The sequence below is a fragment of the Quercus robur genome, chromosome 2 (assembly GCF_932294415.1).
Source record: "Quercus robur chromosome 2, dhQueRobu3.1, whole genome shotgun sequence".
In the NCBI taxonomy this organism is placed as follows: domain Eukaryota; kingdom Viridiplantae; phylum Streptophyta; class Magnoliopsida; order Fagales; family Fagaceae; genus Quercus; species Quercus robur.
This window is the reverse complement of record NC_065535.1, coordinates 50,020,115-50,092,203: the sequence shown is the minus strand read 5'-3', so window position 1 is coordinate 50,092,203 and position 72,089 is coordinate 50,020,115. Positions and strand designations below refer to the sequence as shown.

Below are 72,089 nucleotides of genomic sequence, written 5' to 3'. Positions count from 1 at the left end.
GGGGGGTTAAGAGAGTTTCACTTCTTGAGTCCAATGAAAGTGAAACAGAAAACGCTACTATCTTCGTCGCAATGTTTGAAAGAGGATGAGTGTGTATCTAAGATTTGCCCAAAAAGAAAGAGCTGCAGAAAGTGAAAATTCATAACATACTTCAGCTATAGTTGGAGACTGAAATTGCGATTTACAATACAAGAAACTGCTAGTGGAGATAGAAATATAGAAAGAAAGAAAGTGGTTCACAAAGGAGAAACGCAAAATCTCAAATAGCAATTAACAAATTGACAACATCAATGCAAGCAAAAGCACCCTATACTGTGAGCAAAGCATTCACTCGAAACCACTAGATTAAGCACTTGGGGGCCAACTTTGCTTAATAAAGTCCAAGCCGTACATCATCAGTTGACACTTGATAGTTCAAACTTCAAGATGATGTACCGCACTGGTAAGACAGTCCCAAAATTTGTAGCCAGGGAGTATCCTTTCTTTTTTATAATCTAGGTACGGCCCGGACATGGTCACAACACGTTGGTACGTCCTAGACACATATTTCGGCCGGAAAAATCATACTGACCGAAGCAAAAAAAAAAAAAAAAAAAACCCTCAACTTTCAAATCTAAAAATTTGAGGTGCCTCTTCTCTCAGGAACTTACTAGCTTAAGGTCATTAATGTTGTTGTTGTCAGCATCTTGCCGCTGTCTCCACCATGGCGGTGCCACGTTGTTGTTGACTCGCTGTAATGTTTACTACCCCGATCTCCTCCCCTGTTCTTCTTCTTGCTTCACCCAGCGTTGTTTGAATTTTTTTGCATTTAACATTATTTTTGAAATATTTTAATTATTTGTCATGTTTGCAAAACTATATAGCAAACTAGTTTCCCGAGACTCTAAAACTCGAGTTTAGAGGATGAACTCGAGTCTCTAAGACTCAAATTGCATGTGATGGCAGTCTGATGTGGAAAAAAATCCACATGAAAATCAGGTATTTAAAACTCGAGTTCCCATTCTCCACATTCCATGAACAAGTCTATTTCTTCTTCTTCCTCAGTTCTCTTCTTCTTCTTTCCAAATCTGATTCTTCTTCTTTTGGCCCAATCTGGTCTTCTGTTCTTCTTCTTCTCCTCCTCCTCTTCTTCTTCTTCGTCCTTCCTGATGTGCTCCTTTGTTCTCTATTCTCTGTTCTCTGTTGCTCTGTTCTAGATCTGATTTGATTTGTTTCACTATAGAAATCAAGTCCTATGGACTCGGATTTACTTTTTACAAACTCGAGTCTATAAAACTCGAGATCTATGTGGCAAAAAAACCCCAGATCAGCAAGTAGAACTCAAGTTTTTGAGACTCGATATTTAGATGGAAACCGAGCCTTTAAAACTCAAGATGTTAGTTTGCAGTATTGTTTCTAACGTATGTATACTTATCATATTCTTTCCATCACTAATGCTATCCTGAAATTACCACAGCGTTGTTTCCTCCTTTTTGGTTTCTTTCGTTGCTTTTTCATTTTGGTCTTAGTCTTTTGTTTGTTTCTTTTTAATTTTCACGTGACTCACGTGTTTTCTACTCAGTTCAAATTCTTTTTTTCTTTTTCTTGTTTACGTAGTAGAGGTGGGTAGAGGAAAAATGGGGGTTAGCTAAGCTACACCTGTTCCCGTATAGGGCACTCAAGTTAAGACCCTTGAGCCAACCTTTATGGAAGCCCACCAACGAAGGACTGCTAGTAGTGGGACTCGACCCTAGGTAGATTAGACGAAATGCCCGAACCTTACCAACTAAACCATCCCCCGTTGGCATTCAATTTCAACTTTTATGCTCTGAAGGATGTCACGTGAATAGCTATGAGTCTATGACTCTTTAATAAAACCATTTTGTATATTATTATTATGTTTAAAACTTTAAACTAAAAATATGTCTATTGTGTATTATATTACTTTTAATGCCTATGACTCTTCTTTGATTTTATTGTTCTTCTCTGCTGTTCTTATTTAATTTAAATTCTAAAATGAATATAAATTTTCAAAAATATATAAAATTAATCAATTAATTATTAGCCATATTCCAGACATGTCGTACTCTTTTTTTTTTTAAATTGTCGTACTCCCATACCTGTGTCAGTATTTGTGCAACTTAGATCAATTCATAATCACACAAAACCAATCTATTCTCTTATCTTCCATTGTTGCTTTAAGTATTTGTTTGTGGTAGTATTTCTAGGGAAAAAAAAGAAAAAAAACCATTTGAATAAAGAGAGAGATTATACCAAAATCAGCGTCACCAATAGATCAATTGTCATTGGTCTTCACCATTGGGCACTATGCTTGAACGTCTGGCGTCACCATCATGAAATCGAAATTACCAATCTCTTCTGTTAGGGATTTATTTTTATTATTTTTTACTTAAGAAATCACGGGCTAGAGTTTTTTTTTTTTTTTTTTTACCAAACACGTGAGCTTACTCATTAAGTAGGTTTTTATTTTGGTAATGCTGACATGGCAGTGTGGTAGTCTTACGTGACATTAAACCAATAGTTTATTTTGATGGTTAGCCAACATTTTTTATCAATTATTTATCTGTAGGGACCATTTTGATATAGTACCAAAAGGTTAGATACCAAATTAACACATTTGAAATGTTAGAAACCAAATTGATATACAGCGTAAAAATTAGAGACTAAATATATAATTTACATTTTTATTTTTCATAAAAAGATAATACTAAGACAGATCTTGTGGTTGTGAGTTCTAATTAGCGGTGCTTGTAACTTTTCAGTTGCAAAAAGTATCATCGGTTTCTCTCTCTTTCTCAATTTTTCTCTTTTCTATTATTATTTCAAACTTTCTCTTATTTTATTACTTTAATATTAGCAATCCCAGCTTTCACTTTTATCTCTCATCAGTTCCTTTTTGCTTTTTCATTTTGTTTGTAGAATGAAATTGTAAAATTTCATATACTTGCGTATTTTTTTTTTAATCTTCTTTTTGTAACTTCGATATATTGAAATTATCTTTTTATTAGATTTTGTATAATTTAAGTTCCCTAATGGCTAACCTAAAAGGGAAAAGAAAAATTCTTACTGACCTGTTTGGATTGAGTCGTACTGCTTCTTCAAGAAATGGGCCGCTTGGCCTATGAACGAAAGAATTCTTTTTGCTTTAGTTTAATTTAGGACAAGTGATAACGCATATATATAGGCAAAACTGAGAGAAAATTTAATTAAATTCTAAATTGAAGTCTAATTTTTCACCACGTGTCTCATCTTATTTTTAAATTTGTGTGTCAAGTGAATTATTAGGTGCAAAAATCAAAGTGTCTAAATTCAATTAGATTTTTTATTGAATTTTAATTGGAGTTCAAATTTGTGTCATGTGTCTCATCTAATTTTTTTTTTTTTTTAATTTTTGTGGCAAAATTTGTGTGTTAAGTGAATTATTAGATGCAAAAATCAAATAGTTTAAATTCAATTAGATTCTAAATTGAATTTTAATTGGAGTTTAATTTTGCGCATCTAAATTTTTAATTTTTGTGGCAAGTGAATTATTGAGTGCGAAACCCGAAGAGACTAGATCCAATTAGATTCTAAATTATAAATATATTTTTAAATGTACTCGTGTATATGCACGGGGTTATATACTGGGACAATAATAAATAAAAGGGTAAAACTTAGATACAGTACCTTATATATAGTTCCTTAGATACCCCTTCTAAATTACTGCCACCTGTCTAGTTTAATAACTTAGCTAACGTCTGTTAACACTGTCTCATTCTTTTTCTTTCTTTCTTTCTTTTTTCTTTTCTTTTCTTGGCCCGCTAGCAAACTATGGGAGGGAGGGATCTAAACACAATGTAAAGCCCAAAGGCCCAATCCAAGGATGGGAAAAGGCCCATCCATACACCAATCCAGACCTGACACGTGGACTAAGCCCGAGGAGGGAAGGCATGAAGACCACGCTGATTTAGACTTAACATGTGAACAGAAGTCTAAGGATGAGAAACAGATGGACCCATCATCCGAGGAGTCTGAGGAACGAATGCACCTCAGAAATGCCTTAGTTGGCCACCAACACCAAAAAGTAAGGCACTTTAAAAGGCTTCAGAGATGTGCATGTGAAGAAGAGAGGAAATATTTGGGGAAAATTGCCATCGCCTTTGCATTCAATACACTACACCAACTGAGCTAGCCGCATTTATGAAGAAAAGAGACCTGAACAATAGTTTCACAGCTCACAACACTCTGTACCACCTCTAGAAGGGTTATGATGGGATAAGCATCCCAACTACAACCCTGAGGCATATAGGTGGAGGGCTCAGATGTATTAGGGGAGACTATATAAAGGAAAGGAACCCCTCTAGGAAAGGGGTGGAGAAATAGAAGTAAAACTAGAGATAAGAGTGTATCAACTTGTGTGAAAAAGATAGCAAACAATATATGAACAATCCTTCCTCGGACAAGCCCGAGGAAGAGTATACTTAACTTGTGCTTCATTTCATCATATTATGAGTTATTACTTTGCTTATTTCACGCTTGGATCTTACATAGCATTATAGTTGACTTAGAAAGCCTGCTCTCTTACAAATTAATTGTGTTGGGCCAAAAATACTGAGTTACACTATTCTAAGTGGGCTTGGACCATTTTTTGAGCTCTTACACAAACCTATTTAGAATCTTAGATCTCTTACCCTCCTCACACCAGATGGCTATTATTGTGAGATTTTATAATCTAAAATAGCAAAGAAGAACCCAATGCGTATAAAAATCAAATTTTCCCTCTCAATAATGCTACGTTCCAAATGACGGCAAAGCAAAAGATGGTCAATCTATGGAAATTTCTGACAAGACGATGACTAGGAGCACATGCACTCAAAAGATGCACCACCTAATTTCATTTTTCTAGATGGAGTAAGTGAGTCCATAGATTGATTGGTAGGGAAAAAAAAGTTGATTTTTGCCTTTGAATTTCTTTCAAAGCCAAATCTTGACATCAATACTCCAAATTGGGCTTTTGGCGTGGAGTTTGGCAACGAAGTGGTCGTTGGGTTTGGGTAGGAGTATGGGTATGCGGTGGTTTTGTTTAGGTATGTATGGATCGGCTTTTGGCGTTAACTCAACTTCAAACCCAATATTTTTTTACGTTTAATTTTGCAATTTAAAATTTTCTGTATGGCTACTGATAAATATTCAAGCATCAAACAAAATGGAGGAATGAAGAAATTTGGTTACTGTTGATTGTGTGAGAAATTTGAAGCTCTTAGATTTTCTCTCATGCTAGGGAAAAATAGAAGAAGAAAGAAACAAAGGAGAGGCAGTGTTAACGGTGGTTAGTGGAGTTATTAAAAACTAGACAGGTGACAATAATTTAGAAGGGATACTTAAGAAACTGAATATAAGATATTCTACTTAAGTTTTTCCCTAAATGAAAACATCCGCAAAGACTTTGGTCAAATTCCAAACCTAAATCCACAGTCAATCAAAATCCAATATAAAGCATGTAGATTAAAATTACTCTAAATTAAACCTTACAAACCAAATTCGTATACTGTCATTTACACCTATAAATACTCATAAACATCACACACACACACAAAGTTTTAGTATCCAAAAACTCCAACACACCTGATAATTATTTCACACCAACACAATAAAGAAACAAGTACCTGGCTCTCTCATAGTCTTTTCCAAGCAATGCTTACCACTGTTTATCAAATCATTTGTATCCATTCGTTTTGCAATGAACGTTAACGCAATTTTTAGTCATACAAGGACGGGAGTGCTTGATTTGATCATCACCTAACAATACACGTGGCGCAATAAAAATATCAACTGGTCAACTCTATATATATATATATATTCTTTTTTAAAGTAAGCGATAGACAGCTAGCTTGCAGGTACATTGTTATTCTTGTTGTTAGGGTATTAGCAGGGCGGACTCAGAAATTTTTGTTTGGAGTGATCAAGTTGTGATACTAATATATATCAAGACAACTCACACACACACACACACATATATATATATATATACACATGCTTTTTTATTACATATACACATATATATACACACACTTTTTTATTTGATAAGTTATATATATGCACACACCCAACCAAAAAAAAAAAACTTAATATTTTCAATCAAAATTTTGTTTGATGGTGATCTTTCATAAAATAAAATTCATATTTAACATTTTCAAGGTGAAATTTTTAAAGAGTTTCATTTTCAATACAAATCATCAACTTGTAAAAAAAATCTTTCAACTAAACTAATGAAATTTTCAAAAATATGAATGATCCAAAACTTGGAGGATAAGTTAAGCAACAAACAAATTTGAAGTTATCTTGCTCTAACCCATTATTTGGCAACTAAAGAGAAATTTCATGTGTAGTTTTAGTGATAAGATTTTTTTTAATGAGTCAATAACTTGTTAATCGCCACATAATAGGTTGAAAAAGATAGATTCAAACATGTTTGGTGTCAAACTTTTTCAAATATTTAACAAATATAAGAACATATTTTATAATAAAAAACTAGAATTGTGAAAAACAAAGTTATATCTCTATAACTATAAGACCAATTATTTTTTTAAGAGCATCATTGAATTAATTCAAATATTTGGAGGGGCCAACTTTAATTTTTGTATACCAAATTTTGAAAACATTAAAATAATTATATACATTAACAAAAATCAAAATTTGGGGGGGGGGGGGGGGGGTGGGCCCCCCTACCTTATAATAGTGCTTCGCTCCTGGGTTTTAGGCCCTAATTGTCATAAAATTAATTAGCTTTTGACCAATTAATTAATTACTTATGCTCTTGATTAAATTTATTAACATATCAAACAAGCACAAATCGTATAAACACCAGAAATGATGACCCAGGAAAACCAATGAAATTGTTTTTTACACTAAAAACCCTAGAGGGGATTTCACCTAAACAATACTCAAGGCAACATATCCATTAATAGAGTTGAAGTTTGTACAATAGACTTAGCTTCAAATCTACTGCTAATAAACGTGACCGCACGTAGCTCTGAATCCACAAGCTCTTCTATTATGGGCAGTTACACACGAATTCTCCTATTCATGACTCCGAGAACTCTGTTCAAAAATTTGATCAACAACTGTGGTTAACTAATTGCAGCAGCTTTGCTTTATAACTGGATTTGATGTTTGCATCTAGTCTCTAGTTATAACTTCAAAAGGGTTTGGAAAAACTCTAGATCTATGTACAAAACACCAACCTATTATGTATTCAAAAATGTGCTTGGGGTTGTATTTATATGTAATTGGGATCCATCAAAACCCTAGACCAAATGGTTGAGATTCAATTTTGTCTGAGTCTTGATCTGTCGAGACTTGTAGTTCGACTAGTTGAAGTAAGTGGATTTTGACCTGTCGAGCTTATTGTGATAATGTAGTCTTCTAGCTTTATCTTTTTTGCAATATTGAGTCTTCACCTAATCTAAACTTGATTTTCTTGTTCCAATTGTATGGGTCATATATGTAAATTGGCATATCCCGAAACAAAACACATTTTTCATGTATTTGAGTCTTAGTTTCTAGTGTGTTGAAGAAGATCTTAAAACAAGTGGTAATATTAAAGATTCAAGAACACTCAAGGAACTACAGATACCGATACATGTCGATTTATCGACATTTAATGAACCTCGATACTTGCTCAACAACTCTCAATCTATCGAGCCTTAAGTAAATTTAATTCCAAGTTCTGTTTTCGGTCCATGATGACAAGACTTCCTAAGGATTTGTGTATTAGGGTTCCAGAGCATATAAAAGGCATATTAATAGCTGTCATTAGAGGTACAGAGAAACACAAAGAGAAACATGCTTGATAGGAGTTGCTGCAACATTTTGTTTGATGACTTAGGCTGTGTTTGGTTGGGGTGATTTTAGGAGGGATGGAAAACATAGAGCGGAAAATTGAGTGGAAAACAGAGTTTTCCACTGTTTGGGAAAGAGAGGAAAATAGGGAGAGTGGAAAACCCGAGAGAAAATTTTCTCTCCCGGGCCCACAAATTTCGTCTCCCCAAATCGGGAGGAAAAGCTTGAGTGGAAAACTGATGAAGAAGACTTTGTCCATAATGCCCTCTGGAATCAAGCTTTAAAAAAAAAAAAAAAAAAAAAAAAAAAAAAGTAAAGAAAGGAAAGAAACAGAGAGAGAGTGCTGGAGAATGTGAGCTGCACCTGTGGAAGCCTGGAACGTTCTTGAATGAGGAAGACAAAGCAAATAAAAGAAAGGGGATAGAGATATAAGGACAACGTGTGGAGAAAAAAAAAAAAAAAACCAACCAGAGAGAGCAAACTGGAGAAAAAAAGAGAGAGTGCTGGAGACTTTTTTATTGAAGAAAGTAGGAGTGCTGGAGACTTGAATGAGGGAGAAAAAGAAAAAGATGGGGTGGGATAGAGATACAACGTGTGTGGAGGAGATAGCATAGAAAAAAAAAAGAAAAAAAAGAAAAGAAAAGAAAAACGTAGGGATGAAATGAAAAGAGAGAAAAGAGAAATAATATAAAGAATAAAAATCCTATTTGAGAAATGTTACTACAATATTTTCACAATAAATTTTAAGTAATAGATTGTTATTAGTTAATGTTGGTGAGTAAAAAAATAATTTTAATAGTGGGTTCAAATTAAAACTAGTAACAACTTTCCACATAAATTTTGTTGTGAAAATATTGCGAAAAATGTTGTGGACGTAACACTTCCCATTGAAAAATATAATTATTGGTAAATTTTATATTATTTAATAAGTACAAATAAATCTATTTCTTACCTATTATGTAACAAGGGTATAATAGTCAATTTATATAAACTGCATTTTCTATCCTCTCATTTTTCTTTTCAACCAAACAAAAGAGTTTTCCACCCTCCTACTTTTCCATCCTTCCAACCAAACACACATGAGAGAAAACTAAATATTTTCTATCCTCCCACTTTTCCATCCTCCTACTAATTTTCCATCCTCCCAATTTTCCACTCCTCCATCCAAACGGACCCTTAAAGTCAAGCCTAAAGAAAAGGTAAAACAAAACTCTTGAAAATATAATAATTAATATTTGAAATTACACAAACTTTTTGTTTATTATGTCCTGTTGTTAATGTATCTATTAACACCACAAAATATCTTAATGGCCCACAAGGTTAGTGTATTGGTCCACAAATATTACCTTGAATTATTTCTAAGAAAGATGAAGATTCGGCAACTATCTTTTATTGTGATGGTTTGATAATTAGTTTACCTTGAGAACATGCACTACACAAATAATCACTTATTAAAAGAATCTTTTGGTTCTTTATGGGGTGTCCATAAGAGTTCTCAATGATTCTGTGCATCCTTATTAACTTGGACGTCCAAGAAAATCATGCCAAAGCATAAAAATCTTTGGGTCAAGCACTTACAGTGCACTACAACATTTACTTCGATTGTTCTTAATGTGGTATAATTTAACCCATAAAAGAAAATAGACAGTTTTTATAGTACAAGCTTTTGACTCAAAACCATTGAAGTAATATAAAGATCTTTATTTTTTATTGCCTACATTATTTATTTATTTATTTATTTAAAGGTAAAGTAATCATGTATTCAATAATATAGATTTAGAGATATGGAAACATAGTGGCTTATCTTTGTATGATTTGTAGCTCCAGCTATATAGCATCAATCAGTTGATAGTATTCCAACAGAATGACTCCAACAGTGGAGAGGCAATTTGCCATAATAATTTCAAGATTGAAGGGGAAAAATTGGTGCAATTAGAGGGAGAGAGAGTATGTCCAGCTGTGTGTAGAGACTAGTTAAGTTTGTCCCCTTTATCATGCACTTAAATGAATTTTCCATTAATAATGCACTTTTAGTTATTGTGAAGCTGTGAATAGCCTTCCATGGGAAGGGCTTTTGTAAGATAGATTTATGCCTTCCATGAGAAGGGATTTTGTAAGAAGTATTTATGCCTTTTAGGAGAAGGGCTTTAGTATTAGAAGTTTATGCCTTCCTTGAGAAGGGCTTTTAGTATGAGTGTTTGATATCTCTTGAGAAGTATAGAGATGGTAAAATATATAGATGTTTTGTGGGATGTATTATTTGTAATTTGAAGATACATGAAAGTATGAGAGATATGGACGTTAAAGATAGTAAAGATATGAGATTATAGCAACTAGAGAAGTTATAGTGATGACTTGTGTTGCTTTCCAAGGGGAAAGATTTTGTAAGGGAAGTGAAGAAGGAGATGTAATTAGAGGATATGGGCAGCAAGATAGATGTATCTGAATATGAAGAGTGGGAGAATGAGCATAAGAAAAGTAATGGGGCTGTAGTTTGACTAGCAATATTGCTGAGATTTTTTGCTAGAGGGTGATAAAGGCTTATGAGTAGTGATATAAGGGGCAGTTGCGAGCTAAGGGCTAAAGAGTTTAGTTTCTAATTTGGAAGCTAAGAACTCATAAGCTCAAAACTTCATTAAGAGCTTAAGAAGATAATTAGAGGGAGAGGGAAAATAGAGAAGTTCATGAGAGAGTTGTTCTTCTCTATTGGTGTGTTGATGAGGGATTCTATTTATAACTGAGTTTAAGGGGGTACTTAGCAAAGAATCTCAGCCAAAATCTGTCCCAATCAGGAATAAATCTTCAGAAAATTGATCTTGGATTTGGTCGAAAATGTTATTTTAGCTTTAAGGGGTTTTTGCAATTTTGGTAATATCAGCTGGAGGAAAGACCAACAAAAAAGGAAAGGATTTTAGCTATAAAAAAAATAGTTTCTTTGGTTGGTTTTGGTTTTTAGTCGAATAAAGAAATTCTGTAATGTTATGGATGTTGGGTCAACTATCATAGTTGTTCTGAAAAAGCTATCATAGCTGTCATCAGACAACTGTTGTTTGGGGCTGAAGTTGATGAAATCACCTGAATGATGTTAAGTTGCTAAAGAGAATATTCAGCATTTATTTCATGAATTTGGCTGAAAATGGTAAGATTTCTTTTAAGGATTTCTTGCAATTTTGGGTATAGCAGTTGTACGTGCAAGTTAGAATTAAGCTTATTTATGTGAGTGAAATAAGATATCTAACAGTACATTTACATGAGAAAGCTTAAGAAGATGCAAGCTTTTACATGACACTCAAACAAGAAATAAAGAAATTCATGGTAGGACATGAAAAATATGCACTTTTAAACAAGAAGAAGAAACTAATTAAGAAAACAACACAAGATGTACATGGAAACCCCTAGAGAAGGGATAAAAACCCACGATTTGAGCAAGAAAAAAACATAACCCACGATTTAAGCAAGAACAAAACATTCTTGCTCGGCTTAGCTTGTATTATGTATGGGAAAAGAGATTAGTTTACAATGAAGTTGCCTTTCTCTCCGACCAACTCTCTACTTTCATCTCAAAATATTTGGTTGGGTTCTTGGCTTCTTGCCCTAATAGCACAACTACATGTTCCTTTTATACTCTAAGGAACATGGCTGGATACAAGGACAAGTGTTAAGTCATCATATTTTCTCTTTTGGATCTTTTCACACCTGTGATATTATTTGCTAACTAAGGGATAAGAACTACGCCAACGTGGCACTGGGACCCGTGGGTAGGTAGCTTTGCCACTACTTGAGAGACAAGTCTCATACATTGAGAGGGACATCAGAAGTATTGTGATTGGTACATGTGTTTCCAAGGTGACTCATGGTGCACTCAGCCAATAAGGGGTGTCCTCATAGCCTCTAACCTTAGAAGGTCACTATCTCTCCTTTTGTGAGTGCTTGAGTACCATGTCAAGTGTAAATCGTGTAAATCTTACTTCCTTCCCAAGGCAGTCACGCTTTCAGCATTGACCAAGACAAAAATCTCTTAGCCATCACCTACTTTCCGTTGCCTTATAACTGCTCCATGTGTAGAGTCCAGATTCAACCACGTACACATTCTCTTATGCCTTAGTGGTGTTATGTACAGTAGCTGGCTGCTAGTATTGAGCATTAAATGCCTGGTAATGTCACTTTCAGCCGGGTGTCAAATGCTGAACACACTGCTGGTGTTCTGCTGAAAATGTTTCATCTTTTGGGTATTTATATTTTTGATCCAAGATTCTATTACAATACATTTTTATTAAGTAATAGAATGATTGATTGATAGTTAATGAAACTTTAGAGATCTAGTCAAGGTCTCATTGTGTTGTGACTTAATCTTGATGAGCAAGAAGAGCATTTAATGTTCTACTCTGGCAGCTAGCAGGGGAATATTTCGTCTGATTATGGCAGATGGTAGCTGGGTATTAAAGATATTATGAATATTTTGTATTTGAAGATTAAAGATAGCTAATCAGATTTAGTCATGTGTTTTTTGAGTTGGATTCTACTTGAAAAAAGTATTATAATTTATGTAGAATAATCTGATTAGGTTTTCTAATTTGTATAGTAATAGTTGGAGATTGAATGAATAGTTATTTGAATAGCATTTAGATGGCTAGAGTTTTTGAATAGTTGTTATATGATGAATATTAAGTTTTAGGAAAAGAGTAATAAGGAGTTTTATCATTTTAAGTGTTATGTGATAAGAGAGGTTTACCACATGTTACCATTACATACTGACTCGTCAGAGTTTAAGGAGTTGGAGAAAACACACCAGACAACATGTTTCTTTTATCAACTTTAAACAATGGGAGCTTTACTGAGCATGCCTCTTGGCCCTTCAAACCACGACTCCCAAAGTTTCCCTAAAGAAACTCATGAGTTTGGATCATAAGCCGAAGATGAGATTACGTACCTTAGACTTTGTCGTCATTTTGTGTAAATATGGGCTTTTATTGGAGAAGCAGCTTTTCTTGAATATGAGAAAGATAATATGGGCTGTGAGTTTTGATTCATCGCTTGAGCCCAATCCGTGTATTGATGTTGATGATGTCGTGGGTTATGAGCCCAATTGATAAAGAGGAAATGTGGACTATGAATCCCTCTCTTGAAATGAAGATGGTGTGGGTCATGTGAGCCCAATTCATGAAGATGGCATGTATAGTGGATTTCAAAATTTAGGTTTTTAATTTTTTTTTTAATTAAAAGGGTAAATTCCACAAACCTATCCTGAGGTTTGTGATAATGCCCCATTAGGTCCAAAGCATTCTAAAATCTACCAATTTAATCCTCAAAAGACAATTTTGTCCCTAACCTTCTTTCTCTTTCTCTTTCTCTAATCTGTCTTCGTTCCTCTCCCCTTCTCTCTTCTCTTTCTCTCTCTCTCAGATTTCTCTCTCAAAACCCATCGCCAAACAGCCACTGACCACCACACTCATATCATCCACACCCACTCTGTCTCTGTTAATCTCCTATCTCTCTTCTCTGAGTTCTCTCTCTAAACCCAATCAAAAAAAATACCCATTTCAAAAACCCATCTTCTTGAGAATCCACCTCCTCTTTGGGAGCTAGACCGACGCCGGAGTCTCGGCCTGAGCCTCAAGCAGCTCCTTTGGCAAGAAAACCTTCTCTCTGCTTTCTCTCAGCTTTCTCCCTCTCACGCCCTAACGCTTCAACTCTCTTTGTCTCGTGATTTTGGGTGAAGGAGGAGCAGCAATTGAGGAGTAGATCGGTGAGTTGTGTTTTGGGTGGAAGTGGATTATGATTTTGGGTAGGTAAGTGGATTAAAATAAACTTTGTTGGTTTTTGGGTAGCACTGTGGCAGTGGCAGTGGCAGTGGTTCCATTATGATGGTTGTGGGTGGTATGGTTTTGCTGGGAGGTGGTTTTCCTAGCCAACTATGGTGTGGGTGATATGGGTTTTGCTAGGCAATGGGTGTGGGTGATATGAGGGTGGTGGTTAGTGGCTTTTCTAGTGGTTGTTGGGCGGTGGGTTTTGAGAGAGAGAGAAAGAGGAGAGAAGGGGAAAGGATCAGAGACAGATTAGAGAAAGAGAAAGAAAGTTAGGGACAAAATTGTCTTTTTGGACTAAATTGGTAGGTTTTAGAATGTTATGGACCTAATTGGTATTATCACAAACCTCAGGGTAGGTTTGTGGAATTTACCCTAATTAAAAAAATGCTCCCATAAATAAATTAATGGCATAAAGAGAATATTAATAAATTAATGGTATTTGACTTTTCAAACAGGACATAATTTTGGGACATCCTAAAATAGAATACAAACCAAACAATTTGGGACGGAGGGAGTATTTTCTACTTATCATTATTTTTTTGGGATTGACTTTGTAGGGATGATGGTTTTTTTGTACATGATGACTTGGAGTTGGAGAAGCCAACTGTAGAGAATTTTTTGTAGATATGTTGCTGACTTAATCATGGAGAGGACCAGATTGGGAATGGTTAGGTACCTGGGCTTATGCTATCTGTTGACCTGTTGGTTACTAGCTGCTAGCCTGATGCTTCTATTTCTATTTAGTTCTCTCTCAGCCTTTTTTTTTTTTTTTTTTTTGGTTTACTAGTGCACCCAAGTGACAACACAATCACACAAGCACTGAACACACTTGCAAATTATTAGACTATTAGTCTTAGAAGACTAGACTGCCTCCTATTTTCTTGGTGAAAATTTTGTAATGTGTAGTGTACCAATTGTATATTCTGGTCCTACATCCATTTTGTATACTGTGTAATGCTTCTTAAGCACTACTTGACTCCTTTGTAGTGCTACTCTACTACTCCCCCCTATGATTGTGCTACTGTTTATATATGATATTACTAGTAGACTGCTAGAAATACTAATGTTAGTGTTGCTACCTTGCTGGAATTCACTCATTTGATAGAATGACTAATACTTCTATATTCGATATATCAATCTTATTATGATTGAAACTATAAAGTATCGAGTTTTATTAATGCGTGTTAGTGTATTTAATTTAATAGGTTAAGATTAGTCTTATTATGGTTGAAACTTAATACCTTGTCATTGTGTATTTGATTTGGAATGTTGTGATAGGTTGAGATTTTATTTTATTTTATTTTTTTTTTCAGGTAAAAGATCGAAGTATATTGATAAACAAAATAACTTATTACAAGGTAAAGCTTGTGGCAAGAAAGGTGATAATGGAAACTTCCAAACAATAGCAGGTCCAATCACAATACAAGGAAAAAAAAAAGAAAAAGAAATGAGTAATATGTTTAGTGTGTTTAATTTGGGAGAAAATGGGCTTTTGCCCTTACTTTTTAAAATATTTAACACAATGTCTCTATTTTGAAACTATTATGCACTGTGTCTTTGTCTTCATTTTTTAAAAATCGAGTTCTAAGTAAGTTTCAATCATCTGACGGGTGCTCCTCTAGCATGGCAAAAACTTGCCTAGGAAACTCGATTTTTAGAAAATCAAGTTCTAAGTAAGTTTCAATCATCTGATGGGTGCTCCTCTGGCATGGCAAAAACTTATCTAGAACTCGATAATCATAAAATTGAGTTCTATGGGAAACTCGAAATCAAGTTTCAAAATAAAGAGACGATGCTTAATAGTTTCAAAACAAAGACAATTTACAGAATATTTTTAAAAATAAGAGCAAAAGCCCATTTTCCCTATTTAATTTGACAGGTTGGCATTATAGTGTTGAATGTGACATTTATAGTGTTTAATGTGACAAGTTAAGATTTTATTTTCATGTTTGACATGTTGAGATTTTGAGATTCTATGATTCATATATTTTACTGTGTTTCAGATTTTATAATTATTATGATTTATAAATCATATTTTTATAAGGATTTAATGTTAAGCCCAACATGCATAAAGAATAACCCAACTATTAAGGAAAAAAAGCCCAAATGGCTTTAAAAAATAAGCCCTTTGTAAAGAAAGATACAGTAAAAAGAAAAAAGAGTCAAAATGGGCTCAAAATGCCTTTCCTAGAGGCCCAGTAGCCCAAAATTTAGAATTTTTTTTAAAGAACCCAACCCATATATCCAAACTAACAGTAACAAGCCGCTAAGATTAACCGTGCCTTTAGTTAACTAATTCTTACCCTCTAGAAGTGAGGTGTAGTCAAGCAGAGGTGAAACTGCATACTATAGGTGGTGCAAAAAACCTCCTCAAAACCGACCACATTGCACTGCGTACAAGCCTAACTATATCATAGTAGTTTGAATTTTTATTTTTGCGAAGATAGAAGTTTGAATTTTAGATCAGTTGAACCATATGTCATTTGGTTCTATAACTTTTCCGCCTATGTAAAACACCTGTATATTTCCTCCTTTAAAGAACTATCATATACATAAATATGACCCTCACGAAAATAAGGGTTAAAAGAATAAAGCCATGGAAGCAGGAGTGGCAAGGCCACGCTCTCAGAGTATCAAATGAATCAAGAAGTGATGGTTTACAAATAGTATACACAACCATCAAAGAATTGAAAAAATTTTCGAAATTGCTGGTGTTCTTTTCAATATCAAGAAGAATTTCAACCGGAGTCTCTGAACCTGGAAAAAGTAGATGATAAGCAAATAAAACATGTCAATTTCCCAAATCAACTTTTCAATAAGAATAAGCATCAAATTCAACATGATTTTAAATCAGCTATAGTCTGTCACTGTATAACTTAAACACATCCCATTTATTGCACAAAGAAGGGTTAGTAGGGTCTGCACAACTTATGTTTTCCACCAGCTTTAAGTTGCTTTGCATAAGGGTGATAGTGTTTGATATGAATCGTGTATGCAACACAAACACCACATACTTTTTTGTAAGTTTTTATTCAGTGTAAATAGGGTTCGTGTTAAAGCAGATCAACCCACTTCAACATGATTAATAAGTGAGTCAAATGTGTCAATTTCATGTTAGGGTTGAGGGGTTTTAACAAGATCATTAAATTAATTGTGTTTGAGTTGACCCATTTAGTCAATCACTCTTACATATAGGTTGTCTTTGTTACAATATTTCAAATATAGATAGGAATCAGAAAGTAGAAACAAAAAGAAAAAAAGCAGATTACCATTGCTCTATCACATGTGAAGGGACATCCAATATCATCCTGTAAACCAAAAATCTAAGAAAGGAAATGGCGAAATGCCTAAAGCCAAGCTAGACATAAAATCATGTGCAGTATCATAATTAAAATACTTATACTTTTACTCTAGTACTAACAGAATATTAATTTTTGCATATGACAGTTAGTTAACAAAACATGACTGTTTCAAAATCAGATAAGCTAAATCAAATTAGTTTAGAGAAAATTTTTATCCAGGATAATAATTGCACTGTTGAAATCAATGCTATAGATATATCGATAATAAGGGAGGTGCCATGCATCACCTGTGATATATATTAAGAAGATATATAATTAGTACTCCCTCCATATCGAAATAGATGAGAGTTTATCGATACCACAAATTTAACGAAATAATAACAATCTTCCTAAACTACTCTTAAATGGCCAAGAAAAGTGGATTCAATTTTGAAAAAAGATGCAAGCATTTTTACTTCTTTTTCCTTCAACTATCAAAAGAAATGAACATTAGAAGTTAAATGGCTAAATGTTTTTCATTTTTGGTAAAACTCAGATATTTTGGAACAATCCAAAAAGTAAAGCACCTCATCTCTCTCAGGACCACGAGTGTAGCTTTAAGGCAATCCTTGAGAACTCATCAATAATCATGTTTCTATATAGCATTGAAATTTTGCCCACTTAATTTTCATAGCATTTTAAATTTCTCTTTTTTATAATTTTTCAACAGACGAAAAATTGCTTGCAACTTTTTAGCATGGGCTTAGTCTGCAGTATTTCTGATCATCTTATTTTATTTCCATTGACTGCATTTTAAATTATGGATTTGTGCCTTCAAATGCAATGCAAGTACATTTAATTTATTTCCATGAGAGTCTGCAGTCTGTGCCTAATTATACATGTACATATTTAAAAATCAGATAGCATCAGAAGCAGGTTGTACCTCATGATAAGATGACAAGTCCAAGATACATGGATAAACAAAGAAATATAAATGATATCATTCCCCTGCAAATAGAACTCATAAAAATAAGAAACTGAGAATAAAATATTAACATTTAATCAAGATTACTTGTACATCCCAGACAATGATCCCTGAGAGATAATTATCCATGCTCTTTCCCTTTTATGCTAAAAAAATTACCAAATTACTCCCCATGCAACCCCATTACAAGGGCACGGGCAAACTTCTGCAAACTTCTCAGCATCACTGGAGTTGACTCTTCGAGATATTAGATCATCATAAATATCTGAGCCAACAAGATTCATATTATATGACATTTGAAATTCAAATAACAGCATATGATTTACTAAAGAAGAGTTAATGAATATACCATAAACAGAAAACAAACTGTTCATGACACCTGCAATTTGCCAAATTAGAAGTAAGCCACTCTTGTCCATCCACCCAAAAAAAATAGATATTAATTAGGGACAATTTCATTTTTAGAAAGTAAACATATGAGAGGATAAGAGTATACCAATGAAGAGAATTGCATAGCGAAGAATATGGACTGTTGTTTTTTCTTGCAGAAGCCATATTATAGCAAGGAAAATAATGAATCCTGGGATATTCAGTTAATAAATGTAAAAATGAGAGCATAGAAGCCTGCAGATATCATTAAATTAAACCCTCCTAGAAAGATCACGAAGGTACTCACCAATACAAAGCCCTCGAAGTGTCCACTGTTGAACAACAGCAACAGCAAGTAAGAGTACAGAAATTAAAATCTTTTAGAGGTCTATTTAAGGAAAATGAAAAGAACGGGAAAAAAAATTAACAAACAAACAGTAGAATACAATTATCCAGGAGTTATATAGTGTATGGTTGCATGGAACCCTAGATATATCCAGGAGTTACATCTGCATTTATAACTGTCTTACATTTTTAGCAATAAAGAGCACAACCAGCAGAGCCAATATAAGACAACCAGCAGCAATTCTAGCAGTCAAGATATTTGTAGATGCGAGTATCAAGGCCATTCCCCAGAATGATGACCCAAGATCTGGAAGACAAAAAAGAAAAAAAAGAAAAAACAGATAAAAGCAATTATACAGACTATGGTTGTCACTAAGAGTTCATATGAGTCATATCAAATTGAAGACCACAAAATCAAAAGAGGATATAAAAAAGGCAGCACAGGCCCATCATGTTAATAATAAAATCTAATGTTTGAGTCTTCATGGTGTCTCTTTGACAGCTATGAATGCATGAAAACTTATCACTACAAGCACTTCCATAAAGGGGTGATGTTCCTTGCCATACGACATTTTAGATGGTGATATAACTGGAGGGTGATTAAGTTTAAATTTTTGGTATGGTACCTTAGTATTACACCCTATCACTATTCATGCTAAATATTTGGAATTTTAAAGGAAGAGAAAAAAGATGTAGGAAAGGACTTATTAACTCTTTAGGGAATATTCTATAATGACATCTTGTTTGAAATTTTCCATGTGGATTGAAATCTGATTTTTTGAGCCATTCCAGGGAATTTGACAATAATTTTAATCTCTTAAATGAAAATGTTGTAAAGTGTGCTTGAATGTGTCCACAGTTGGAAAGAAGCCCATATTATGAGGGCTCAAATTACAGCTCTTAGGAAGATCACAAATTTTGTGCTAAGAAATTATTTTGAGCTTGTTTCCTCTGTTTGTCCAGCCCCACTTTCTTTTTCCTTTCTAATTTTCGCTCCCTTAACCCTACTTGTGAGGCTGACATCTCTCTTCCTCCCCTTTTTTTTTCTCTTCCAATTTCTTTCTTTAATGAAACCGTACCCCCTGTAGGTTAGATCAGATGTAGTGACATACAATTGAACAAATATGCAGCAAAACCTAAAAGGTCCACAACTCTGCATTTGAATTTAAAGTGGACAAAGTGAGGTTCAAAAAGAGGAGAAAGAGAAAAAGATTCAAATGTATGCATGTGTACTTATCACTCACACACACAGATTCACACTGACCCTTTACTTCAATCCCTATCAATGTCTCATATCCACATCCAATCAACATAGTAGGAACTAGGAAGAATAAGAATGCTTTGGAATGAGAAATGAGGTTTTCAGGGAGAAAAGTATTACATCCTGCAGGTAAGATCACCCAATATATCCCACCACGTGTTTGTGTTACTCCACCTTCATTTGCATGAACCTGGATCCCCTCCACCTGTATATTGAATTAGATGACAAATAAATGATTGAGCATAAACCATCGCAGAAAGCAGGGAAGTATATTTCAAGTGGCATGCAATAGCATCAAGAGTTCTTTTAAAACTTGGCCTTAAAAATCAGTCATTTGTACTTCAAACTGAGCAATCATCATTACAAGGCGCAAACCTTTGTAAAATTTGAATATATAGAGTCATATAGAATTCCCGGTCCATATTTTTTAAAACAAGCAGCATGAACTTCATGGATAATAATATTTAAGATTTTGATCCAAGAGAAGCCACCAATATATAGACTTGTAAAATAAATAAATAAAAATAGAAGAGTTGCCGAAATGGTAAAAAGGTGGTGTAAAGAATGCCTTTCTCTATGGTGACCTCCTTGAGGAAGTATATATGAAGCAACCAGCTGGGTTTATTCCTCAGAGGGAGAATCAAGGCAGTGTTTACAAGTTGAAGAAAAAATTATACGGTCTCAAGCAGTCACCGAGAGCATGATTTGGGAAGTTTTCTAAAGTTTTCAAAAATTTTGGTTTCCACCATTGTTTTTTATTTTTGATAAATAGTTTCCACCATTGTTAGTTAGACAAATCATTTTCTATTCCACTTAAACACTGATGTTGGAGACATATTACTTGTGTTTTATGTGGATTAAATATTAATTACTAGAGATGACTCTGAAGGCATCACTGGATTGAAACTATTCTTGGAACCACACTTTATACCAAGTCCCTTCACAAACTTCGTATTTATTGGGGATTGAAGTTTTGCCAAGGCCTAGACAGCACATTAACTTATCTCAAAGGAAGTATGTACTTGATATCCTCAAGGAAATAGGACTTCTGGGTTCTCGTCCTATTGTCACTCCTATTGATCCTAATAAAAAACTCTTGTGAAAAGAAGGCCTCGTTTCATATCCTAGATCCTAGTTGATACTGTTAAATGGTTGGGAAGCTCAACTATCTCACCATCACAAGACCATATATCTCATATGCAATTAGTGTGGTGAGTCGAGGACTCAAGGTCCATTTGGTAAGGGAGTTTAAACTACAATTTTAAGGGTTTTAAGTGTTGAAAATTGTGGACCAAAAGAAAAAAAAAGGGTGTTTGGTAAGAGTGTTTGAAGCAATTTAGAGTGTTTAAACATTGTATTTCAAGAACACCTCAAGAGGTGTTTTCAAGTAATAGCTTTAAGTGGCATTGTTGTAATTATTTTGGAAACCATGGGACCCACATGATGTTGACAACATATAAAACACATTTTTTCTTAAAAACACACTCATACCAAACACTCAATTGTCACATTTGAAAATATGTTATTAGAAATATAGTACCAAACACTTTTATTTTTTTGTATTATGAGTATTTTAAATACGTGTTTTCACAATATTTTTTAAACCAAAGTTTTTACATCATTTTGAAAACCAATACATAAACTCTCTTACCAAATGGGCCCTCAATTTCTAAAACCCATAAGGGCCCTTTTTTTTTTGTAAGAGAACTTAGGTGTTAGTTTTCAAAATGATGTAAAAATAGTGGTTTAAAAAATGTTGTAAAAAAACATATTTAAAGTACTCATAATGCAAAAATATATATATAATATATTTGTTTAGTACCATATTTTTAATAACATATTTTCAAATGTGATACAATTGAGTGTTTGGTATGAGCAAGGTTGTCAAAATCGTGATCTGGATCGTAGGATCGCACGATTTAACGATCCCAGCTCACCAAAACGTTTAGAATCACACTAGAATCGTAAAAATGGTAGGATCGTAGGATTGTATGAAATCTTACCGATTCTACTGATTCTACCAAAACATCAGTTTTTGGTTTTTTTTTTTTAAGGGATAAATTATTGGTTTTGATGAAACTTTAAAGGTTTTTAATTTTTCTATGTTGTGATGGTATGGTTTTTTTTTTTTTTTTTTTAAATTAAATTATGTTAACCTAAGCAAATGTTTTCTAGTTTTTAGTTCACTTGTAATAAAAATGAAGGAATGCTTCGTCATTTCTAAATGAAAAATTTATACTGGCTTTGCTACATTTTAAGCTATAATATTGTTAAATTTGTTTGATCAATATACTAATTTGTGTTATAATATTACTAAAATGTTTTTCTTATATATAATTTTATTAGTATGCTTGTATTTGTATATTGATTGATTGATTTTTTTGAGCACGCTCTGTAATTGTTGTTGAGCGGTATAACTTGAATAGTTGAGTGTGAAGTTGTATCTTAATCTCTTTTGCAGCTCTAATATACAAATATACAATATCTACATAGATGATAAAATGGATGATGATGATTAGGATGGTGGTCATAAGAACCTTATAATGAGAATAATTAAATGTTTACTTCACCTTAATATTAATCTTGCTTTTGGATTTCATATTTTAGTTAGCTAGTTTTTATTTGATAACTTATTTTGGATTTTAAACTTGGAACTTAAAACTTAGAACTTGGAAAATATTTCCATATTCTTGATAAATATTTTGGTATTTGATTGCTAATTAAACATTTATTGAATTTTTTAGATACATTGGATCAAAACGTAAATATATTTGTTTTGTTTGTATAAACGTAGCGATGTATGACATGCAAATTACGTCATATAATGTAAATCTTTGTTTTTTTATGGATAAATTCACAATTTATGTGATTATTCAACATACAAAGTCATTATCAATATGTTTTTTGCTTTAAATATGAAAATATGTAGGATTTTACGATTTACGATCCGATCCTACAATTCACGATCCCACCCACCTCTTGTGATCCTACGTAAGATCTCGATTTTAACAACCTTGGGTATGAGTGTGTTTTTAAGAAAAAATGTATTTTATGTGTTATCAACATCATATAGATCCCACGGTTTTCAAAATAATTACAATAATACCACTCAAAATTGTTACTTGAAAATTGAAAACACCTCTTAAGATGTTCTCAAAGCATAGTGGTTAAAAACTCTAAATTGAGAACTATGACTCAAATGCTCTTTGTTAACCTCTCGTACCAAACATGTTTTTTTTTTTTTTTTTTTTTTTTGGAGCCACAATTTTTGGTGTTTAAACTCTGAAACTGTTGTTAACTCTCTAACAAAACAGGCCCTAAGACTCTCACATAGGAATGCTGCCATTCAAATTGTTAAATATTTGAAGAGAGCCCTAAGTCAAGGAATATTTTTAAAAAGAATGGTCATCTTAGGGTGGAAGGCTTCAATAATGCAAACTAGGTCGAACCACCTTCAGATAGAAGGTACACAACACGGTATTGCACCTTCTTGGGCAGAAATCTTGTAACATGGAGAAGTAAGAAGTAAAATGTAGTTGCTCGATCAAGTGTGGAAGAAAAATACAGGGTGATGGCACATACTGGCTATCGCTAATGAGCTAACTTGGTACACCACTTTCTTCAGGAATTAGACTTCACAGTTTCAACTCCTATTCCACTATCTTGAGATAGTCAAGCCACTATATTCACTGCATCCAATCCTGTATTCCATGAAGGACTAAGAACATTGAAGTAGATTTCCATTGTGGGATAAGATTCCAAGTGGGACCATTGATACTCCGTTTGTGAAGTTTGAAGACCAACTTGCTGATATCTTTACAAGAACATTATGTAGGAGTCAACAAAAGTCTATCTCTTCCAAGTGAGGTTTATATAACATACATGCTCCAGCTTGAGGGGGAGTGTTAGAGAGTTATTGAGAGATAATATTGTTTCTACATTTGTGCTATATGAGTGGTACTTTTCAAGAAGAGTGGAATATTTGAGTGATGAGGTGTCCCAGGTGAAGTGTCCCTATCAGCTGTTACCATCAGAATATTCCCCATCTTATCCTGACTACCCCTTTCCTGTGCAATACCATCATCATGTATTCATTTTCCTTAAACCTCTATCAATTTATTTTTTTAATAAGTATTTTCAGTATCTATAATTTAGAACAGCTAATTACTTTAGTCATATTAAGAAAAGCTGAACACATGGGTGTTGGTACTCTGGCAAGAATATAAACTACTCTACAATGACCACCAGAGAACAGAAAACGAAATCTAAGTTGAGACACAGAACATGTGGTCTAGTCTTTGCACATGAAGCAAGAAAGGATGGGGAAATGGAAGAGGGCAGGGGGGATATTGGGTATAGTGACAGTACAAGCCTGGAATAGAGCTGCGTTTTTTAGGCCATGATGGGGTGCTGCTCCCACAGGCAAGTTTTTACAGACTGAGTAGGTACTGGGTTTTAAAATGATGTTCACAAAGGGAAGCCAGCAGATTTGAAAATGCAGGGCTGATATGCTTAACCATGATAAGGGAGAAGTGATTTCATTAATAAAGCTGCCTTTGCAAATATTGTTGATAAGTTACAAAGAAAACAAGAAAATATTGGGAAATTTCTTCTAGAAGATATATTATCCTTCCCTCCCCTCAGTTCTGTCCCTGAAAAGTTATTCATTTCACAAGTTAGTGGAATATGTCATAATTAAATACTCAGGATGCAAGATTGTAGGGCATACTACTTGAAAAAAGAAACTTTGTAGCTGGAGCATTGGCTCTTAAGGAGAGGTTCCAGTTCAAAGGAAGGCTCGGTAGCAGGTAGAATACAACTCCTAAGGGTGCATTGGTGACAAATATAGACAATTTGTATGAAGAGGATATAGGAGGCTTTGGAGTTGTTACTGGAAATTCAATAAGGGAGCCTCTTTTTTGGAACTTTTGCATAGCCTGAGACTTCTATTTGAGTTCTCCACAGTTTAGCTTGGTTTGCAAATTGCCAGGCAAAGTGCCACTGAGGGGCCTGTTGTTTTCTTTAGCCAAGACAAGGAATTAAATGATTAGTCTCATTAATGACCATATTAAGGCCAAAGTTTGCATTTAGAAACCAAAGTCGGCAACTCATAACTTGATGGCCCTAGTTAGAACTTAGAAGCATTCTGCAGTTAGCTGACAACTCTGAACTTCATGCATATAAGCACATATAAAGAGAGGGAAACGCAGAGGCACATCTTTTTTTCACTTTTTGCAACTCAATGTAATAACATAGGATGAGTTTTTTATCTTTTTTTTTGGCTTAAAAAATTTGTAGTGAGAATCAGGATGTCATTCAGTACACAATATGTGTACTGATATTGACAGCCTCAAACCAAATTACAGCAAATGAGAAAATCTAAAAAAGTGGATTAGGAATGGCATGGTAACACAACCATTCAATCAAATAGGACACGCAAAAGTATCAACTTCAGCTCCATTTCCATCGTGCTTCGTTCTAAATCTTCAAAGGCTCACTCATTACATTTCTTCCAAATATTCTACATAAGTCATAATGGGACAGCTCCCCAAATGACACCAGAATCACATTTGGCAAATCCCCTATTACAGCACACCAACAACTCAATCACTTTTTGTGGCACCACCCATTGCACCCCCTAAAAAATAGAAAACTAGAGAACACAGCTCCCTTGCAAACTCACAATGAAGCAGTAGCAGGTGGTCAACTCTCTCCCCACTTTTCTCAGTCTATTTTAGTTTTATCTTTAATTAAATTTTCCTCTGACCAAGAAACAGGCAGCGTAGTATAACACAGGAGTCAATGGGAACAGTGGGTGAATCCTCTCAATGTAGCTTAAAGTTATGAACAAATTATCCAATTTAACCATTTGAATTGTACTTAGACAATGCCAATGAGCTCTAACTCAAAAGGCACCTCCTCCCCATGTCAAAGTAAGGTAGTGCATTCAAAATCCACTGGATGAGTGTTTAATTATCAATTAAAAAATTAGGCTTAGATTATGAACAAGTAAAGATTATAAAGGTTAGCCACAAGTTTTAGGCTTTTAGAGGCATACAAAGGCCCTGCATTACCTGATACACAATTCTGGTAGGTGGAGTCGTGTATCCATGGTTTACTCCCAAGAGGTGGGTCCAAAGGGCCTTGCCTTGGTGAGGTTCCACGTCATCCAAAAAATAAAAATAGCGGCAAACAAAAAATCAAGATTCGTTATGTTAGGAATCAAAGGCCGCTAATAAATAATACTCCTAGAATCACTCTAAAGCCAATGCAGCAATGCACAATTTCCAACTAACAACAATTTCAGGGAATTAGTCTATACGTGTGTTGTGGTGGGTTTAGGGCTTGAAGAATTTGAAGATAGGGTCATGGAGTTGTTGTTGTGATAGGAATTAAAAGATGGTTTGATGAGTTATTTGATGGTTATTTGTTAGAAGAAAGCATGTGGGGTTTACAATTTTTGCTAGGTAGAAGAGAGAGCTTGAGGTTGCATGGAGGAAAAAGAGAGAACTTTATTGTGTTTACAGGTTGCATGAACAGCACCCATGAACAGTATCACAAGAAAGAGAGAAGAGAAAAGGAAAAAAGAACACATAAAGTCCAATATGCCGAAATCCTCAAAAACACTCAATATTTTTATTAATCAACTTCTCTCTCTTTAAGTATATTGATCACAATTATATATATAAGGACTCTTTCTTGTACTAGTACTACTATGATTCCTAGTTTAGTAAACTAAAAACCCAATAAAATACTAACTTGGACTCAAAGAAAGTAAAATCTAAGATATTTAGGATCTCCTAGAAAATTCTAGGCTCAACTAAACTACTAAAATAATTTGCAGGGATTGCAGAAATTATAGATTTCCTGTAAATATAAAATTGACCATAACTTATTTAATAAAAACCCAAATTAAAAAACTGTTTTAACCTACAAGTATAACAAGACCTTTAAAACCACATAATTTTCACTTCAATGGACTTCACACATGAGCCCCGTAAAATAAATCTTGCATAGTTGTGAAGTAGTAACAAATTAATCTTCAATGGCTGCATCAAATTTAAGTACTAAAAAATATTTCTAAATCAAGGTTTCATATCTGATCGGAAGTGGTGAGACATAATGCTTATTAAGCTTTGAGAGAACATATAATTTCTTATTTAAGTATGCAGGGTTTCATTCGAGCCATCTGAACATATGATCAAAGCATAACAAGTTCTACAAAAAGCTTCTTACCCGGCCACACGTGAGTATGCAAGCAACTGCATGACTTGCTTCATGAAGGAACACAGTGATGAGCTTAAAGGGCGTCAATAGTACTGTCCTCCATAGCTATAACAACGGAAACAAAACTTCTTCATCAAAATACTAGTGGATCAAACAAAGGCCAGCACATTCAAACTCAATAAGAACTATAAAAAGATTAACAGTTTTTTCAGCAAGATTAATATAGTGCATATACCCAAATAGAATATGTTGGAAATTCTCTCAAATTCCTAATTTGACTTGGTTATTCATTTTGAGTGAGGAAGGAAAAATAATTTTTTGTCAAGCTTGTTAAAGAAGTAATTTTGTATCCCTTCTCCACCAATGAATAAGTGTTGGTGCCTTCTATATATGCTATACTATAAAGGGCTCAGTAGTTTTGGCTCAAGATGACCGTCCCATATGGGGAATAATATGGTAGTTCTTTTGTGACTGAAAGATGCCTACATTGAAGCATACACATTTTGTTGTGTTTAGTTTTTGGGTTGAAAGATACCATATGTGAGTCGAGAGTTTGTTTCTAAGTTGGTATCAAGAGTTTGTTTTTGGTGTATTGGGATTTGGATTAGTTTGTGTGGATTATGTAGTTTGGTTGGAGTTTGTGAATGATTGTGAGTATGGTTAGTGAGAGTTCACTTTAGTAATTTATTTCATAGATACTGGTTATTGGTTGCCATTGATTGTGGATGTAGTTATGAAGTTGGCCAAAACATGTTAAAATTTGTGTCTTTTGGGGATGTTTTTAATTTCAACTAGTACCAAATTACAACAAAATGGTAACAAAGAAAGTTTTTTTCCCCTTCTACAATATACATTAAAAGACATTTTTGAAAGTAAACTCAAAGTCATCTCAAGGAGTTTCCTTTTAACCTAATCTTGTGTAAGATGTGCTTGTGGTGCGTTTAAGCTTGTATTAGGTTGATTGATGACAAAGGCAATTTGGGTTGAGGAATAGGTGAGATCTTTTGAGTTCTGTAGAAGAGATATGATGGACCATCCCTTTCCCACTTTGGATTAACTATAAACAATATTACTTTAGGGTTTAGACACCACAACAATATCGATTTTCTAAGTACTAATCATACCAATCTTCTCTTATCATATTATTTACCAATTAAAGCCATAACTTTTTACCCCCACTATTCTAAACATCTAAACATAGACCCAATTTCCACTATGCTAATTAGTAAAATCTACGCGACAAGAACTTTATTCAAAATCATTTGCAACAACCTTAATCTTACACTGCTCAATTTCATATTGAAATTGAGTCAACCCTTTTCCTCTTTGGATCAACTATAAACAATATTACCTTAGACACCACTACAATATCAATTTCCCAAGTACTAATCATATCAGCCTTGAATCTTACCAAGTTATTTACCAAATAAAGCCATAACTCTTTACCCCACTATTCTAAACATCTAAACCTAGACCCAATTTCCAATATGCTAATTAGCAAAATCTACATGACAATGCTTTAGTCAAAATAATCAATATCTCGAGCATTAACAAATCTCCCTTAATTGAGGCCAATACAACTACCTGGCTGAGTTGACAAGTGCTGTTTGTTCTTCAAAACGACCATACATAACAAACCCAATTTTACTTTTTCTGTTTTCCTTTCTCGAGAATCAAACAAACGCTAAGCCAAGAAAGAAAGAAAAAAAATGTAAGAGAGTAAAACAAAGCGTACCGCGAGGATTACAACGGTGAAGACACCAATGGTGGCCAAGAACACGACTTGATCGTGCTGGCAACAGTTCTTGAGCTCCCAATTCGGCATTATCTCTCTGCTTTCAACTAAGCCAAAGACCAAGACAACACTAGAACAACAAACAAACAAAAAGAACGAGTTGGGTTTGGGAGCTATGAAAGGGAGAGAAGAAGTGTAGAAAGAAAAAAAAAAAGAGAAACTGCCAAGAACGTGAGACAGAGAGTTGTTATTGGTCTTGTTTGGACTTTGTCTGAATTTGGTGGGGTGGGAACGTTGTAGAATGGAAATGTCAATGACCCAGACCCAGTTACAGTTACGTGTTGGAGAGAGAGTTTGGTTTTATCATTTATCAACTCATTTCGGGTAAAAGACGTGTTGTTGATTCTTGCTGTTCTTTTGTGGAGTTTTTTATACATTTTTTATATCACTTTGTGAACACATTGCTTTTTAAGGTTTTCTCACTTTTCTGTAGATGAGTTGTCTTTTTCTATTTACAAAAAAATAATAATAAAAAATAAATAAATAAAACATTTTTCCTACTTAAAAAATTTTAAGTTCTTTATTCGATATGGAAAAAGTAGGGAAAAAATTCAATAATTTACTGATAACCAAAAAAAAAAAAAAAAAATTTAATTTAAAGACAAAAAATGTAGAATTTTCAATAATTTAAGGGACGAAAATAAGTTTTTTAAAGTTTAAGAACAAAAATGAAATTTTATGTAAATTTTAGGGGAGAAAAAAAGGGTTAAATATTGGGTTTTTTTTTTTTTTGATGGAAATTGTGTTTGTTGATTTGGTTTGGGGTGATCTTTGTCATTTTTGGGTCCAGAGCTGGTGGGTGTGGTGGGTTTAACACTATATTTTATTATCATCCAATTGAAACACATCATATGTCATAGGAAATTTTACATTTAACATGATTTTGAAAACATTTTCGTTAGTAAGCACATTTTTGAAATTATTTTGTAAACTAGCATCTTGAGTCTGTGAGACTCAAGTTCAGTGACAAAACTTGAGCCTTTGAGACTCGTGTTCTAGTGCTAGCACACGCTGATGTGGGACAATTTATCCTCATGAAACTCGAGTCTCTCAAACTCGAGTTCTATGGAGAAGAAAGAAGAAGAATGAAAAAGATTTGGAGAACAAATGTAGAGATTGAAGAAGGAGAACTTTGGAGAACGGAAGAGGTCAGGCAAGTCAGAGGCTTGAGATGCTAGTTTGCTAAATAGTTTTGCAAATTTGACAACTAACTAAAATGTTCCAAAAATAATGCTAAATGCAAAAAAAAATTCCCCATATGTCAATTCATTAGTGAAGTGTCCAACTCCCCCTCATCTTCAATAATTGAAATCAAAATAGGGATTCAAGAGGCCAAAAAAGAAAGAAACATGGATTAAATAGGAGTTAGAAAGATAATATATTTTAAAGGATTGATTATCTTTATATTAGTAGATTAATACTTCAAACAGAAAATTTTCAAGGGATAAAGATATTCAATATTTTATTTTATTTAAAACCCTCAAACTTTGACCTTAACTTTAATTAAATCATGAAGATTCAATTGCACTAATATTGATTTTAGAGTTTAATGTGAATTATAACTAGTATTTTGGCTCCAAAACCTGCTTAAAAAAGGACTAAATCAAAATCAGGCAAAAAAAGAATCTCAAGATTTAGTAAATTCAGGGCTTTGCTTTGCAATTATCCTCTAAAGAATGCACTCTAAACCTGATCCCAAAAGCTTCCAAGCACAACAGATTCTTATGATGCAATGCTAAATTCAATAGAATTTAGTTTTTTATATATATTCAATAATATTTAATATCCCTAGACATATTACATAATAAAAAATAAATAAATAATCGCCTGCACCTGATGCGAGTTTAAGTACCTGTCAATGCCACAAGGATGATAGATAAAAGTACTAGATTAATTACTTTTATTAAAAAGATAAACAAGAATGCAAAGCATTTCAATATCGAATTTTATGTTGAAATATGTTTTATGAAAGATGATGAGCGGGGATTAACAAGCATAATAAGTAATAGAAGGGCATCTTTTGCTTTTGCCTGAGCAGAGAAAATGCAGTGACGTTTCCTGTAGTGATAGAAGTGATTGTAATTGTACCATTCGAGTTTCTGCTGACCGCTGCACTGTAAGCGGTGTGGTTAGTGAAAGCTGCATCACGTACATTCACATAGACTTGCCCAATGGAGGTGGAGAGTCTGGAGACCAAAGCGGAGCTAGATTGGGGAATATAGATCTCCAAGCTTAAAATTAAGAGAAAAGCTTTATTAATCTCATCAGCAAAAGAGGGAGGATTTGAGAAGTGCTCAAAAATTAACAGTAAAGTACACTCACATGAACTCAGTCCTACCACACGTGATTATGAATTCTTAATTCTAATCAGTTTATTTTTAGTCAAATTTAAATTAAATGACGTGATTAATGCTATTTGTTGAGTATTATGACACATTATTTAATTTAAACTTCACTAAAAATAAACCAAACATAATTAAGAGTTCATAATCACGTATAGTCGAGGTCTAATCCATGCAAGTGTATTTTACCATTAAAACTTGTTTCTTTGATATCTTTCAATCCAGCTGTCCGATTAAGGCTCATGAGTCGTCGTTTTGATCGTTATGAGCTTAATATCATGCAGTGCAATTAGAAATCAATCGGTCTAAAATTACAATTTCTCACTGTGATATTAAATGCAATGGGATGCATGGTGCAATACAAGTAAGGTTAAATGGGAGTTGCAAATAGGATATCTACACTCACTGCCTCTCTTTGATTAGGGTCAGAGATTGGGGGAGCAAGGAGTTGGGAGATTTGATAGTAAGTGACTCAGAAATGAGGGCATCTCTCTTCATTTAGGATTTTTTTTGTTTTGAATTTGATAAGATGATTTGAGTGATTGGTTTATTCCAATTTTTTGAGGGTTAAATGGACTAATTTGATGGACTTTGTTGGCCAAAATTGATGGTTGGGCTAATATTTCTTTAACTTTTCAATTGGTAATGATTTTGTTGAGGTTTTTTTTTGGGATCTTAAATTAGTGAATTTTGTTGTTGGATTTGCTAATTTGCTTTTTTTGGGATTTAAGATTAGTAAATTTTATTGTTTGGCCTTTTCTTTTTGTATAAGAGGGCCAATAATATTGTTAGGAGGGACAAAAATTTGGTTTTATTAGGTCAAATTTCTAAAATTAGTCTTCTTTTATATTTATTTATATATATATATATATATACACGTTTATTTTTTTGAACCTTCATATGTTTACAATGTACTTGCAATGTAAACTTATATTATAGATACAAAAAAAAAAAAAAAAATGGTAAAAGGCTAATTTGATAGACTTTATTGGCAAAATTTGCTAATTGGGCTTAAGGCTATCTACAGGTCAATCCGGGTCGGGTTTGTGCCCAACCCTAAACCGACCCAATCGCTTCGGGTCTCCCATACCTAGACTCACCGCTGACCAATAGACGGAGGTGATTCAAGTGGTTGGATGTCTTCAATTTCCTGTCAAGTCTCGATCGGGTTAGGACTATGCGAAACGTCACTAGATTTTGTAGAAATCGGCTGGTTTTTGCCAAAATCTACCAACTTTGTTAGATCTGTCGAGATCTCAACAAGATTAGGCTAGATCTCAAAGAGATCAGGCTAGATCTCGAAGAGATCAGGCTAGATCTCGAAGAGATTAAGCAAGATCTCGGCGAATCTCAAAGAGATCAGGCCGAATCTCGATGAGATCAGACAAAACCAGACAAGCCAACCACTTGGCAGAGAATAGCAAGTTTCCAGTGTGTAGATGGTCAGGGTGGTTGAAAATCGATTTTCCATGCTCAGACCCATCAACCGACCAGCCAGTCTTGGGTTTTGGGGGTGGAGACCCATCACCAACCGTCACCTACGTTGGGTCGACCAATTTTCGAGCCGGATCGGCCAGGTTGGGCGGGTTAGTTGGGTACTGGGTCTAGTTGGACACCCCTAATTAGGCTAATCCTTCTTTAACTTTTCAATTGGGAATTTTTTTGTTGAGTTTTTTTTTTTTTTTTTTTTTCGAAAATGTACTTTTGGTCCCTACATTTTGAGCCTATAGTCAATTTGGTCCCTAAATTAATTTAGCTCCTAGGTCAGTCCTTGATTTTTAAAAATCGTTTTTAAAATAGTCCCTGCCGTTAACCCAGTGATAGAAAATGCTGAGGTGACAAACGGAATGCACTGTTCGCTGACGTGGCTAATAAAAAAATATATTTAACATTTTTTAAATGTCATGTCAGCATTTAAATTAATAAAAAAAGCCAGCCCTAAGAAAATTTAAAAAAAAAAAATGTAAATTAAATTTTTTTTTTTAAAACCTTAAATCTAATTTAAACTAAAATCATTTCTTAAAAAATAAAAATTCATAATTCTTTTTGTTTTTGTTTTTGGTTAACCTCATCAGTTTAAAAAAAAAATCTTCTACACTCTCTACCTAATCTCAAACTCCCTCTCTCTCTCTTCACCCTACACTCTCTATCGATATCGGACGAAACAACGTATCTTAACAAGAGCTCGTACACGAGCTGCAAGTGTGGCCAATAGGGTTCGAGATACGGCTCTTCTTCTTTGGGATCAGCGGATTCTTGACCGGTGTTTTCATGCGAAGCCGACGGCAAGCACCGAAAAACGTTGATCGATACCATCCGAATCATTTCCTCTTGGCAAGTTTCGGTGATTTTTCCCGAACCGGACTATATGAAATCGACGAGCTCCATGAGCGATTGCCTCTTGATCTCTTTCTCTCTCGCCGATTTGAGCATGTAGGAGAAATCGAATTGGAAGCAACAGATTTGAAGTTTTCGGATGAACAAGATTTGTCGCTCCAATACGGGCACGTCTCGGAACAACGGGAGAGGATCCACGGGTCCAGATGGAGGCAGGCCAAGGCCCATCGACGAGAATCTTCGCGAAGGACAAGATTTTGTCCTCACTAGCAGCAGTGACGTCGTTTTGGCTCCTAGAAGGCTCCGATGGACAGTCGACGAAGTTTTGTTGAGCGTGAATAGGATGGAAGAGGAGCCTGGCGAAAACCTCGTCGGTAACCGGATCAGCAAGGAAATCAACTGTTCTGGGTTTTTTTTTTTTTTTTTTAATGACGATTTGTATATTTTTCTAGATTTATGGGTTTGATTTCCTAGAGGTTTCAATGTTGATTGTTTTGGAATTTTTTGTGCTGAGATTGATTTTGAGTGGGTTAGTCAATTGGGTTTGTCTTGATTTGGAGAAGAACATGAAGATTGAAGTTCATGTTCTGGGTTGGAGGTTTCTGGGTTTGACATTTTTCTGAGTTTGAGGATTGATGATTTTTCTGGGTTGGTTTTCTCATGTGGGTTTGATGATTTTTTCATGTTCTGGAGGTTTCGGTGGAGGATAGGGATTTTGTATGAAATTTTGCATTGTTCTGGGTTTGATTGTTCTTGGATTCGGGAAGAACATGTTCTTGTGTTCTTACCTCCTGAAAAATAAAGAAAGCAATAATAATAATAATAATAATAATAATAAAATTAGATTTCAAAGTTTTTTTTTATTTAAAATCTGACATGGCTTTTTTTAATTCAGAAAATAATAACATGTTATTTAAAAAATGTTAAATATATTTTTTTATTATTATTTTATTAACCACGTCAGCAAACAGTGCATTCCACTTGCCACCTCAGCATTTTCTGTCACTGGGTTGACGGCAGGGATTATTTTAAAAACAATTTTTAAAAATCAGGGACTGACCTAGAAGCTAAATCAATTTAAGGACCAAATTGACAATAGGTCCAAAATGTAGGAACCAAAAGTGCATTTTCGCCTTTTTTTTGGGGGGGGGGGGGGGGGGGGGGGGATTTTAAATTAGTAAGTTTTGCTGATTGGGCTAGTTTGGTTTGTTTGGATTTTTCTTTTTGTATAAGATGGCCAATAATATTGTTAGGAGGGATAAAATTTGGTTTTATTAAGTCAAATTTCTATATATATATATGTGTGTGTGTGTGTGTGTACACAACATTTACCACTTTTTTTGGTAGAAGACTTGAAATGGAATGGAACTTAGAGACAAAGGTATTAATGGTACCTATTCAACTTAAATTTACCATAATTGATAAGTGTTTATCTGTTTAATAATAACCTTTTTATTAAATATTCTTTATATTGTAGGACATATTGGTGACATGCAAAACCAAGATTGTTAAAACATCTAGAAAGTAGAGAAAGTATCTTATAAGACACTCTCTCCACCTCAGCACCACATTTGGTGAGACCACCCAATAGGAATGGGACACTTGTAACATGTGGAAAGACCATTAGAGCATCTCCAATGGCTTCTTTAAAGCCAATTTTAGAGAGAAAATACCCCAAAAACCCACTCCAACAGCTTCTTCATCTCCATTTTTTAGATTAGAATTGCTACAGTGCTTCTCTACAAGTAGAGAACATTGTAGCATTTACTGTTCACTCTTCAATTTTTTTTTTTTTTTTGTATTATAATAATCATCTATTAAATAAAAAAATGTTGAAAGATGTGTACTTGTTAAAAAAAGAATAAATCATGAATGAAGAAATAATAATTAAATGAGATAGAGAAAATGATAGAGAATCTGTTAGAAAGTGTATTTGAAAAAGTAGGTAGATAAAAGCTAAATATCACTGTTCACTATCCAAACAATACAAAAATTTAAGGGGTAATTACACTAAACCCACTTGTGGTTTGGGTGAAAATCACTTTGCCTACCCGTGGTTTGAAAAGTATCACTTAACCCACCTGTGGTATGTTCCGTTTGTTTTCCGTAACCCACATCTGTTAAAATCAGGAGTAAATAGGTATTTTTACTCAAATTTTATGTCTCTCTCCTCCCAAAACAAAAAATAGCACAAAAATGCAAGAGAAACAAGATCAAAAAGTGGTATTTGTCTCTCTCTCCCTTCACACAAATTTTGAACATGAAGAACATACCCAAAAAAATATAACCCAGATCATGGAGAACATACCCAAAAAAATTGTCACTTGGGCCAACCCTTGAAAATTACAGGCCATTGTATCCTGATTTTGTATCTGGAAATAAATATTAAATGCATACAAGGCATTCCCATTAGCATCCAAATTATTACAAGAGGACCCATATCCAAGTGTGGTGCAATCTGCGAAGGTGCAAGCAAAATTTATGTTGTCTGCTAGTTTGCTCAAATCTTTGGCATTTGGATTGAACACACACCATTTGTTGGGAAGATATTCCATATTCTGTGCAGGCACAAGAAATTTATTTTGACTCTGACCAGAAACATCTATCGCATATTTTGGCTACCCATCATACCTATAAATTCCCCAATGACGTTCAAAATTTCCTCGAGCAACGCTCTTTGCATCCTTATCTATAAGACCAAACAAATAACTTCTATATATCCAGGGTGTAGTGGGGTACCCTTATTGCCTGCAAGTTTTTCTATATGCCCCCTGTAAAATCTATAAGCGTTACCTACATTAGCATAATAGCATTCTTGTATTAACTTTAGCCAAAAAATAATAGAGGCAAGCTTCTATTAACTTTAGCATAATAGAGGCAAGCTTCTAAATTCAGGTAACATAAATCATTAAACCCAGATTTTTTTTTTTTTTTTTTTTTTTTCACATTCCCAAGTTCTCTCAAATTTTCTCAGCAACCATATAACTATAAAAGAAATCGAACTCTTCAATCTTAGTCTTAAACACCCATTTGGCTCAACTTTCAGTAAGTCTCTCATCTTTACAAGAACCTCAACAACATAAATCACAAAACCCAGAATTTCTTTCTCCTTCCCAATCGAAAACAAATCAAAAGTTTCAACTTTTACATAGCAATATAAAGCTCAAACAGCACAAACTACAATACCCGATATTTTTTTTTTCCCTTTTATTTTCTTGGAAACCAAACAAGGAGAGAAAATTGAATAATGGGTTTTCTCCCCCTAGCTTTGATGTTGCGAAACTTGTGTTTTCTCCCCCTCCAGACACTCCAAACCACGAAGAACACGTTGATCTCACCACAAGTCTCCCTCTCAAAAAGTTTCTGAGTTTTGGGTGTTTTGATTCGCGTTATGTTGTGTTTTGGGGTTAAAAAGTGTTTTTGTAATGGCTGAGCTTGAGGTGGGTTACGGAGATTGATGGAAACATACCACAGTTGGGTTAAGTGATTCTTTTCAAACCATGGGTAGGCAAAGGGATTTTCGCCTAAATCACAGGTGGGTTATGTGTAATTACCCCAAAATTTAAATAAGCTTTTGGGATGCTCATAGAGCACTCACAGCAGTGGTGCTAAAAGTCATATTAGTATTTTTAGCTCCTCAAACATCCAAAAAGCATGCTCCAGCAATGGAGCTAAACTTATTTTTTTAGCTCCATTGCTACAGTGCACATCTATAGATAGATGTGCACTGTAGCTGAGAGCTAAAAAAAAAAAAAAATTGCTCCCGAGTGGATTAAAATAATAAAAAGTGATTCTCTCTCTCAATCACTCTCACCTCTCTGTCTTAACATCTCCAACCCACGCCTCTGCTAGCCTCAACGTCACTGGCCCAAGCCGACCCAAGCCCCAAGCCGTCGATCCACGTCGCCGACCCACGCCTCCGCCCAGTCCTCCATCTTAACTGCCCAGTCCTCCATATCAACGCTCACCCAACGCCGATCAGACCATTGCTTTGGTTTTCCGCTGATCAGACCCATCCGCCTCAAACCCACTTCTCTTCTGCCAATCAGACCATTGCTTTGGTTTTCCGCCAATCAGACCCATCAGCCTCAAACCCACTTCTCTTCCGCCAATCAGACCATTGCTTTGGTTTTCCACCGATCAGACCCATCCGCCTCAGACCCACTTCTCTTCCGCCGATCAAACCCACGCTGACTCTGTCCTCCTCATCAAAGCCCAACTCTGTGATTGGTGATTTTTTATTTTGTTTGTGATTGGTGATTTTGTTTGGTCTGGGTTAAGGAAAAATATTTGAGATTTCGGTTGGTGGTTTTTTTTTTTTCTTCTTCTTCTTCTTCTTCCTGCTATGGACTGCTGGTGGTGGTTGTGGTTGTGGCTGTGGCTGTGGCTGTGGCTGATGGTAGAGGTGGTTGTGGTTGGTGCCATGGATGTTATTTGGGTAGTGGGATATATTATTTTATTGTAGGGGATATATTATTTTATTGTGATGTTTATATTATTTTATTGTGTTGAAAGCTAAAATAGATCCACGACTGCAGCATGTGTGTAGGTAAAATAGATAAAGTAACTTTTGATGAAGCTAAAAAGCTAAATGTTTAGCTCCACTATTGTGGATGCGCTTATACCCTTAAAATTTCCAACAACCTGCCTCCCCCTTATTTTTGAAATCAAATTTTAGAATCTCTCTCTCTAATCAAATTTCAGAAAATCTCTCTACTTTCATTCCGTCACAGTTCTTAAACTCCACCCTGCACCGCTCCAACACCGCGAGTTTCAGCCCTTTTATCCACCCATGCTAATCCCAGGAAAAAAAATGGTGCTCTCCTTCTCTCTATCGCTTTATCAACAAACTCAGATCTGATGTTACAAAAGTGTCATATGTGGTTACAAAAAACGTACATTAGATTAAAAGAAACATGAAAGGATCCCATGAACTGATGAACATGAATCATGGGATATTATCAGGATCAATTGGTGGCTAAGTTGTTGCCTTGTGGGTGTGGTCAACTTGTGAGTTGAAATTTGTATACGGGAAATTAGCTACAACAGAGGCAGAATTTGTGTAATCTGCCTCTGTTCTCTAACAAAATTATGATAATTTTGCCATGGGTAGAAAGCCCTTTTTTAGAAGAAAGGTATGAAGCCTATTTAAGTGTGTGTTTATGGCTAGGTTCAATTATATTATTTCAATCACTCTTTTTCTTAGTTTTACTTGTTGAGTTTAACCCTTTGTTTCTACTCACCCTTTTTTTAGGATATGTTGAAGCACCATTTTTTCCACTTAAGATGTCTTGTGATTATTCTATGTTAAGATTTATAAGAATATTTTAGGAAAGTATCTGAATGCCACAATTGAATAAAGTATTTACTATAGGTTAAACTTTGATGTGTATTGCTTTTCTAAAATTATGACATTTTTTATGTAGGATTCTACCACATCAAAAGATGGCAATGATACGATACGATTATGCCTTCAACTGTTACATGGGGAGCAAGCTAGTAGCATAGATGAAGAAGTGGAGAAGTGAATTTTTGTTGATGTTTATCTTATTTGTGTTTGAGACTTTTGAGTTGTTAAAATTGTAAGGTTGGAAAAGTGTTATAATCCTGACCAAGTATCAAGCAGCAGTATGATAGAGTTTGAGTCCTATTTTAAACCTTTTTATTTTAGTTGAGTTTGCATTGAGTCCTTGAATTCAGTATTTTAACTTTGTTCGTGGGTTCCAGTTAGCTCAACTGGTAAAGTCTCTGATGGTTGTATAAAAGATCTGGGGTTCAATCCCCGCTTACATCAAAAACTGATTGGTGTCTTGGTCTAATGATAAAGAGCTACCATCAGGAGCAGACACCATAAGTTGAAACTTTCTAAAAAAAAAAAAAAAAGCTTTGTCAATTGTCATTGTTCCTTATTTTAGCATGTAAACACTGTTGTCAACTGTAAAAGACAAAAGGCATGAATTACCTCAATCAATATAGTTATTTTACTTGTGTTCTTTCCAAAGGCAAACGCCATGGATAAATATTCTATCCTTAGGTGACATATACAAGAGATTGAAAAATCTTGGATAGCTTATTGGACAAATTTTGTAAAGTATATTGGATTTCTTTTGAATAGTTCTTTGCAAAGTCTATTAGATAGTTTTCAAGTAGTTTTAACTTTTAGGTACAACTAGTCGTAGATTGCGTTGCGTGTGATAATATTTTTAAAGTGGTCTCATTAATATATATATTTTTCAATTTGAATTAATTTAATAAATAATAATGTAATTCATAATCATATTTTCATTTATTATAGCGATAATTATAAATGTAATATATATAATTTCTATTGTACCAAAATCAACACAAAACAATTTTTCTCAAGAATTCAAAAAGTAAGTTAGTAAAAATATTAATTTTTTAATAAAATTTCTTTATAATATTTTGTGTATCATAAAAAAGTACATAAAATTTGGAAATTATTTTTTTAGTTTTAAAAAAACTTTCTCAAACTCAATTTTTCTCCGTACAATTAAAAACACCGAGAAACATAACTTAAAAAATTAATAAAACTCATCAAAACTACAATTTAAAATAAAAAAGAAAGGGAAAAATAAAAGATTGTAACCATTTTTCCTTAAAAAAAAAAATACAAAGAATACAATTCCAAAGGGGAAAAAAGTAGAAATTTTTTATATTGAAAAAAGTTGTATAAATGTTATGAATTTGTTTTCTTAAAAATCTCAAAGAATACACTAATAAGACAAGGGAGATGAAGAATAACATAAAATATTCGTAAACACTTAAAAACAATTACCCAAGCATCTAAGAACATCATATAAAAAATACATAACAATTTTCTACTAATTTGTTGAAAGGAAATTGCACAAAGACCATTGTCTTCAACTGAACTAACTGTTCTTCATCAGCTTGTTCAAACTATTTTGTAATCTTCCAAATAAGCTAAAACTTGACAACAACACAAAATATAACGTATTATAATATGATTTTTTTTTCTTCAAATTAGATCAACAACAAACACCATTCATTAAAAGTATTTAATATTGTAAATAAAATGATAAAAAAATATTTGCATCAAGAAACACATATGAATTAGTTAATAACAGGACAATGAGGGTACAAACCTCTAGTTGGAGATCCTCCTATGGGTAGCTATCAAGTTGTATCTTTTCTATCATCAATGATTAAGTAAGACCTATGAATACATTTTTTATAGACAATTTTTAAAAAATATTTTTTTATTCTTCATTGATTTCATTTTTTATTTATAAGCAATCAAAATTAGAATTCTAAAAAACACAAACATTCATCAATCTAAGGTAGAAATGCAAGAAAAATAATAATAATAAATCCAACAAAAAATGAAAAAAAAAATTTGAGAGAGAGAGAGAGAGCCTTTTTTGTATAGAAAAAAATTGCATAGAATGGAAGAGATCGGGTAGCAAATATATAATAAGATGATGAGAATAAGAAGAGTCAAAATAAGGAAGATAAAAGGGCAAAATAATATTTAAATTTAAAACAACCTAAGAGGAATATATGTAGGCAACACTTTTGTTTTGATTTTCTATTGATTTTTTATTTAGTTATAACATCAAAATTAAAGTAAATGAATATATAAAATTAAAACCGCCTAAAATGAATTTGTTAAGTCAATATATTTATATAGTTAATATTATAAAAAACCTAAATTTAAAAAATAAATATGAAAAAGACTAATGATGTGGCGGATAAAGTGGCTCAACGGGAGCGTAGCAACAATAATTGCTACGCTTCATCTTTTAGATATATATATATATATATATATATATTTGTATTAGCTTTTTGGATAGTTTTTGTAATTGACTTATAAAGCTACTCAAACATATTGGTTTCTATATATGCATGTTGATTTAAAACATGAACATATTTTTTTACCAAAATTTCAATATGAAGAAAGCAATAAGTACATTCTATTACATTCCAAAACTATATAAAAGAATAAATACATCTTATTACATTCTCTTAGCTTGTACAATACATCCTAGTAAGAGTTTTTATATCAATGACAGAGAGAACATCTTCTTTCATTCTCTAATTGTCTAAATTAGAGAAAACAAGACAACAATGGTCTAGGAAGTCTTCTTCTTGTTACACTGTTATGAATTAAGAAGCAAAATCTTGAACTTTTGGACATCCAGATACACTTTCACTAAAACTCAAAATCAGTCATCTTAAGTTCATTATACATGACTTAATCCATGAAGGAATACTTAAAAACCATTTCTGGCAAGATACAATGAGCTTTTGTACAGCAGATGCTAATTGCTTACCTGTTAACAAGAAAATATGGGAAATATTAGTCATTAAACCATATAGAAATGCCCCAGTAGATATGCCAAAGTAGAATTAAAGTTCATATAAAAAAAATTTACGTTTTATTAACAAAAAAATAGCATCACCAAATTCTGAAAGATTCTTTTGAACTAAAAACTTACAATATAAAAATTTGAGATTGATGGCTTAAAATTTAGGTTATACTTGGCATGATTAGTAACAATTCAAGCTGGAAAAAAATTTCCCCACAAGTGCAGCAATGAAGAGCCAAGGTTTGTATGTTTATAATGAATTACAATTTATGATACGCCAAGAGCTCAGTGATGTCCCTATGAACCACAAAAAAGACATGCCACAAGGATTTTTTAGTATACCTCATTACCAAGCATCAAAATTTCTAAATTTTTTTTTTATGAAAACCAAGCATCAGAATTTCTAAATTGATGTCCCTATGAATCATAAATTATAAATGATATTTCCCAAATGACATAACTAAAATCCCAAAGTCTATGCAATGTACTAAATTTGACAAAAAATTAAGAAATAGACAAACACACACACACACACAACTCATGAGCAGAGCCACGATGAAAGCAAACCACACGAGACATGTTCATTTAAGAGTCACTTAGACATCTAAAAAGTTGAGTTTGAAATTACTTCATCAATAATATCCTAATTATGCTATTTGCAACAATAATCTGAGGAAATTTGTAAAACATTGCAACACACATTTGGGGCTTAATATGAAAAACGCCATAAAAACACCCTCCTGGAATGTTCCTGAATCAGATAATAGAAGTCAGACTTCAAATGAAAAAAAAAAAACATCACAAGGCAAATTCTTCAAGACATAAATCAAAAGACTTGATATTCTTTTGTAATATCTGTAACATAAGAGAAATCAGTCCCAAAAAACAAATCAAAGATTCTAAAAAGTTACATTCGAAAGATCATAAAGATTTTATTTATTTATTTATTTCTCGGGTTGGCCTTCGGATGGTGGTGGCTGAAAAGTTGAAAGTTGAAACTATTGTTAGAGGCGGGCTATTGAAATTTTGAGGGTACTTTGTTATTTATGTGTATTGTCCATGTGTTTTATTTTTATTGGTTAGTCTCACCATATAAGGTTGCTGAGGTGAAGGGAGTGTCTCATCATATACTTTCTCCCAGAAAGTAATAGAACAAGGGAGAAAGTCCAGCTTCTTTTGTGATACACCATACTATCCCACAACATATTAAAGTAAAGTAGTTTGTAAAACTAATCTTGGTGAGAAATAGAATTCCATAAAAATTTCAGTTTTGTTTTTACTAGCTTTCAAGTAATAGTTCTAATACACACAAATTAATTTATAATACCAAAAATTAAACTTTATTAGTTACCATACTTTATTCCATTGCTTTATAAAATAACATATTATATAAATATCATTCTATCTATTATAGAAAATAAGGTAGTCAATAATTAGGACCATAAACACATAAATTAATAATAATAAAATTTTCGTCCTCGAAAAAACTGTAAACTTACATATGTTGTATTATAACAATTTAGATTGATAAGTGGAAAAAAAACACAACAAATTTAGAATCTCATTTCATGTCATTACAATCAAATGAATGTAGTAAGAAAGATCTTAATTAATCAAAACAATGAAACCATGAACAATACATTTGTCAAAATTCAACAACTATATCATAATTTTATAGATACCCCATTTTGCAACTCTCAATTAAACTCACTTACATTGCATCTTGCATCTTATTGCATATCACGTCATAGGGAATAATTGTAATTTGGACCATTTTATTTCCGATTATATTGCATGATATAAATCTTGAAGTTATAATGATCAAAACAACAATTCATGAACCTTAATCAGACAACCGGATTGAAAAATATCAAAGAAACAAGTTTTAATGGTAAAGCTCACTTGCATGAATTAGGTTTTGACCATACATGATTATGACCTCTTAATTATAATCGGCCTATTTTTAGTTTGATTTGAATTAAATAATGTGTCATAATTCAATTGATTGAAGACATAGTTTATGGTAGGGTTGCATGCACCTGATTCAATTTAGAAAATTATTAATTCAATTAAAAGATGTGATCAACATATGTGTGTTTATGTGTTGGATTGTAGGAATGGCGAGAGTCAAATGAGTGTAAATACATTTTTGTTCCCAAGTTGATCGTTTGAGCAAAAAAGAAATGTAGACCAATCATTAGGATTGAAGATGGAAATAAGGAAAAGTGGACATCTCTTGCTTACTCTCTAAATATATAGAGATGTTTCTTTCAATTCCAATTCTTTTGATCTATCTTTGCATGCCTAGATTTGAGTTTTCATCATGCCTTTGAATATTTATATGCAATCATTAATCACATGTTCTTGGATGATATAAATTGTTTGAATGATATGATATGATTATTGGTCAATAAAGTCTAGAAGACCGGTTTTACTAGGTAAGATGGGTGTCTAACACCTTCTCATCTTATAACCTAGCATCCAAATTTAGATCAAGGGTTAGTAGATTATGCTTTTCTTGTAATTTTCAGTTTTTAAGATTGTAACTAGGAATCAAAATCATATACTTTTCTTAGATTGTATTTAGAACCAAAGCCATGTAATTTTTTGGTTATTTTCAAGAGATGTACAATTTCAATTCATCAATAAAGATGTTCTTTTCAATTTTTGGTGTTTTTTTTTAATTAAATAAATGGCGATACCATTGTAAAACTTTTGACCTAGAATAGATAATAAAATCAGTAGAACCTCTACTCTTGAGAGGCACTAACACAACTCCACCCATTTGTGTGGGTCATGCCAAAACCATTCTCCTAAAGATTCGGGCCAAGGGTATGGTCTATCACAAATTGGTTGTCCACATGGGCACCTATTTAAGCCTCCTTACAAGCTAAAGTGCCAAAAAGAATGGATGTAAAGAAATTTGAACGAGAAATGAAATTCATGTTTCTTTGAACCCAAAAAAAAAAAAAAAAAATGTTAATTTGTTATTTATGCTTATGATATAAATATTCATATGAGAAGTGTACATCGGCTAGATAATGGAGTAGATATGTTTTGTGTTAAACTTATGTGCAATACTTTTAGTGTAATTCATTAGGTTCTCCAATTAAATTCAAACAATTAGCTATATTGAATTATTTGACCTAAAAAATGATAACATTGTATTTTTTTTTTTTTTTTATTGATTGATAACTTGATACAATCAAATTATTTAATCGGGAAGCCTAAATAATCTACTACACTTAGGAGATCAACTTTAAGTTTTGCCCATTCCTTTTATATCAACCTATTGATGAGAGGACATCACCCAATCCACAGATTCAAAACCAAGGAAATTATTTGATGCATTGTTTTTTATATATAAAAGTCTAACTTTCTAAGTTTTTTTTTTTCGATTTAAACTCAAATAAAGCTAATAAAAAAAAGTATTGGTTTTTCAAATACAGTAAGACATAAATTGGAAAGGTTATCCCTCAAAAAAAAAAAAAAGTTATTAAAATTATGTCAATTAAATTTTTTATACATTATCCTATTTTAAGGTGATCCAAATAAAAAGTAAAAGAGGCAGGAGGAAGGATATAATTGTGCTTACACATTACTCCTTATGCTACTTTACAGTGTGATTGTCACTACGTTATCCCAAAAGCACATGTCTATCATATCATGGCATGGCCAATAAGGTAAGGACAGTGACAAAATCTCCAGGTCAAGGTGGGGTACTTGTATCTATCTATTGCTGCATTATTGATTTATTGGTCCGCTTGGATTAAAGTATAATATTCTTAGATGTCTTTCCTATCTGTTCACATGCCAAGTGGCCTCCTACCCAAATAATTACAAGGCAAAAATGTTCAAAGATGGACAAGAAATGAAAAGTTGATTAAAAAAACAGCGGAGAAAAGGTAAATAATATTCTTGTTTATGGGCCACTAGCTTGATCGGTCCTATTTAGGAACATGTTGACTTTTTTTTTTTTTTTCAATTTTGACTTGTAATTCATTATTTTTTTTCCTAGCTAAAAGAAAAGCCTAGAACCCTACCCTTTTTTTTCCCCTTCCTTTTAACCAGCTACAATCCTACTTAGTTGGATGAGTAATGCTACTGTGTCTATATATATATATATATAATTTTACCCAAACAAAAAAGATTTTTTTTATATAAATAATATGGAAATACTGTTATCCAAACACATGCAACCATAATCCCATATGTTGAACATTTGGAACACCGAACACAATTCACATTTTTATCTAAGATTTTTTCTTTTTTATATAAGTTTTCAATTATATAATAAAATATCCCCCTCCCCAAACCCTAAAACATTACATCTATTTCTCTGATGGATGCTTTTAATATGTTTTTAAAAATACGTTTCTTTTTAAGTCAAATATTCTTACAAAATGATATAGTAAATCTCTTAAAATGTCATACTTTCATGCATTTAACACATGGAGTGTGTCGTCACATAGGCTTGCAAAATTTTGCTTGTTTTATATAGTATTTTTAATTTTTTATCAACAACAAAAAAAAACAAATGATTAAAGAATATTAAAAAAAAAAAAAAAAAAAAAAAGTAACTCTCTAGTCTATATTTCTTTTCTTACGCGGGACTAGAATTTGGTGCAATATCTATCAGAGTTGAGATTAAAAGTTAAGACATTAACTTAAATATATCAATCCTTAGTCCTTCATAGGTATTGCACTCTATACAATGCAAAACTTGTGTCCCTATCAGGGCGGCTCTAGGCCTAGGCCACTTAGGCCATTGCCTAGGGTCTCCTTACTACATAACTTTTATAATTTGATGTGACAATGCATATGATAAGTGGATTTCAACAAATTATTAAATGCATTTTTGAATGAATTTTTATGATTGGTGATATATCTTTATAATTCTCATATTGTAAATTTTATTATATCTCTAGCATTTTTGTAAGCCTCATATTACAACATTCGTTTGTAATAAAATTTATTATAACTTCAGCATTTTCTTAAAAAAAATCATATTAAAAAACAAAAAAAAACGAATTTAAAAAAAATTATTATATAAAATGCTAATTAAATATTATTTAAGTAATAACATAAAATCCTCACTTAAAAATTCTGCCGTCGGCCTCGGAAACTTTTGGACCCCTGCTCACGATCCTTATGCAGGAATGTCTTCTGCTTCTTTTGGTAGAATTTGTTTATTTATTTATTTTTATCTTTAGCTAATACAGGTCAGATGAAAAGTGATATTACGTGGTTATCTATCTATTATATCTTTTGGTCCAAAACAGACACCAAAGTTGGATTGATTAATCATCTGTATCCTCCATGGGCCCTGGCCCATTCATTTACATAAAAGACAAACTCACCCAACTAAAATCATACATGTACGCACACTCTTTCTCCTTTGTATATGGCCCATAAACAAAGTCCTTTTTCTTTTTTAACTTCCAAGTATTTGACTTTAATATTTAATTAAATACTGCATGTCACTGCTCTTCAATACTCTATACATTATACATATAAGTACATAGGTGTACTACTACTGTATAATATATATCCACATACAGAAATATTAACCGGCGCGCGCATATAGGGCATATAGCTCATTTGTTATGGGGCATGGCCCTCCAAATTTTGTAAACCCACTCACAACTAAAATTAGTTTCTCAAAAAAAAAAAAAAAAAAAAAAAAAAAAACTAAAATCCATACGCTCTCTCTCCTTTGTATATGGCCCATAAATAGGTTAGCCACTGCCATGCCCATCAGTCAAACTCTAACTCATCAGCCTTCCCTTTTGGTACGTGTTTATAGTTTCAAAATTTTCGATATTATACAATGTTCTTAATTTCTTTAAACTAGTTGCATTCGAATTGAATACTTACTTACACAGTCACACGTTACGTTTTCAAGATCCAAAGAAATACATATTTTCAACAAGTAGATATATAATAATACTTTCTCAAAAAAAAAAAAAAAAAACAAAAACAAGTAGATAATAATAAAATTCCAAAAAACCCTGATTTTAATAAGATATACAAGTATATTTATAATAAAAACTCAAAAATTGCTAACTTGATCACAACCCAAGTCACAAAAATGGTCATCGTGCACAGGAATTAAAGTGTGTCCTGTTAGAAAAATACATAACGCATTCACCTACCTGCAGTAATTTGACTAGCAGTAACTAATCTTTGGCACTCTGAATATATATAGTGAGTGAGAGGCCATTTTTTTTTTTTTATTATACAAGACAGAATTTCTACTCTAACTTAATCTAAGTGTATATGTATGTGAATCTCTCTCCTAGAAACTTGAACCTCAACCTTTGCCCTCTATAATCCACAAGTATTTATACTTGTAGAGTGACCACCGCACCAAGAATGTGCGGTACTCGAGACCATTGTTTTCTGAAGTGCTAAGTTAAGATTATTTATATGATATTATATATGTAATGAAATCACATATTAATTAAGTAAAATTAATTATCCCTTACTGTCATGAAACCGACTGTTGCTGAGTTTCAATGCCCATTTTGTGATAACTAAAAAATTTAGGTGAACATTAATGAGTTAGCTAGCTAGGTCTTTCCCTTTTTGTAACTGAGATCTTATTAAAGGCAAAGGGAGTCAGAAACCTTACATAACGCATGACTTACCAACCTTTGCTGACTGGTCAGTCAAAAAAAAAACCTTTGCTGACTGAAATTTACTAAAAATACAAATAGATAATGGTTTTTGTGTACCGCTTATTCTTATTGCAATGGATAAGCAGCACAAAATTCATATTAAAGGTCAAACAACTACAAAAATCAAGATACTACCAAACAGATATTAAGTTGGATTATACAATTGGGAACATCTGAGTTGCTTGTAAGACTATGGGAAGATAAGAAAATAAAAACTAAGTGTAAGATAGAGCTTGTATCCTCTCTATTTCAAGTACTCTCCATTTCATTCAGGTCACATTTAAGATTTTATTTTCTGAATTTAACGATATACAGACTATTATATAATTTAAAATTTTAAATGATGTGGTTGTCTATACACTTTTAAATTTGTAAAATTTAATATAAACAATGAAACTGGCCTATTTCAAATAGATAGAATCAATTTTTTGTATAGAATCATTTTTATCATTAATATTTAGTCTCTGTACAATTTTTCATTTATCACATCACTTCACTGCTTTTAACCTTATGAAAATGTGAAAGATTTATTTGTCCTTCATGAGTTTAGGTTAATAAAGTAAATGTACTTTTGAGTGAGATTGAATTGTGATGATATCATAATTAATTTAGAAATTTATTAAAATTAAAAAAAAGATATTAAATTTTTAAAAATTAAAAACTTAACTAAAAACATCTAGTGAAATTTAATCAACTTTTGAATAAATTTTAGCAATTTTGATAACATTAATAAAAATAAAAATGTATAAACAAAAAAATAAAATTTAGTTCATTTAAATCGTAAATAAAGTTAGCAAAGAATAAAAATTTAATGGTATCAAATAAAGTGTCTTCCCACTCCCTCTTTCCTCATCCCTTATGTCTTCTGTCTATATTATCTCAAAAAAAAATTATATATATATATATATATATGTATAAGTGGTCTAAAGTACCACATCAATCAGTTAGTGAGTGAGTCTTCGGTTTATAAGCCTCACTAGTATTTACAAAGGTTAGGCCCCTTTTGTAAGTGCTAGTGTTGTAAGTCTTGTTTTCCCACTCCCTCTTTCCCCATCCCCTATGTCTTCTGTCTATATTATCTCAAAAAAAAAAAAAAAAAAAAAAAAGAAGGGAGTAAGCTCTCACATGAAGCTCAAGCATGAACTCCAGAGCCCACAATATATATTTATGGCAATTAGACCCAGGATCATAGCTAAGATGGAGGCTACAATCAATGAGGTACCACTACAACTATGGACCTAAGGGTTCTGTTAAGGAGTGTCTTTAGGATATTTGTTAAATGACCATTTTAGAAAGGTTTTAATACTACTTTTATGAAAAAATATAAAAAATTGTCCAAAAAGTTAGTTACTTTTTATTTTCCCATAAAAAAAGTTTCTTAAAATATTTCCTAAACCAATGCTTTTAGGGTATCCATTAACTTTTATCATAAATCAAAAACTCCTAAATCAATGAGAAGTGTAGGGACACGATTATTCACGACCCAAGAATGACATTGAGCTCGCATGTAAAAAGGCCCGAACAATATAATTTGTAGAGTGTGGGCTTGAAAGGCTAAACCTTGGTCACTGGACAGCGGTCTAGTCATGGTTTTTATGGAAGCTCCTATGAGAGTGGACTTGGCATGACTGATAAAACCTTTCTTCAATGCAACTTATGGGGTTTTTGTCCTCGGACCCCTTCCGAGGAGCTTAGTGTTCTTCTCCTTCTCCCTTTTTTTAGGACTCTCCCCCTTCCACCTTGATTCTTCTTCTCTTTTATACTAGTAGTCACTTCCCTTGCAATGTCCACGTGTAAGTTCTGCCTTCTGGGATGGAGACTTGTCCTATCAGCCCATACCTAAAGTGGTTGGGAGTAGATGTAAAAGTTGAATAGCATGGTGGAGAGCATGGGCCTATCAAACGCTGAGTTATTTATTACAATATTGGCAGCTTTTTCACTTGTCTTGTCCTTGCATTAAACTTGTCCTTTTTCTTTAGGTGTCTTGTGAGATGCTGAGCATGAGATCGTCCTCGGAAATAGGTCTCCTCGGCCTGGGTCTTGAGCCCTTAATGTAAACTGGGCCGGGACCTCAAATTCCCCGGCCCCACAAGAAGTATAAATAATTTAATGGGCAATAATGTATCTCCATATTAATATTATTATTTTTTTTTTATGTGGTTACCACTTGCTTAAGCATCAATGTGCTTAGGCAGGGGCCATCAAAGCCACATTTTACTTTTTATATGTATTCTATTGACAAATCAATCACATTTTATAGTAGTGATTTTCAATTCATGTATGATGGCATTAATTCCGTGTCAAATTTAATTATAATTCATTCAATCATTTACCTATATTTTTGTGAGATTAAATGTAATGGGTTTAGTGTTCAATTTGGTGAAGAACTGTGAAGAATAGGGGACTAAGTTCGCGACTTGCTCACGACTAGCTCATGACTGCTACAACTTGCAAAAGGCCACGTGAGGAGCACATGTTGGAAGTTCAAATAACTCAAGTGTCAGAGGCATCTCACTTACTCACGAGAGACTACTAACAACTATTTATGTGTGTTTCCTTTTTTTCTTTTCTCACACTATAAAAGCCCACATTACCCATGAAATTATAAGAAGAGTTTTAGAGAGAAAACCCTAGAAATCCATTAGAGAGTTAGAGATTGCAAACCACAATAATCTACTCATTTCTTTCAGTTTTCTTCTCTCTCTTCCCTCTCAAATTCCATATCCTATGAGAGGAACTTAGCCCAAACACAATCCACACCCATTCAAAATATAGAGAGTTGATTTGGAGCAATTGGGAAGCATTAGGTTCATGCCAATCTTTGGTAGGAACAATTGGTGATAATTACGGGATCCGGGAAGTTAGAAAAGACAAGACTTAGTGAAGTTTGTTGGTAGCTGGAGCTTAGACGGCTTAAGTAAAGTGGGTCGATTAGGCTTAGAGGGTTTCTTAATTTGTATTCATGTACTCCAACTGATTTGCTAGTAGATTATTTTAGCTTGTAGGGCTGCAAAGAGGTTTTTCCGCTGGGTTCTCCTATTTTCCTCTTCGATAACACATCGCAGTGTTATCTTGTATTTGCTCATCTCTTCTCTTACTACTTGTGCTTTTACTTAATTTTCAATTATGTTTATCCATGCACTTGTTAGTAGTTCCAATTGATTGTGCATTTATTACTCTTATTTTGCATAATTTAGAGAAAATTAAAAAATCAATCTAGTTGTAATTTAAAAATTAGAGGTCTAAAATCATTCTAGTATTTAAACCAGTGAGCTTTCACATATGACCAATGATTCATCATGAACATTAATCAATTATCTCATTTAATTCAACACCTTTAATTTGTTCATAAAAAACCTATTAAAAACATAGAAACGGAACTATGAAATTTTATTTGGGCTATAAAAGTTATAGGACTATTAATTGATTATTTTATTAGGCATCACGACGATCTAACCCTTTTTTTTTTTATGTGAACAATCTAATTTTTGGAGTTCAAGTGATAGTTTAATAGTAATGATATTTTTTTGTAATGCCTCATGCCTATAGTTTCAAACCCCACTTCTTCCTCTCCCATTCTCTTTTTCTTCTTTTTTTGGATAATTCAATAGCTGGAAAAGGAGGACTTGAAAAGTAATGTCAGCTGAGTTATAAGGCTATTAGTGAAGATCTAATTAGTAAACACCCACATTAAACGAAAACTTCTAGACCTATTAAATTCTTAAAATAATTATGTAAGGTCTTGTAATTGTTGGCTAATTCCATGACAAAGTTCTTTGTATTTTGTTGATCTTAATTAATTTCCACGTGCTCATGTATTTTGTGGGGTTTCGTTTGTATTGGATTGACGAGGTGAAGTTGTCAAAGTGCAGAAATTGAAGTTTGTTGCTGAGGAATTTTGCTTCTACAAACTTCATTGTAAGAGGAAAATTGAAAGACAAAACTTGAATTTGAAACACATAAAAACCATGAGTTTACCCCACTCTCATTCTCATACAACACTTCGGAGGAGCGAACTTCAAAAAACATGAGACAATTTTGTTACTTTTTTTGTGTGCAGTTTCCACTATATATGATCCCATTTTCCATGATTTTATACACCAAATTCTCACTTGAAGAGATAGAGAAAACCCATAAACACTAGAGCTAAAACCCTCATCAATATCTCTACCTTCTCCCTCTCACAATTGCCAAATTCAGGAGAGGAGATTAAATCCATTACACAAAAATCAAGAGTTATTGTGTTGATTGGAGCATGGAAACTGTTGGAATAGCCAAGAATTTCCAAGGAAACTTGGAGATTGCTATTAGACTACAATTGCAAATCTTGTGACCAGAGAAGAGAAAGGGTTGGCTTGAGAAGTCGGTTGCGAACAAGAGTTTGGAGAATTCAAGTACATTATTTGCTTCATATTTTTGGACTTTAGAGGACTTTGTATGTAAGATTTATTACAACTATTTTCTCTAGTGGATTATTTGGTATTATGACACCTAGAGGTTTTTTTGCTTGGTATTTGAGTTTTCCTCTTTGTCAACACTTCAATGTGTTGTGGGTGAGGTTTTCTGTGGTTGTGTTTAGTTTTATGTTTATCCATTCATGTTAATATTAATCAGTTAATCACTTAAACAATTGGGACATCAGCTGTAAATTTTGGGGCCAACAACTTGATTTTGTGCAATCAACTCTCAAATTCCAATGGAGTCTTGTTAAGTAGTAGATCTTTGCCGTAGAACTACAATATCACTTAGATTTCGCGGTCCTTTAAAAAATAATAATAATAATCTTCACGTGTATTAGGAGCTAATTAGTTTCGAAATGAATTTAAAAATCAAACAAGATCGAAAAATACAAAAATATAAAAGTTTATCTCGGAAGTTGGAACTAGTTATATGTAGACAGAAAAGAGAATATTGATAATTTGATATATATATATATATATATATGTATGTATGTATGTATGCTAGCTTATATTTTATGAAAAATAAGGTCAAATCTCAATTCAGACAAAAATATCGCATTCATGTTGGTTTAATAAATTTTACTCAAAAAAAAAAAAAAGTTGGTTTAATAATTAATACACATTAAAAAATTAAAAAAATAAAAATAAAAAAAAAATAAAAAAAAATAAAAAAAAAAAGAGAGAAGAAGAAGAAGAAGAAGAAGATAAGTTTAATAAATAGACAATAAAAGCTAAGAAATGGGAGCAGAAGTTACAACTAAGTGAATAACCTACTTCATATGTGGATCATCAAATTCAAATAATTAATTCATTTTAAAAAGAATGCATGGAATCTGGAAAATCAAAAATCAAATTAATTTTGAGTCAAACCCATATTACATTCTCAAACCAAAATGAACATTTAATGTCCACTAAGATAGCTGTGTTGATATCATTTTGGTCTCCCCTGAAACTCTAGAATAAGATAAATTTTGATGGAGCTATTTTTGTAAAAGATAATTGTGCGGGTTAATTTGGGGGTAGTCATAAGGAATGATGCAGGTTTGGTTACAGTTTTACTGTCTCAACGGATATCTCTACCCTTCACGGTCATTGAGGTTGAGACTTTGGCAAATGGCTATGGAGATGGGGCTTGATCAAATTATCTCAGAAGGAGATTTTGAGGTCCTCATAAAAGTTTTGAAAAGTGGCGTCAATCATTTGGCTCATTTCGGCCATATTGCTAATGATATTCATTACATTGCCTCAAGCTTTGCAACATTATGTTTTTCTCATATACATAGGCATTGTAATAAGGTTGCTCACCTACTTGCAAGATGAATAATTTTTTCCTAGCCTTTATATCAGTCTGGATGAAAGATGTATTACTAGATATTGAATATGTACTATATATTGATTTGAACAACCTCCCTTAATAATATGTACTGAACTACTTCTCAAAAAAAAACAAAATTCCACTCAAATCAATTTTATATTATTTATATGAGAAATAAATGATTAGCTTGAGGCCAAAAAAAAAAAAAAAAAAGTATGTTAACAGTTAGAACAACCCCGTACGGGAAAGCAAGTTCAAACGTATAGGTCATCAAAAATGAGCAATATATTTAATGAAAACTGATAAGAACTACCTCACTTAAAGTTTACGCATGCATGACATTCTCTAATAACTTCTCATCCACAAAAGTGCAATCAACAAACGAAATCCAGACTCTTAAAAATCTAGCGAGCCAAGTTTCTTATTAAAGAATATTTAGTTAATTAATTAATTAATTAATCAAAGAAACCCACGTTTAGTGTACAGAAGTCACGAAAAGAAGAGAATCCCTATAATTATTATGAAAATCAAATACATTAGCACCCATTGAATCTCATAATATCTGTAAATTAACTATCACTAATGTTCAAGTGATAGTTTAATAGTAAACTATAGTAATGAAATTTTTTGTGGTGTTCCAAATTTGTGAATTGAACTCCACATTTTCCCTCCCTTACTATTTATCTATCTATCTCAAAAAACTATAGTATAACAATTTATTTTTAAGTTAAACCTAATGTAATTTTAGTCCATGTTACACTATTTTAATTCATTAGACCTTTATTCTCATTTAATAGCTTCCTATTGAATTTATTTGATATCAAGATGCTCAAAATTAATATCTATATCTCATCAATAGAATGTTTATCTATTTACTTTGTATTTTAGAATTATACACACAATATTAGCTTATGGTTGGCATTTTCAAATGTTCCAACGGAGATATTTATGATTTTTCCTTTTTCCATTATAACTATCAAATTATCAACAAAATATATATATATATATATATATATATATGAAAAACAAAATTTAACGCGTTAAGAAGAAATATTTTTAAAGAGAAAAGGGTGAGAGTGAGAGGGCATAACAAATTACGATGTTGATGGCGGTAGAGTATTGTTCTTTTGACTTTTGAGTAGAGAATTTTATCATGATTGATCTTTTGAGTCATTATAATTTGGTCACTCAGGTTTTCAAAAAGAAATTTTTTTTGTTAGGTTCGATCTTTTTAATCCATCATAATTTGGTCTCCAATTATGTAATTCCAAAAGAAGTTCAGTACTTGGTGCAAAGAAAACTTAAAAATCATATTAAAAAGATAAAAAAGAAAAAGAAAATATCAACATATCTAATGATGCCGCAAAATCGTCAATAAATCACACAATTCTTACGTGCTCAAGACAATACCTGCATAACACAGAAAAAGAAGATCTTAGGAGAGTACCGGTGTGGTACCAGTTAAAGACTCTTCGAAAGTTAAGTTAGAAAACTTTTACAAGTTTAGAGTGCCAGAGTTGGGGAAAATTATGCGTACCTTGGTTTGTAAAGGTTTTAGGGTTTTTATAGTAGGTAGGGTTGACATTCGTTCCTTGGCATGGAGGGCTTTTCCTTGTAGGGGAGAGCTTCATTACTACGAATGTCTTACGGGATCCTTTCCTTATAGAAATTCCCTCGATTAGGGTTAGTCGTGGAGCACAATATGTTTTCTTATATATTCATGTGTGAAGGCCAAGTAAGACCATGTCAGACTCGTCAAAGGTTTACTTATCCCCTTCAGGTTCCTTCCGTCAGCTTCTTATCCTGTCTATGCATTCTAGTCGTCTTATTCAAGTGTCATTGATCTCGGGGGTGCACCCATCAACTTTATGGTGCCGCCGTTTACAAGAAAGGTTGTCGAGTTTGTCAGGACCGTCAGCTTTGCTTCATGTGAATGAGTTTGTCAAACTTTCAAAGTTGCCCTTATCAATATCAACATTAATTACCTATTAAGGTTAGTCTATACTACTATTTAAGATACTTTTCCAATTTAGGATGAACAATTCTATGGTTCAAAAATACTCATGCACCCTAAGTTTAGCAACGACAAAACTTGAAGATAACTCGATAAAAATATATCTTCAACTCTACATAAAACTGTGTTTACAAAATATATATGACCACCTTGTATTCACAGATTTTAACTACTCCAACTCTCTTACAAGCCCACGTTTTCAATTTTTTTTTCTTTTACCTTTTTTTTCACCTTTATCTTAATTGGGTTTTTTTTTTTTTTTCTTCCGAATTTGTGGTTTCCTAACTCCTAATCTCACGTTTTTTTTTTCCAAATCTCTTCTTCTTTATTTTGAATTTAAAAAAAGAAAAAAAAGAAAAAAAAAAAAAAACACTCCTATTATAACTTTTCATCTATAAATTTAAGCATTACCATATATCTTTATTTTTTTTTCTTATCAAATGTAAAGATAATCAACATCTAAAGAAATGTTTATAATTCTTATCAAAACAACAGGCATACTTCCCAACTTGTTTATATGATATTTTCGTTTTAATAATTAGCCATAAGAGAAAGGAAAGTCTCTCTCTCTCTTATAACTTTTAAGAGAGTAAAAAAAGAAAGAAGAAAAAAATCATTTTGATCATGTTTGTCATTGTCGAATAGTCTCCGTCCACGTCAGCAGCAAGCCAACCTCTTCCAAGTTTCAACAGAAGCAGCAGAAAAACTTGGCAGTTTTAACTACGAACCTCAAATGAGGCCGGCTTTTGTTGCTTTAAACTCTCCCACTCCCTCAAACACACAAGGCTAAGTCTTTGTGTCTCCGGCCTATATCAGATTCTCTTTGTTAGTTTATCAGTCTCAATCACCAACTCGATTACACACTTTAATCATATTTTTTTCTTCCTAGGCTAGGACCATAGGTTTCTGAGATTTTCAAGTTTTTTCCAGCCTTGGAAATTGGAATTAATGTTCCATGATGTCAATCGTTCTCTAGAATTCAAAGTTCATTATGGTGTTCTTTTGTGACTGCTGAGACTTTTAATTGTGAGCTTTGTTAGGTTTGAATCTTTTTAATGCTTCTTTTGTTGCAGATAAAACGTCAAAGTTTTCATTAACTTTTTGTGATTTCACTCCAAAGTACAAACGTGTGTTTATGTGACAGTTTTTTGAAATTCAGACTATTGGGTTTCAGTCATTGTTTTTGCTTTCTTCCAAGGTTTTCAGAAATGGCTGTTGACCTCTACTCTGAAAGTTCTAACATGGGTACTAGTCCTAGAATTTCATTTTCTCATGATTTTTGCCAATCAGATAATATAATACCTGTTGAACAACACCCTCTCCGATCAAACTCAACTGGTTTGAGTTCTGGTATAGATTTTGACTTCTGTGTTCGTGAGAGTTTCGAGCAAGAATCTTCGTCTGCAGATGAGCTTTTCTCTGATGGGAAAATTGTTCCTGCCGAAATCAAGAAAAAGGTCACTCGCACAAAGCAAATAGATCAGTATGTGTCTCATCCACCGTTGCCACCGCCACGTAGTACGAGTGATACTAGTACTACAAAGCAAGAGAGCTCCAAAGAAAGCAAGGGATCGAGTAATGAAGCCGATGGGAAGCAAAGTTCTAAGTCCTTTTGGCGGTTCAAGCGAAGTAGCAGCTCTGGTAGTGGATATGGAAGGAGCTTATGCCCTTTGCCACCACTTTTATCAAGGAGCAATTCAACCGGGTCTGTACCAAATGCTAAGCGAGCCCCATTATCCAATGATGGTTCAAATTCTAAGCAGAGTTCTCACAAACATTCATCAATGAAAGCATCACAATCTTCAGCTTCATCTAGTTACTTAAAGCCTCCATTGAAGAAAGGTAGTCATGGATCTTATGGAAATGGTGTTCCGATTAGTCCTGTTTTAAATGTTCATTCAGCGAATCTATTTGGATTAGGATCAATGTTCTCGAGTGGCAAAGATAAGAATAAGAAAAAGTGATTGACTTTTGCTGTAATGAGATAATAATTCATGTCTAATTTGCAATTATTGTGGATTGAGTCTTTTTTTTACTAGATGTTTCTTGATATTCCATGTGATTAAGAAGTTATAATATGTTTGGAAAGTGGAAGAGTAAAGGGTTTGTTTGTATCAAGAAGACAAAGAGATAAAGAGGTGCTTGAAGGAAGGGACAAGGAATGGCATAATTCAAAGGCACATGCTTTGGACACAAGATGACAGGTAACCGTTGCTTTCATGGCTGTCCCATGTTGTTCTTCTTTATATGCTTTTGGTCTTTGCTCACACATGGTGCACATAATTTGATTTTAGTTCTCTTATCTCTTACTCTTTTACAGAAAGAGTAAAGAGACTAAGAGTAGGTTGGTTTATTACTTTTTTTTTTGCTAAATAGATTAGGTAGTTGGTTGATGGTTGTTGATGTATGTGAGTGAAGTTTGAAATTTTCTTTGAATTATTGATTGGGAGAGCTTATGAATTGCTTTTTCATCTCTGTTGTACTTGTTTGAAAACTGATCAATGTATTAAAGATAAGGAACTTTTTCCTGACTGATTTGCTGTTTTGTTTTTTTTTTTTTTTGATCGGACTGATTTGCTGTTTTAAGCAGTGTATTATTATTGTCTAAACTAGAATTTGTTATTTCCGCTTCACCCTATCCCACATGTTGCGAAATAATGTCACCTTTTGTAGTATCCAGATACTTTAGCCCATAAAAAAGTCACTGACTTCTATGTTTGTTATTCAGAAAAAAGAAAGGACTTTTACGTTTGTTTCTGCATCATCTAGACCCACAAATATTTCAAAGAAGATCCCGAAATTCTACTGGTAAACTAAATTTTACATTTAGGTTGGAAAACCTCTTTGGAAATAACTAAATTCATTTACTAAACAATAGGGTAGATGTAATGAATTCTTTGTAAATAACTAAATTCATTTACTAGATTCTTTGGTATTGATTCAATTTTCAGGTTATGAAAAAGATAGAAGTAATCTAATTTCAAGTTTTTTTCTTTTTTTTTTTTTTTGTAAATATGATAAAATTTGACTTTATGACTTCTGTTATATAATAATTACTTTTTATCGTCAAGCCAAGATTTCAAAATTGATTTTTTTTTATTGGGTATATATATGTAAGTGAAGTTTCATATTGAATAATAACTGACAAAAATTAGTGATTAAATATGATTAGATCCAAACTCATTTAGCTTAAACTTTTAACCTATGTGGGGTTCTTATATCTTATATAAATTACTCAACATTTTTTCCCAACTTTATTAAGCTTTTGGATCATGTGGAGTCTCCAATGTAATCTTTTCCCAACATTTTTTTTTTTGGGAAATATACACACAGAGATTATAGAGTGTAGACATACACATGGAAGGATGGGTCGTTGGGAAAGACTTAATAATCATTACCTGCTCTAGGATAACAGGTCCCCCTTGCTTCATGGTTGCACCATCTTATGTTGCATTTATATCTTTAAAATTAAAATCCTTACTTCAGCTTACTTAATTCCAGCTCTCATCCTATATATGTGCTCATTTTCTGACCAGTTTTTGTTAGGCTTCAATTACTCTTGCAAAATCAGGGGGCATAATAGTTGTTTTAGGTACACACACATATTCTCGTGTACATGGTGAGGGCACGACTTTCTTTTTCTTAATCCTCTCTTCCTTTGTTATGGACACAAAAACCTCCTAGTTCTATCCCTCGCATTCTGTTATCTGCATTGGAATATTAAAACATGCTAGCCCTTCTAGTACCATATTTACGGATGATTTCATCCCCAAAAAAAAAATGTTAATGGGATGAATCAATAATTAGTTGGACTAATGCTTCAAACCAATAATAAACACATCTGATGTTGGTAACTAGTTCGCTAAAAGATTATCTTGCAGTTGACAAAGCATAACATCTCAATATTTGCATTCTCCATTGTAGGCTAGCACAGTTTGTAAGTGATATGCATACAATTAATCTTGGGGAGATGACTATGATTAATGGGGGAAAAAATGGTAAAAATTTAAAAATGGTGTTATTTGAAAGAATAAAAAGATAGGATCCTGCCGTATGATAATGGATCACAGTGTAATAGTAATAGCTCAAAATACTAAGATAGATTGTGAAAATAATTTTGGGCTTAAAAAAAATATAAAAAAATAATAGGAACGAAAGAAACTAACCAAAAAAAAAAAGACACAAACACGTCAAGATTTACATGATTCAGTGCAATAGCCTACATCCATGGGTAATAAGTGATTAATTTACTATATCAAAGATAGATTACAAAGTTTTTACACACTCAAAGAAACACTCACAAATAACAAAGATGGTGTAAAGAAATTCTCACATAACCCAAAGCCCTAATACACACAAATAGTGCTTTTTCACAAATACAAAGAGCAAAGGGGGAGAAAATCTCTTAGGGCTCTCTCAAACTAATCCAAAGACTCTCCTCAAGTGGGAGGACTTTTGAGCAGAAACCACCAAATCCTTCGTGGTATAGTCTATTTATAATACTACAATACCTATTCTTTGGTAGGCAATGAATACCTTTCCTGGTAGACAATGAATGCTCTTTATAGTAGTGGACAAAGAATACATTTTCTTAGTGGACAAGGATTCAAGTAATACGTACACTTTTCTTTCACACCAAAAAAACCCAAACCAAATCAAATTTGAAATTTCAACTTAAAACAAAATGTAACAATCACAAATTTCACAATTCTCCACCTTGGCAAAATTTGTAGACTACACAAAACATAATCAAATTCCTCTCCACCTTGGTGAAACTTCTCTCAGGCCATAAATGTGTGTTTAAGTGCCAAAACCAAATTAGAGCTCATTCAAAGAGAAAGTGCAAATCAACCCAAATACTAGCATATTTGGAGGTAGCTTGAGATAATATGAGTGTGTAAATACTTTATAATCTCTTTTTAATATAGTAAATTCATCCATGATTATTGTGAATATAGGCTATTGTCAAACCACATTAGTTTGTGTCTATTTTTCTATTGGGTTGGTTTCTTTCATTCCAATTATTTGTTTTGGATTTTTCTCAAGCAAAAATTATTTTCACAATCAAATTTGATATTTTGAGCATCCAATATTTTACAACATGATAAAAGTCATAAAAATAATATTAATAGAAAAAAATTATTTTCGTATAAATGGAATTGTCAGTAGAAACGAAAGGGACTACCATTACAATCCCTCATGCCCCACACCATAAGCAATGTGTCATGCAACTTTTTTGGCAACAATAGAAGACTTGGTCTATCGTGATACAATTCAGAACTGTTCTGTACAATGGAAGTGAAGTGATGTACAATAAGGACCGGTCAAAAACAAAAAGGTTCACAAGCCTTTGAATTTATCAACTTGCGTTCCGCTTTCGTTTAACAGTTGCTTGCTTTTCCCGTAATTCAAACTTCCATGCAATTCCTATGAATACTAAGACTTCAAGTCAACTCCTTGCTTGTTAGGTTTGGATATACTTTCTCTTTATGACCATAAAATCACGCTGACAACTTTTACCTCTGGCCATTGAGCTCTTCTCCTGAAAATCCCAGTATGGATACTAGTCCTAGAATTTCATTTTCCCATGATCCTTTCCTATCAGATGTCATGCCCATACAGCAACAACTTTCTCTTCCATTAGACTCATCAGGATTGAGTTCTAGCATTGATTTCAATTTTTGCATTTCTGAAAACTTCCATCAAGAACCATCATCAGCTGATGAGCTTTTCGTCGATGGAAAGCTTCTTCCTATTAAAATCAAAGAAAAGAATTTCTCGAATAAACAAATGTATCATTCTGTCCCAGTACCACCACTGACTGTTCTTCATGATGATCATGCAACTAGTATTGAAAGCCTGAACAAGGATAATTCAGAAGAAACCAAGATTAGTACTAGTCATAAAGAAGCAAATGAGAAGCAAGGTTCATGGAGATTCAAAAAGCTGTGTTTCAGTATGAATTTTACAACTGTATGCAAGCATGCTTTATGTTTATTGCCACATTTTTTGCGAAGCAACTCAACTGGAACTACAGCAAATGTTGAGCCAGTGCCAGTGTTACAAAAAGGTCATCATCATAAGCAGTATTGGCAGAAAAGTTCACTGGTATCAACAATAAAGCCTTCACAATCTCCTTCCTCAATTGGTTACCAAAATCCTCCACTGAAGAAGGGTTATGGATCATATGGCAATGGTCTTGGAGTCAGTCCAATTCTGAATTTTCAGTTGGGGCACCATTTTTGTTTAGGTTCAATAATTTTTAGTGGCAAATATAAGAACAAGAGCATGTGATTAAGATTCGGGTGAAATTTTAATTTCTAGTATAGTTGCATGTTTCCTAAGCTAGTTATTTTACAAACCTCATTTAGTTGCTCAGAATACTGAGTTTTTTTTTTTTTTGGCTAAATTTTTTTTTTTTTTTTTCATTTCAGTCTTTTAACTTTTGTTTTTTTACCATGTAGTTCTTTTAGTTAAGTCCACCAAAACAACATTATTTTGGAAAGTATTAAAAATAAATAAATAAATAATTGATGGCAAGATAGGATGGAACTAGACAAAAATGAATATATTGAAAACATATTAAAACTGAAGGTCTGAAATAAAAGAAAGATAAGACTAATTAAAATATAGAGTTCAAAACAGGTTAAAGTTAGAATATAATTTGTAATTTGAACCTTTTTTTTTTCTTCTAGAATTAGAAAGCGAACTATAAAAGCTATTTTTATAAGTAGGCCTAGTTAGCTGGTGAAAATTCAGTTTCAGAAATTTTGAGTCTCATGTACATTTTATAGGCTACCAGATATAGCCATGATATGGTTCATGTGTTAAACCTTAAATGGAAAAAGCATATGAGGGCTAGGAAATTAGAGTATCGTAAATCCAGTGCGTGGTATGGCTAATGTTGGAAATTGATATGAAAGATGTTTAGTTGTCTTGTGCCCACTATGTACAAATATGGGAGATGCTAGAAATGTTGCGTCAAACCAAACTCAAAAGAGAGTATACCCACTAGTGGGCCCAATTCAGCCTATTACTAAAGGTTGTGAAAATTAATTAACTTTGTGGTGTTGTAAAGAACAACACATAAAAAAAACATCTTTCCCTCTTTTTCATTGAGCATTTAGGTTGTGAATTAATGTTGCGTCTTTTGTTCTCGATCGTATAAAAAACGCACTCCGTTGAGGTTCAATAATACAAGTCTTGGGAGACAGATTTTTCAACAAGGGATGATATAATTGAAGACTGATGCTGTGGAGTACAAAACTTGACAGGCAACTATTGCTTTCATGGTTGTCTTCATTTTGGTGTTTTTCTCACACATGGTGAATATACTCTGATTTTGGTTCCCTTTTTCTCCTACATTATGTGAGCAATATATACTAGGACAGATTGCGACTTGTCTTCGACTTCGAGGATGTGAAGTATTCTCAAATTTTGGTTAAGAGAAATTGAGTTGCTTTTCGTTTTTGATTTCTCTTACGTGATTAAACAAACTAGTTGGTTGTAACAAGATGTATATGTTGTAAAGTTGCTCCTCCAACTCTGACTAATTTGCTATTTAATATCAGGTCAACTATGAACTACCCAACTAATTAATATAATATGTTTCTCTCCTATTCAAAGTTAAATGGAATCCGCAAGTTTGTGCACAGATTTTAGTCCTATATGGCCCAAAAGTCACCTGTCTTGGAATTATGAGGTTAATATCATTGTCTTTGATGACACCCCTTTTTACCACATTAGAACTACGAGTACCTTCTGTTAGGTTTTTTAATGGTGGCTAATTTTATGACATTTTCTTCGTAATACATTTCAAGTTTATTGACTCATTCCATGATACTTGTTCAATTGATTAAACACTTTAACAGCCTTTCAATCGCTGTTCAATCTATCAAGAATTATAAAAATAGTATTCTTATATGTTTTAATAAGTCGGTTGTTGCCTTGATTTTTGTGCTGTACATGCCAAAAAAAATAAAATAAAAGGGCTTATTATTGGACAACTTCAAGATAGGTTTAGAAAACTTTGCCATGCACATCAAAGAAAGAAAATATAAACTTAGATTTCACCAATCCGTGAGTTTAGAAGATCAATCTTAATTCAATGTTTTTGTATGGTGATCAAGAAAGCTAATGCCACAGAGCCCATTTCCAATACATTGTTGCGGAGGTTAAATCTTTAAGATGGGCATTATTAGTTGAGCTGATCTTGAGCAGAAACACGATTCATGAAAGCGTACATAATAGAAGAGTTCAAATTAGATCTAAACTTGATTAAGGGGTAACGTCAGTAAGTTTACCTCTTAAGTTGAGTCTAAACTCTAGAGCCAAGGGTTTGTCTTAGATTGTAAACTTTAATTCCATTAATGAATATTTTTGTTGGAGTAAGGGTACTCTGTAGTGGTTTATACTTTGAAGGTTCTCTATCAGTTTTCTACTTCGTCACCATATTGTTGTGCTTCTTACTTAATATTTATTACGTTTATGTTATATGGTAACTTGCTAGTTTGTGGTATTCAAATTGTTAAAACCTTGATCACATAAATTGATAATTTGCATAACTTGATTGATCTGTTACCTAATAAACTAAGGGTTCAAAACAAGTCTCGTCACATCTCTCTCTCTCTCTCCAAACCCAAAACCAATTTCAATCTCTCTCTCTCTCCATAACCCCAAAACCAATTCTAATTCCGAAACCCTTACATGACCCACTACCAAATCATTGAAATTTGCTTATCTCGGTATGATTTTTTGCAAATATTTTGTGGTCAGAGAGTTGGTAAAATGGAGATCGAGTTCATGAGAAAGATGAAGGTATTTTAGAGATAAAAGGAAAAAACTCCTACAGTAATTTTATTGTGTTGTAGCTTAACGAGTGCAATTCACACTTGCTTGTGTCCACTTTCAAGATTTAGCACGATCACAGAACTCCGGTTTGTTTGGTTTTGGGCCTTGGGCTGAAAGTTCTCTAACAGTATGGATCTTGCCAGCTCTAACCCTCGCCTATTATAAAACATCCGTCTTTCTGAATTAAGTTTTTAACACTCTCCACTCCATACTCCTCCGAATCCCAGAATTGCAATTCCAATTTCCGAGCTTGAAGATGTATTATTGAATTTGACGATGAGTGCTTTGAATTCATTTCTCTTCTATATTATTTTGTTGTCAATTTATTATACAATACCAACTATTTTATTTATACAGATCGAGCAAAATCCCTTGACCTTTATCGACAAACATCTTAGGTTGAGTGATAAATCATAAATGTGATAGACAATCATTTAGCCAAAGACAATATGACATCCTGAAAAAAATTACTAGTGTATTTGCCAATCAGTGAAAAATATGCTAATAAGCCTAAAATTAGTTGAAAGGTCATGGATAAGGCGTAGTCACCATCTAGGATGCCTTTATAATGTGATGCGACCCTTTTGGAATATTCAACAACCTTGCTTAGACATGTCCACATTTGACAACTTTTACCGTGGGCACGATAATAGACCATGCAAGCTATATATGCTTGCTAGTATAATCATATTCCTTAATTGATAATCAACCCATCTGTTTTTTTATGTGTCAACAGACGGTAAAATAAATAAAAATCAAGGAATCGACTCTAGAGGACTTTAGCTCAACTTTATGTGGAGATATAAATAAAATAAAGTAGTATAATTACATCCATGCCCTTTCGTTTGGAGGGACAAGCCCAGGAGACCATCGTTTAATAGTCTTTGTCAAGTTGTCTCGTCCGTCATTATCCTATTGCACTTCCAACCATATGGAGGGTTATACACGATTCGAGTCGAGTATCTAAAATTTGGACTTGTTCATTGAATTTTATTTCGAGTACAAGCTAAACTAGAACTCATCACCTAATAGAATTATATGTTTAAACTCAATTTATTTTTATATTGAACAAGCTCGAATTTATTCACGAGTTACTTAATTAACTTATTCTTTTCTTATATATAGTAAAATCATGACTAAAATATTTTATTCTTTCACAATTCTATGAATTTTTACTATGAATAGAATGTTTGTATTATCTATAGACTATAAATAATAATTTGATATCATATGAATCTATTCATAAACTTATAGAATTCAACCTTAAATCTATATAAGTACTTATAAAAAAAAAAAATCTATATAAGTATATATTTAGACAAGTATACATATATCAATATAATATTATATCGGTTAAATCAAATCTCATGTTCACAAGCTTGTTCACGTACACATTATTATATTTGAGCTTGTCTCATTTAATAATCGAGCCTAAACTTGGGCTTAGGCTTAGCCTATTTTCTAATTAAACAAGCAAAAATAAGTGTTTTCCTAAGCCGATCTCCAAAATTGCTCATAAACAACTTGGTTAGTTTATAACCTAACTATATGCAGTGGCAAGCCCAAGAACAAAATATAATCATACTCATTGGCAAATAAGAGTAGGAAAAAAAATTTTCTCTTTTGGGTAGTCTTTTCTCTAGACAAAAATGTTGTTCATTCACAAACAAAATCGTTTGTCCTAAATGAGTTGAAAATTGCTATTCAAAAAAAAAAAAATAAATAAACAACAAAAGCTTCTTGCTACATGATTTAGAAATTATAAAACTTCGAATTACATAACCCTAACCTGAACTCTTTATCGTCTATACTATTATTTAAGGGGTTTCAAATTGTTTAAGTAGTAGACTCTTGATAAAAACTCCTAAATTTTAGGTAAATTTAAATGAATAAATAAAAAAGTTTTTTTTTTCCCACCATGTTTCTTCATATCCCATAAAATTAGACACCACCTCTCCTTACACTTTTTTTTTTTTTTTTAAATCATATCAACTTGGGTTTATTTTTGATAGGGTTGAACACATACTAAAAAAGAAAAAGGTGAGAGAGAAACAAAAAATGAGAGATATGTTTTTTTTTAAAAATTAACATGGTTTTTTTTTTTTTAAATAAGAACCTGTTTTTTTTTTTTTTTTTTTTTTTGGTTAGAAAATTGTTATGAATATTATTTCAATTTACAAAAGAAATAAAGGAGTCTAACATGCACGCGCTCAGAGACTAGTATATAATATATATTAGAGTGGAAGCCCAATGGAGAATACGAATAAGATTTTTGTTGTATTTCACTTTTATGTTCAATATCCTTTTAATTGTGCTATAATTTGATACTAAAGTGTCTTTAGACTATAAATATACTTCAATTTTATATTAAGTGTCATTCTAATCACACTCTAATTTATTTTTTTTGTCAATTATAGTTACATTCAAATTCATGCATCTAAACTTAGAAAAATATAGTGGGCAACTAATTGCTATAGTCTCATATAGTTTGACATGGGATTGGGGAACATGGCTTTTGGTTTAAACCTGCTACAATAAGTTAGTTCAATTTCTGACTTCTAATACTTCTCCACCGCCATTCGATTCTTATTGGCGATAGCAAGAGATTCCTCTCCTCCTAGACAGGGCAGGCTTTGATTAGCAGAGCCACGTTTATGTGTGGATAACTTCCATTTTCATCCTGATCAGATCAGTCCCCGACAGATGAGTTGAATAGACAGGCAAAAAAGGCTTTGGTTTTTGGACATTCAACACATGACTCCTACGGCTGAGTCAGTCTGTCTCGTGACTCGTCATTCTAGTCAGGTTGAAAGTTATTCAAATGGACCTCGTTTGCAGGTACAATTCAACTAGGTTTTGATCAGCTACTTTTTCTTTCTTTTTTTTTTCTTTTTTTTTTTTTTTTTTATAAATGGAACAAGGTATATATTGAGCTACTACACAATTTGTTTCGTCACATTCTTATGGAAAACTGGAAATGGCATGGAAAAAAGCTTCCCAACCCTAGCAATAATGTTGTTTCAGTTCCATTATTTTATGAGCATCTCTGGTCAGACCAAAGAATCAGAGGAGCATCAATATTGGTGGGGATCAAATCATCAAAGTTTCTAGCTAACAAGCAAGTTGAAGGCTTTAAGTTTAGAGATATGGTTTTCCTTTCTTTTTCTTTTTTTCTTCTTCTTTTTTTGGTTAAGAAGTAGGCGATGATTGAATTTAGGAAATGATATCTTCCCATTAAAGTTACTTTCTACCACCTTTCTTCTGCCAAAAAAAAAAATTTATTAAATCACTTAATTAGTTAATTTCTTCTAGTTTTAATGCAGCTTTAAGACGTGGCATTTAAAAACTCAGTGGTCTTAAAAAATTCCATATAAACCATATAAAATTAAATTAATGTTATGTAACTCATATCTAACTAAAAATCTAAGGGAATTAGAGCATTTAAATGTGAGGGCATCTTATTCCAAATTACAAGTTAATCTCAAAAGGAATAATAATCTTTAACTTCTTATAGTTTTATGTTTAGACATATTGTCTTTTTTATTATTTGTTTTCAACTCTAATAAGGATGATAAATATGATGGAATTTATAATTTTATATGTATAACAATAAAACTCTAAGTCTAAGGACACATCAATTTTCATATTAGCTTTCATAAAATTGATAAATGATGGACTGTATGAAAGTGATGTTGTTTCAATAACAAAAATGTACATATAATCATATCATCTTAATATATATATATATATATATATATATATATTTGTGGGTTTCAGTTAGCTCAATTGGTAAAGTCTCTAATGGTTGTATAAAATATCTGGAGTTCAATTTCCGTCTACACAAAAAATTGATTGATGTCTTGTACGCCATAAGTTGAAACTCTCTCAAAAAAAAAAAAAAAAAAAAAAAAAAAAACAAAACTTAATATTATATATAGACACACACACATAACAATCTTTATCACAAGTCAATCTCAAAATGAAAATTGTCAAGATATAAATGGAGCTTTTAGAGATGATCTTGTTTAAAAAACAAAAACAAAAAACTTGAAAGAGAGTACACAAAACTTGACGCGGAATTATTTAGTTAATACTTCTAATAGATATTATTGGTTGATATACAACATACATACAGTGGTCTATTTGGTAATAGATTATTTAGTTCCTTGATTACTGCTTTAGCATTCATGACATGTCCAGCAATTGATGCAAGGATTGTCGAATGGCTTATAACAAACTATAGCCCTTCTCTTCATACATGCGTAAAGTAGAGGTTGGCTTCTTATCCTGTTTAAGAAAATTACCAAAGAGTGAGAGAAAGATAGGAGTTTTTTTTTTTTTTTTTTTTCTTCCTCCAGATTATTGGTTGGTTGGATCAATAGGATCAATGCAATGGGGCCAAAATGCCACCCTTATTAACCCTAATCTGAAACATACTTAACAAAATTGCGTAGTTAGGTCAAGTGGATTATAAATTATGAGAAAATGTTGGGGAGAATTAAAAAGGAGGTGCCGACTACTTAACTATTAATTTACATTTAGATACTCTTCTTATGATTCACAAATAGCATTCTATTAGTATTGGAAGTGTTGATTTTTATATATCTTATATCTTGCAACCAAAAACAAAAAGAGTAATATTTCTTATTTATCTCCACCCCTACCCCAAGTACAAAAAATGTGTGTACTTGACACCTATCACTTTTTCTATTCCTCACATTGTCACATTCGACCACTTTAACGTATTTTAATTGGGTGTGTTCTAAGTTAATGTTCTTCAGCATGTTATAATGGAATTGGAATCAACATGTTTAGCAATATTTTGGTATAAATGAAATGGCCACCTATGTCTTCATTTATAAAGTATTCAAATAAAACTCTGAAAAAAATAAATAAATAAAATTGCCACCTATCTTCCAAGATCTTTATGATGGATTGGGGCCTCAAGGATTATCTGTCTATGAGCAAAACAAATTGAGGGTTTGACCAACAGGTAAATGTGTTTCACTATTGTATTGTGTTCAGTTTCAGTTTTTAGTTTTTAGTTTTTCTATTTCTTTGTTTTATACTTGTTATTTTAAAACCCAAAAATCTTGTCTTTATAGGGCTAAAAATGCTTTGGATTATATAAACAAACAAGTAATCTGGGAGCCTATTTAGTATAAACAGGTGCCGCTTGATGCATTTGGGGACCTAAGGTGAGAATTGATTATCTTGTTTTATATGCAAAATTACTACTAATTAACATGAGCCACCTAAAATTTTCTCTTTTTTTTTAGAAATTTTATAAACACAAAAAATTTGACAAAACATTTTACATTTGTTGATATGGCAAATTGATGGTGGTAAGTAAAAAAGTGATATTAGTGGTGAACCTAGATGAAAACTATTAAAAGTTTGCTAATTTGACTATTGTGAAAAAAATTGTGATTTTTTTTGTATATTGCTTTCTTTTTTTTAAAATTTTTTTTCGAAGTGTTACATTCACAATATTTTTCACAACAAATCTTAAGCGTTAAGTTACTTCTTGTTTTCTATTTCAACCTACCACTAAATTTTTTTTTTTACTATCAATAACATCCTGTAACAACCTGCTATTTAAAATTTATTGTAAAAGTGTTGTGAAAAATGTTGTTGACATAGTATTTCTTTCTCTCTTTTTTTGTTTGTTTTTCATTTAATAAAAAATATTATTTTATTTATTGATTAATATTTCGGCTTAAGGTTAAAATTTAGGAGCTTTTTTTTTTTTTTTTTTTTTTACTTAGAACCTTAGGCAACCATATTAATTGCTTATACCATTGAGCCAACACAGTATAAAACACAAAGTTAGTGCATAATAAATACAGAACTATAAACCAAAACAAAGTTGGAGCCTGTAGAAACAAAATAAGCAACAAAATGAAATCTTTTTTTTTTTTTTTTATAAGAAAAATGTGTTCTTAAATGAAATCTTGTTTATTGTTTTACAAAATCAAATCTATAGACCATATAGTTGGTCAAAATTCTTTGGTCTTTACCCTCTTTTGTCGGACAAATTTTAAAAGCCACTGTTGGTCCAAGTCATCTCTAATATTCATGTGAAAAAGGTTCGCATTTCAACTAATAAGGACAACATTTTCCTCGGTTTGTTAAAACTTTGCCTGCATGTAGACATTCACGTGTGCCTTTAAATAACCCTTCCTTTGGTGACATTTTCTTTTTCTTCCTTTAACTCATTTACCCTTTTGTTTAGGCTTGCTAGGAGCTTGACATCTAAATGAATCGCGTCCATACCACTTTCCTTTAACAACACATTTTGGGAGAGGAATCACTAAGTAAGAATTGTTAAAACATTTCTATCATGCTCAACAAATAACATTTTTAGCTAAATTATCTACCAAAATTTTCCTAAAACTTATTTACATCAGGTTCAACCAGTAATTCTTAGGTACTCTTAGAATACGAAGAATGATATTTCTTTCTCTTACATTTATGATGAGGTCTACTTATTAAATTTATGGTAAAGGTCTACCATGAATGTGAGAGGAGAAAGCATCAATTTTTCGTGCTCCAGGAGTACTTTCCAGGTTCAATAACTTATAAACCAAATTAATTTATAAACAATATTTGAAGACAAGTATTTGAGACAATGTTAATACATGCTCTTAAAAATCATAAACTATTCCTCTCTCTCTCTCTCTCTCTCTCTCTCTCTCTCTCTCTCTCTCTCTCTCTCAAATAAAATAGTCAAGATACGTGATAGAGTGAAGAAGTTTGAGGTGGGAGACAAGCTCACGAATAGGGATGGCCATGGGTAGGATATGGATCGGGTATACCCATACCCTACCCGAAATGTTTGCCCATGGATAC

At 32.8% G+C, this 72,089-nt stretch overlaps 3 protein-coding genes across 4 annotated transcripts; 2 read left to right on the top strand and 1 right to left on the bottom strand.

The window, feature by feature from the left end:
• Nucleotides 1–16,110: 16,110 nt before the first annotated feature.
• On the bottom strand, nucleotides 16,111–29,236 carry LOC126713879 (uncharacterized). 2 transcript variants are annotated; one of them, XM_050413805.1, is made up of 11 exons: nucleotides 28,832–29,236; nucleotides 27,106–27,201; nucleotides 19,990–20,074; nucleotides 18,794–18,915; nucleotides 18,571–18,595; nucleotides 18,391–18,474; nucleotides 18,244–18,273; nucleotides 18,054–18,159; nucleotides 17,853–17,917; nucleotides 16,898–16,936; nucleotides 16,111–16,385 (listed from the first exon to the last, which is right to left on the bottom strand). In XM_050413805.1, exons 1-9 carry the CDS (start codon nucleotides 28,919–28,921, stop codon nucleotides 17,854–17,856), a joined length of 702 nt encoding a protein of 233 aa, XP_050269762.1. In that variant the 5' UTR covers nucleotides 28,922–29,236; the 3' UTR covers nucleotides 16,111–16,385; nucleotides 16,898–16,936; nucleotide 17,853. The 2 variants fall into 2 exon arrangements, with proteins under 2 accessions (XP_050269762.1, XP_050269761.1); XM_050413804.1 differs by lacking the exon at nucleotides 16,898–16,936.
• A 27,765-nt stretch (nucleotides 29,237–57,001) lies between these two features.
• Nucleotides 57,002–58,922, top strand: LOC126713877 (uncharacterized). Its single transcript, XM_050413803.1, has one exon. The coding sequence runs from the start codon at nucleotides 57,596–57,598 to the stop codon at nucleotides 58,349–58,351; it is 756 nt and encodes a 251-aa protein (XP_050269760.1). The 5' UTR covers nucleotides 57,002–57,595; the 3' UTR covers nucleotides 58,352–58,922.
• A 2,920-nt stretch (nucleotides 58,923–61,842) lies between these two features.
• Nucleotides 61,843–62,685, top strand: LOC126706630 (uncharacterized). Its single transcript, XM_050406168.1, has one exon. It carries the CDS (start codon nucleotides 61,944–61,946, stop codon nucleotides 62,679–62,681), a length of 738 nt encoding a protein of 245 aa, XP_050262125.1. The 5' UTR covers nucleotides 61,843–61,943; the 3' UTR covers nucleotides 62,682–62,685.
• Nucleotides 62,686–72,089: the final 9,404 nt, after the last annotated feature.

What these genes read in the sequence shown, in the direction of transcription:
- LOC126706630 (XM_050406168.1), top strand. Translation starts at nt 61,944, where the DNA reads ATGGATACTAGTCCTAGAATTTCATTTTCCCATGATCCTTTCCTATCA.
- LOC126713877 (XM_050413803.1), top strand. Translation starts at nt 57,596, where the DNA reads ATGGCTGTTGACCTCTACTCTGAAAGTTCTAACATGGGTACTAGTCCT.
- LOC126713879 (XM_050413805.1), bottom strand. Translation starts at nt 28,921, where the DNA reads ATGCCGAATTGGGAGCTCAAGAACTGTTGCCAGCACGATCAAGTCGTG. An exon ending in CTATGCAATTCTCTTCATTG is followed by an intron (nt 18,274 to 18,390) that starts GTATACTCTTAT and finishes GGCAAATTGCAG; the next exon opens with GTGTCATGAACAGTTTGTTT. An exon ending in GTTGCATGGGGAGTAATTTG is followed by an intron (nt 17,918 to 18,053) that starts GTAATTTTTTTA and finishes TTCTATTTGCAG; the next exon opens with GGGAATGATATCATTTATAT.